The 72,089-nt window shown below is 40.1% G+C and overlaps 5 protein-coding genes across 8 annotated transcripts in view; 4 read left to right on the top strand and 1 right to left on the bottom strand.

Annotated features, from left to right (window-relative positions):
• Positions 1–16,379, top strand: part of ppargc1b (peroxisome proliferator-activated receptor gamma, coactivator 1 beta) — a 241,653-nt gene extending 225,274 nt beyond the window's left edge. For both annotated transcript variants that reach the window (XM_061976634.1, XM_061976633.1), the window contains exons 7-12: positions 3,888–3,946; positions 9,557–10,115; positions 13,797–13,854; positions 14,011–14,129; positions 14,206–14,333; positions 15,878–16,379. In XM_061976634.1, coding sequence (XP_061832618.1) covers positions 3,888–3,946; positions 9,557–10,115; positions 13,797–13,854; positions 14,011–14,129; positions 14,206–14,333; positions 15,878–15,969 — 1,015 coding nt within the window. In that variant the 3' untranslated portion in view covers positions 15,970–16,379. The remainder of the gene's footprint in view (positions 1–3,887; positions 3,947–9,556; positions 10,116–13,796; positions 13,855–14,010; positions 14,130–14,205; positions 14,334–15,877) is intronic.
• A 15,880-nt stretch (positions 16,380–32,259) lies between these two features.
• LOC133616991 (leptin receptor overlapping transcript-like 1) lies at positions 32,260–40,276 on the bottom strand. Its single transcript, XM_061976617.1, has 4 exons — positions 40,134–40,276; positions 36,053–36,128; positions 34,490–34,676; positions 32,260–34,423 (listed from the first exon to the last, which is right to left on the bottom strand). Exons 1-4 carry the CDS (start codon positions 40,147–40,149, stop codon positions 34,307–34,309), a joined length of 396 nt encoding a protein of 131 aa, XP_061832601.1. The 5' UTR covers positions 40,150–40,276; the 3' UTR covers positions 32,260–34,306.
• Positions 40,277–40,639: 363 nt separating this feature from the next.
• Positions 40,640–57,202, top strand: srp72 (signal recognition particle 72). Of its 2 annotated transcripts, XM_061976616.1 has the most exons (19): positions 40,640–40,756; positions 41,130–41,250; positions 45,032–45,152; positions 45,245–45,388; positions 45,480–45,591; positions 45,667–45,698; positions 49,292–49,416; positions 49,499–49,556; positions 49,662–49,793; positions 49,883–50,011; positions 52,439–52,511; positions 52,591–52,655; positions 52,731–52,826; positions 53,784–53,887; positions 56,045–56,122; positions 56,238–56,375; positions 56,451–56,488; positions 56,564–56,723; positions 56,813–57,202. In XM_061976616.1, the coding sequence occupies exons 1-19, from the start codon at positions 40,657–40,659 to the stop codon at positions 56,982–56,984; spliced, it is 1,998 nt and encodes a 665-aa protein (XP_061832600.1). In that variant the 5' UTR covers positions 40,640–40,656; the 3' UTR covers positions 56,985–57,202. The 2 variants fall into 2 exon arrangements, with proteins under 2 accessions (XP_061832600.1, XP_061832599.1); XM_061976615.1 differs by having other exon boundaries at positions 56,451–56,723.
• A 3,426-nt stretch (positions 57,203–60,628) lies between these two features.
• On the top strand, positions 60,629–62,098 carry LOC133616989 (snRNA-activating protein complex subunit 1-like). The gene has a single exon (XM_061976614.1). The coding sequence runs from the start codon at positions 60,840–60,842 to the stop codon at positions 62,001–62,003; it is 1,164 nt and encodes a 387-aa protein (XP_061832598.1). The 5' UTR covers positions 60,629–60,839; the 3' UTR covers positions 62,004–62,098.
• A 2,292-nt stretch (positions 62,099–64,390) lies between these two features.
• Positions 64,391–72,089, top strand: part of arl9 (ADP-ribosylation factor-like 9) — a 9,285-nt gene continuing 1,586 nt past the window's right edge. Inside the window, exons 1-2 of one of the 2 annotated variants that reach the window (XM_061976613.1) lie at positions 64,391–64,919; positions 71,199–71,376. In XM_061976613.1, the coding sequence (XP_061832597.1) occupies positions 64,683–64,919; positions 71,199–71,376 (415 nt within the window). In that variant the 5' untranslated portion in view covers positions 64,391–64,682. Of the gene's footprint in view, positions 64,920–71,195; positions 71,377–72,089 lie in introns of both variants that reach the window. The other variant, XM_061976611.2, reaches the window with a different exon arrangement.

Genomic DNA, 72,089 nt, shown 5'->3' with positions numbered 1-72,089 from the left:
CCAATATCCGATATTCCGATATTGTCCAACTCTTAATTACCGATACCGATATATACAGTCGAGGAATTAACACATTGTTATGCCTAATTTTGTTGTGATGCCCCACTGGATGCATTAAACCAGTGTTTTTCAACCACTGTGCCGCGGCACACTAGTGTGCCGTGCGATACAGTCTGGTGTGCCGTGGGAGATTATCTAATTTCACATATTTGGGTTAAAAACATTTTTTGCAAACCAGTAATTATAGCCTCCAAATGATGTGTTGTTGTTGAGTGTCGGTGCTGTCCAGAGCTCGGCAGAGTAACCGTGTAATACTCTTCCATATCAGTAGGTGGCAGCCGGTAGCTAATTGCTTTGTAAAGGCAGGTAAAAAGGTGTCTTATGCTTAAACCAAAAATAAACAAAAGGTGAGTGCCGCTAAGAAAAGGCATTGAAGCTTAGGGAAGGCTATGCAGAACGAAAGTGAAACTGAACTGGCTACAGAGTAAACAAAAACAGAATGCTGGACAGCAGCAAAGACTTACTGTGGAGCAAAGACGGCATCCACAATGTACATCCGAACATGACATGACTATCAACAATGTCCCCACAAAGAAGGATAAAAACAACTGAAATATTCTTGATTGCTAAAACAAAGTAGATGCGGGAAATATAAGACATGAAACTGCTACAGGAAAATACCAAAAAAAGAGAAAAAGCCACCAAAATAGGAGCGCAAGACAAAAACTAAAACACTACACACAGGAAAACCTACTCAGTGGCCGAGTGGTTAGAGTGTCCGCCCTGAGATCGGTAGGTTGTGAGTTCAAACCCCGGCCGAGTCATACCAAAGACTATAAAAATGGGACCCATTACCTCCCTGCTTGGCACTCAGCATCAAGGGTTGGAATTGGGGGTTAAATCACCAAAATGATTCCCGGGCGCGGCCACCGCTGCTGCCCACTGCTCCCCTCACCTCCCAGGGGGTGATCAAGGGTGATGGGTCAAATGCAGAGAATAATCTCGCCACACCTAGTGTGTGTGTGACAATCATTGGTACTTTAACTTTAACTTTAACTTAAAACAGCAAAAAACTCCAAATAAGTCAGGGGGTGATGTGACAGGTGGTGACAGTACACCTACTTTGAGACAAGAGCTATAGTGATGCATGCTTGGTTATGGTTTAAATTAATATCCAACAATTGCGACGACGACTTTTTACTGTCAACTGAGTTTATGATTTCTGCTGGTGGTGTCGCGCCCCCTGGATTTTTTTCAGCGCAAAAAATGTGCCTTGGCTCAAAAAAGGTTGAAAAACAATGCATTAAACAATGTAACAAGGTTTTCCAAAATAAATCAACTCAAGTTATGGAAAAAAAATGCCAACATGGCACTGCCATATTTATTATTGAAGTCACAAAGTGCATTATGTTTTTTAACATGCCTCAAAACAGCAGCTTGGAATTTGGGACATGCTCTCCCTGAGAGAGCATGAGGAGGTTGAGGTGGGGGTGTGTGTATATTATAGCGTCCCGGAAGAGTTAGTGCTGCAAGGGGTTCTGGGTATTTGCTCTGTTCTGTTGTGTTTATGTTGTGTTACGGTGCGGATGTTCTCCCGAAATGTGTTTGTCATTCTTGTTTGGTGTGGGTTCACAGTGTGGCGCATATTTGTCACAGTGTTAAAGTTGTTTATACGGCCACCCTCAGTGTGACCTGTATGGCTGTTGACCAAGTATGACTTGCATTCACTTGTGTGTGTGAAAAGCCGTAGATATTATGTGATTGGGCCGGCACGCAAAGGCAGTGCCTTTAAGGTTTATTGGCGCTCCGTACTTCTCCCTACGTCCGTATACCACTCCGTACAGCGGCGTTTTAAAAAGTCATACATTTTACTTTTTGAAACCGATACCGATAATTTCCGATATCACATTTTAAAGCATTTATCGGCCGATAATATCGGCAGTCCGATATTATCGGACATCTCTAATTTCGACACAAACCAAGATAGCACTGTCATGGTCAATAAAGTGTTAATGACAGCAGGTGCAGGTGAGTGCATTAAAGGCAGTAATATTGCAAGGCGCTTCTAGTTTTAAAGTGCATCAAGTTTGCCGTGTCGTCATTTCTAACCTCGACCAGATTCCAAGATGCTTAGTGAATCAGACGCCGGCGGCTTTAACTGCGATTGTAATCAGCGGCAGACGGTCTGTCCTCGCTCGCTTTTCCACATGAACCTCCCGAGCGCTCCTGGAAGGTGTCCAGCTGGGTCCGGTCACATAGCCAATGAGTGGTTTTCCTCTCCGAGCCGCTGCCGTGGCTCCATCCCTCACGTTACGCCACCTTCTCGAGTCTTTCCCTGTTTGTTTTATTCACTCGCTCCCGCGTCGGCTGGGGAGACGAACTAACGTCCCGCCTCACACTCGGCGTGACAGAAGCGGGCGCTCCAAAAATAGAGCAGGGAAGAATGGCGGCGAGGACGGCGCCCGCATATGGCGGCGGTGATAAGAAGTGAAGCGTGCTTAGAGGAGCCAGCAGCAGTCAGGGGGACAAACACATCATCCAAAAGTCTTTTTGTGTGTGTGTGTGTGTGTGTGTGTGTGTGTGTGTGTGTGTGTGTGTGTGTGTGTGTGTGTGTGTGTGTGTGTGTGTGTGTGAATATGTTGCTGCCTGCTGAGTGACTATGGCGTCACATTAGTGCCAAAAATCCGAGCGCATAAAAACTGTTATTGCGCGCTGATTCTCCACTTCGTGCGCGCGCGCGACACCCTTTTGCGCGCGCGTGGTGCCTTTTTGCGCGCGCGCGACGCCTTTCTGCGTGCTCTCTGTGTACTCCTGGCATATCTCCTCGCGCTGTCATGTTTCTTTTTGGCACTTTGGGGGCGGGTATGCTTAGACGGCCCCTCCTTTCTGATTGGCTGTGAGCATTTTTCATATGACCAATCATTCTCCAGCGTAGCAACGTTGTAGCCATCTTACCTCGGACATCTAGCCTCAATCATTACATTGATGTCAATGGTACATGTACTAATTAAATTACCATAACTTGCTCGATTTTCGACCAATTTACAAACGGTTTGCCTTGTTACAAATCTTATTACATGTAGATATGACATAGCTGTACCTGTTGAAATTACCTCTTTCGCTTTAAAAAAAAATGACTTAATTGTGCAACATAGTTGTGTAGGGTCAGTGTTAGTCAGTTCTCTGATTATTTTAAACTGTTTCAGAATACATTATTAAAAGCTATTTTTAACATTTCAAAAACAAAATTCAAAGATTATTTCATTAATTTTATGGCTGAATCAAAAGAAATTCCATAAATTAGAAAACAAATGTTCAAGAAGAAGTGAAAATATAAAATAATGTTATGGTTGGATGTTATTGCTGGTGGACCAGTTCTGGCTGAAAGATGTGATTATGGTGTTTGTTGTCTTATTATTTATTTGGGTCACATTTTGTATTACCCTGTATTGTGTTTATGTGGTATGAAATAACCTTCATCAGCGCGCGACATTTTTTTATCCACTTCTTCCGCCGTAAATCTTGATACATATTGAAGATGACCCGCCCTGCTATACTTCTGATTGGCTCTGAGCATTTTTCAGCATTTTTCGCCTGACCAATCAGAAAGAAGGGGCCGTCTAAGCATACCCACCCCCAAAGTGCCAAAAAGAAACATGACAGCGCGAGGAGAGATGCCAGGAGTACACAGAGAGCGCGCAGAAAGGCGTCGCGCGCGCGCGCAAAAGGGTGTCGCGCGCGCGCACGAAGTGGAGGATCAGTGCGCGATAACAGTTTTTATGCGCTCAGATTTTTGGCAATAATGTGACGCCATAAGTGACTTGCAACACAATCCAGCATGACACCGCCATCTGACATGTCTGCTTTTGTCTTTTTCATGACTGAAGAGAGTTCAGCACTAAGAGCTTCGAGCAGACGCTCAGTGTGGACCTGTGCGGAACTGCAGGTAACGTACCGCCTCACTGCTTTTCAGACTTAAAGTGATTTTATTATATGATGTACCGTATTTTTTGGAGTATAAGTCGCACCGGCCGAAAATGCATAATAAAGAAGGAAAAAAACATATATAAGACGCACTGGAGTATAAGTCGCATTTTTGGGGGAAATGTATTTGATAAAAGCCAACACCAAGAATAGACATTTGAAAGGCAATTTAAAATAAATAAAGAATAGTGAACAACAGGCTGAATAAGTGTACTTTATATGAGGCATAAATAACCAACTGGTATGTTAACGTAACATATTATGGTAAGAGTCATTAAAATAACTATAACATATAGAACATGCTATACGTTTACCAAACAATCTGTCACTCCTAATCGCTAAATCCCATGAAATCTTATACGTCTAGTCTCTTACGTGAATGAGCTAAATAATATTATTTGATATTTTACGGTAATGTGTTAATAATTTCACACATAAGTCGCTCTTGAGTATAAGTCGCAGCCCCGGCCAAACTATGAAAAAAAAATGCGACTTATAGTCCGAAAAATACGGTATAGAGGTGTCACAATGCTCGTATTCCTAACTACAATTCCCAAGTCCGGTAGGAAATGCGTCAAAATGCCCCGAGGCTGAAGCTGAACTGAAATATGCTGATCGTTTGAATGTCGAAGAGCTGACGCTGACCTGAAACAGAGTATCGCAAACCATGATTTTTAACTAAACATACAAAATTAGCTTAGAAAAGCTAGCATAAAACATTAACATGCTTACGTTCTCACAAGTATGTTAACAATTAACATGCTAACGCATGTTAACTATTATCAAACTTGGTCGGCAGCGCCAAGTATCACAAACCATGATTTTCAGGTTTAAACGTACAAAATTAGCTATAAAAAAAAAAAAAAACTACCATAAAAAGTTAGCATGCTAACGTTCTCACAAGTATGTTAACGTGCTAACGCATGATAATTATTATCAAACTTGGTCGGCAGCACCAAGTATCACAAACCATGATTTTCAGGTTTAAACGTACAAAATTAGCTATATAAAAAAAAAAGCTACCATAAAAAGTTAGCATGCTAACGTTCTCACAAGTATGTTAACGTGCTAACGCATGTTAATTATTATCAAACTTGGTCGGCAGCGGCAAGTATCACAAACCATGATTTTCAGGTTTAAATGTACAAAATTAGCAAAAGAATAGCCACCATAAAAAGTTAGCATGCTAACGTTCTCACAAGTATGTTAACGTGCTAACGCATGATAATTATTATCAAACTTGGTCGGCAGCGCCAAGTATCACAAACCATGATTTTCAGGTTTAAATGTACAAAATTAGCAAAAGAAAAGCTACCATAAAACATTAACATGCTAACGTTCTCACAAGTATATTATTAAACTTGGTCGGCAGCACCAAGTATCACAAACTATGGTTTTCAGGTTTAAACGTACAAAATTAGCAAAAAAAGAGCTAGCATGAAACGTTAGCATGCTAACGTTCTCACGAGTATGTTAACAGTTAACATGCTACAGCATGTTAACTGTTATCAAACTTGGTCGGCAGCGGCAAGTATAACAAACCATGATTTTCAGGTGTAAACGTACAAAATTAGCCAGAGAAAAGCTACCATAAAACATAATACATGTACTGTATATGTATATATGTATTTATACGTATTTGTATATATGTATTTATACGTATATGTATATATGTATGTATATGTATTTATACGTGTATGTATATATGTATTTATACGTATATGTATATATGTATACATATATGTGTAAATATGTATATGTGTATATATATATGGGTATATATGTATGTATGTATATGTGTGTATATATGTGTATATATATATATATATATATATATATTTGTATACATATGTGAGTATATATATATATATATATATATATATATATATATATATATATATATATATATATGGAGTATCCAAAACATTAGATTTTTGAATTAGAGCGATTATTATTTGTAACAATTCTTGATCGATTTTTTTTTTTTTTATCAATTAAAAAAAAAAAATATATATATATATATTGTTGCTTTATTTGTATTTGACTTTATAAATGTTTTTTTTTTAAACAAAATCTGTTAGTTTTTTTTAAGTAATATAGAACTGTATTAGAGCTGTTTATTTATTTTATGGAGGAATGTAGTAGAACCGGCACCCAATGTTATTAAAAAAGTATTGATTTTGAATGGAGAATGGATTCTGAATGGAATCGTTACACTCAAGAATCGAATCGAATCATATGATGCCCAAAGATTCACAGCCTGAGTAATAACCTATACTAACAAAGAACATAGTGACACTACAATTAAAGAGTAACAACCCATATTAACAAAGAACATAGTGACACTACAATTAAAGAGTAGTTGTCTGGTCTCACGTTTCTGAAAAACTGTTTAAAAATCAACTTAAAGCTTTTTGGTACTTTTCTAAATAAAGGGGACCACACAAAATTGCATTATTGGCTTTATTTTAACAAGAAAAATCTTAGGGTACCGTATTTTCCGCACTATAAGGCGCACCGGATTATTAGCCGCACCTTCTATGAATTACATATTTCATAATTTTGTCCACCAATAAGCCGCCCCGGACTATAAGCCGCGCCTACGCTGCGCTAAAGTGAATGTCAAAAAAACGCTGCGCTAAAGTGAATGTCAAAAAAACAGTCAGATAGTTCAGTCAAACTTTAATAATATATTGAAAACCAGCGTTCTAACAACTCTGTCCCAAAATGTACGCAAATGTGCAATCACAAACATAGTAAAATTCAAAATGGTGTAGAGCAATAGTAACATAATGTTGCTCGAACGTTAATGTCACAACACACAAAATAAACATAGCGCTCACCTTCTGAAGTTATTCTTCATTCGTAAATCCTTCGAATTCTTCGTCTTCGGTGTCCGAATTGAAAAGTTGCGCAAGCGTGGTATCCAAAATGGCCGGTTCCGTCTCGTAGAAGTCATCGGGAGTCAGTGTCGCTGTTGTTCTGTGAATCCTGCCTTCCGGAAAGCTCGGACCACAGTTGTGACCGAAATATCTGCCCAAGCATTTACGATCCACTGGCAAATGTTGGCGTATGTCGTCCGAGGCTGTCTGCCCGTCTTAGTGAAGGTGTGTTCGCCTTCGGAGCTGTGTGAAAAAAGCCACCCGGCCTCTTCGCGTAAACTTCCCTTAACCACTCGCTCATCTTTTCTTCATCCATCCATCCCTTCGAGTTAGCTTTTATGATGACGCCGGCTGGAAAGGTCTCTTTTGGCAAGGTCTTCCTTTTGAATATCACCATGAGTGGAAGTTAGCATGGCAAGCTAGAACCACAGTGAAGGATGACTTCATTCCCTGTGGTGCGAATATTCACCGTACGTGCTCCCGTTCCACAGTGCGGTTCAGTTGCTGTGAAATACGGTAGTAATCCGTGTGCGGATGGAGAGATTGCGTCTTTTTATGAACCGGATCGCTTAGTAGGAGCCATTTTGTGGTTTTTACAGATGTAAACAGGAAATGAAACGTACGGTGATATCCGCGCGTTTTTTCTTCTTCTTCCGGGGGCGGGTGAAGCGCTTCCTGTTCTATGGGGGCGGGTGAAGCGCTTCCTGTTCTATGGGGGCGGGTGCTTTCCTTGGCGGTTGCTTGCGTAGAAGAAGAAGCGCTTCCTGTTCTACCGGGAAAAAAGATGGCGGCTGTTTACCGAAGTTGCGAGATCGAAACTTTATGAAAATTAATCGTAATAAAGCGCACCGGGTTATAAGGCGCACTGTTAGCTTTTGAGAAAATTTGTGGTTTTTAGGTGCGCCTTATAGTGCGGAAAATACGGTACATTAAACATATGTTTATTATTGCAAGTTTGTCCTTAAATAAAATAGTGAACATACAAGACAACTTGTCTTTTATTAGTAAGTAATCAAACAAAGGCTCCTAATTAGTATGTTGACATATGCAGTAACATATTGTGTCATTTATCATTCTATTATTTTGTCAACATTATTAAGGACAAGTGGTAGAAAATTAATTATTAATCTACTTGTTCATTTACTGTTAATATCTGCTTACTTTCTCTTTTAACATGTTCTATCTACACTTCTGTTAAAATGTAATAATCACTTATTCTTCTGTTGTTTGATACTTTACATTAGTTTTGGATGATACCACAAATTTGTGTATCAATGCGATACCAAGTAGTTACAGGATCATACATTGGTCATATTCAAAGTCCTCATGTGTCCAGGGACATATTTCCTGACTTTATAAACATATTATACATTTTAAAAAAACGAAAGAAGATGTTGTGATGCCAAAAAATATCGACGTAATCATAGTAGTATCACTCCTGTACTTGGTATCATTACAGTGGATGTCAGGTGTAGATCCACCAATGGCGTTTGTTTACATTTTGACGCCGGTGAGCTACGGTGTGTAGTGAAGCATGTTTAGCTATTCCTTGTCCTGCAGGGATGATACTTGTAAGAAACGTACTTTATTTGTCGCCATGGAGATGAGGATTAGTGATTTAGAAGTAGCTAAAACACTGCAGATGGACGTTAGCCGCATGTCTTAAAGCACCTCTTCCTGAGGGCGTTTCAGTGTTATAACTTCACCTTTATCGTTAGTTTTTAAACCAAATGCGTCCGTTCTCCCTTTTCTGTCTACACACTGTGTCTGCTTGTAAGTACTCTGTGATTGTGCGCTGCCGAACATGCTTCTCGGGAAGTACTTTTTAGAGGCGGTATAGTATCGAATATGATTCATTAGTATGGCGATATACTGTACAACCCTAGTTGCTACACAAATGTACGTCACCACTTTTTGTTTTGTTTTATTCAGTGAGTAAGAACACTGTTGATTTTAAAGGGTGCCTGAGGCTGGGGTCAAAGGTCAAATCACAAATTGTTGCTGCTCTTTAAACTGCACAGAACTATTTTCCAAATGTGGTCAAGAACACGATTGATTTTGAACAGTAGCTTGGGTCACAGGTCGCTTCCTGTCACCTGTGTCAGGTTCAAACACGAGACAAGAAGCAAGGAATTAAACAGAGACAGAATTCAACTTTGCTCAATTTGAGGAGAAACGTGTCGACCTGTAACCTCTTACAGTGTCACCCACGCTCTAACGGAAAAAGGTTCACGTCTTGTCTTTTATTTGGATATTCCCTGGTTATATAACAGCTGTTTCTAAAGGAATGGGGGCGTATGTAAACAGCCATTGTTTTCGGTCACATTAACACAAAGGAAAAAGATGCCTCGGGCTTGGACTGGTCCCCTCGGTCTTGGATGACAATAGGTAACCCCTCCCGTCTCCTCCCATCGTACACAGCGGAATTTTCCAAGCCTTTGTCTTGGTGCAACAAAGACAGCCTCTTGTCTGTTCACTGGGAACTCAGAGAACGGAAAGTTTTTTGATCATTTACATACAATTTTTCTGACAACCTGTGTTCACCTCCTCCTGCCGTCTATCCCAGCAAGAACCCTATTGGTTTTGAGCGTGTTGTTCAAGGTGAAACTGTCCAAAAGACAACATGGCTGCTTCCTTGGAGCAGTCTGGAACGTTCTCTCCTCATAAATGTTCTCCCGTGTCACCCGCAGGTCTGACTCCGCCCACCACGCCGCCCCACAAACCCGTGGAGGACGAACTCTTCAAACCAGCAGAGGCAGCAAAGGGCGGCGAGTCCGTCCATTCCTCCGCCGGCGCCCACGGCGGCACCAAAGGCTCCTGGCTGAGCCGCGCTCACCAGCGGAAGCTTCCGGAGCAGACGGAGCTCTACGCTCAGCTGCGTCGGATGGGCCAGGCCGGCGACAGCGACGCCTGTCACAGCTTCGGCGACCACGACTACTGCGCTCTGAGCCTCGGGGAAAGCCGCAAGCGAAGCATCGCCATGCTCGGCGCCATGCTGCAGGCGCCCGGGGAAGCCAAAGCGGGCGCCGAAGCAACCGGAGAGGACGACGGCAAGAGTTCGGAGGTCACGGAGCCTCAGGAGCGGCAGCAGAAAGCGCAGACGTCACCGCCGCCGCCGCCTGGCTGCCAGTTGCCGGACGCCACGCCGCCGACATCCGAGGAGGAGGCGGAGCGCTCGTCGGGATCCCGCTCGCCCTCACCGACTCTCCATCTGTGTCCCGACTCTCCCGCCAGCAAGACGGACTCCAGGTACGTCCTGTCATGACCTCTTGATACGCGTAGCTTGTCTGTCGCCATGGTTAGGCGGTTTGGAAACTATGAACGTAGAAATGATACAGGGTTATTACTCGAGCTGTGAATTAGAGATGTCCAAAAATATCGGACTGCCGATATTAGCTACAATATACACCCCCCGCTACCCAACCCCGCCCACCTCAACCTCCTCATGCTCTCTCAGGGAGAGCATGTTCCAAAATCCAAGCTGCTGTTTTGAGGCATGTTAAAAAAAATAATGCACTTTGTGACTTCAATCATAAATATTGCAGTGCCATGTTGGCATTTTTTTCCATAACTTGAGTTGATTTTATTTTGGAAAACCTTGTTACATTGTTTAATGCATCCAGTGGGGCATCACAACAAAATTAGGCATAATAATGTGTTAATTCCACGACTGTATATATCGGTATCGGTTGATATCGGAATCAGTAATTCAGAGTTGGACAATATCGGAATATCGGATATCGGCAAAAAAGCCGTTATCGGACATCCCTACTGGGAATCTTACTCGAACACATCAACGTAACACACAGCTCGTAAAGTCAGGCCTTCAAAATAAAAGTGCGGCAGTAAAGTACAGTTGATAGCACAATTGCAGGTGATAATACTAAACCCGGGAGGCGGGGCGTGGGTAGGGTGGTACGGTAGGTAGGATTGTACGGTATACCGGTATTAGTATAGTACCGCGATACTAATAAAACAACTTTGGTACTATACCGTCTCTGAAAAGTACCGGTCCCCCACCCGTCGTTGTCTGCCCGCAGTCAGCAGTGCTTTAACTGCTTCAAAATCACTACTCCTTGTCTCCATGGAGACAATTCAAGTATCTTTATGTCAAGTATCAACCATTTAGGACGAGGGATTGCTATAAATGCTTCACTACACACCTCAGCACGCTGGAGTCATGATAATAGTTGTATTAAAATATGTCTATTGTAGGCAATTTCAATACAAGATTTCATCATGTCCGATCATTACTATTACATTACTATTACTACGATCAACTTAATTTTGAACACACTTATCACATGTGAAGGAAGTGCATACTTTCTCAACAGCCATACATGTCACAATAAGGGCCAACACTGTCATAAGCATGTGCCATATAGTGAAACCACACTAAACAACAATGACAAACACATTTTGGGAGAATATTTGCACCGCAACACAACATAAACACTACAAACCAAATTCCCAGAATTCCCTGCAGCACCAACTCTTCCGGGACACTACAATGCAAACAAACGCCTTTGGTGGATCTACACCTAACATCCACTGTAATGATACCAAGTACAGTAGCGTATCTAGTCGATACTACTATGATTACATCGATATTTTTTAGCATCACAAAATCTTTTTTTTTTTTTTTTTTTAAATGTATATTATGTTTATAAAGTCAGGAAATATGTCCCTGAACACATGAGGACTTTGAATATGACCAATGTATGATCCTGTAACTACTTGGTATCGGATTGATACCCAAATGTGTGGTATCATCCAAAACTAATGTAAAGCATCCAAACAACAGAAGAATAAGTGATTATTACATTTTAACAGAAGTGTAGATAGAACATGTTAAAAGAGAAAGTAAGCTGATATTAACAGTAAATGAACAAGTAGATTAATAATTCATTTTCTACCACTTGTCCTTAATAATGTGTACAAAATAATAGGTAGATAAATGACACAATATGTTACTGCATATGTCAGCAGACTAATTAGGAGTCTTTGTTTGTTTACTTACTACTAAAAGACAAGTTGTCTTGTATGTTCACTATTTTATTTAAGGACAAACTTGCAATAAGAAACATATGTTTAATGTACCCTAAGATTTTTTGTTCAAATAAAGCCAATAATGCCATTTTTGTGGTGGCCTTTATTTAGAAACGTATCAAAATAATTTGGGTACTGGCACCAAAATATTGGTATCGAGACAACACTAGTGTTGACCTTTTTGTTGTTGTTGCACCATGACTAGGAAAGGTTGTTTGGATTATGTTATATATACTGAACTAAAATATAATCCCAACACTTTTGTTTTTGCTCCCATTTTTCATGAGTTGAACTCAAAGATCTAAAACTTTTACTATACACACAAGACGTATTCCTTATTGAAGAAGCTGGGTGGGTAGTTTAGGACACCCCTGCTTTAACCGATATGGCTGTGAATCTTTGGGCACCACACGATTCGATTCTTGGGGGTAACAATTCGATACAGAATCGATGCTCGATTCAAAATTAGTGTCGATTCAAAATCAATGCTTTTTTAATAACACTGGGCGCCACCTCAATGATTAACTACATTCCTCCATAAAGTAGATAAACGGCTCTGATACATTTCTATATTACTTAAAAGAACTGGTTTTGTTTAATAAAATTGTACCCAAACGTCTACTAGAGTGGCTGGACAGGACAGGTTTTAGAGGAAAAATTAAAAAAATATGTATTTTTAATAGATTTCTTTAGATTGTTATATATATATATATATATATATATATATATATATATATATATATATATATATATATATATATATATATATATATATATATATATATATATATGTATGTGTGGGGGAAAAAAATCACAAGACTATTTCATCTCTACAGGCCTGTTTCATGAGGCGGGGTACCCTCAATCGTCAGGAAAATCTCCTGACGATTGAGGGTACCCCGCCTCATGAAACAGGCCTGTAGAGATGAAATAGTCTTGTGATTTTTTTTCCCCACACATACATATATTGCGCTCTACTACGGTATCGAGCACTATTTTTTGGATAACCTTATTAAGACATATATATATATATATATATATATATATATATATATATATATACATATATATACACACACACATACATAAGGTCAGGAAAAATCACAGAGGCTATTTAATCCCTACAAGCCTGTTTTGCAGGTTTCCCTGAAGTCCCCTGAAATTTCCCCTGAAGAGCAGGGTAACCTGCAAAACAGGCTTATAGGGATGAAATAGCCTCTGTGTTTTTTCTTGATCAAACGTCAGGGGATTTCCCCTGAAGAGCAGGGAAACCTGGGAACAAGCCTGTTTCGTAGGTTTCCCTGCTCTTCAGGGGAAATTTCAGGGGACTACAGGAAAAGCTGCGAAACAGGCTTGTAGGGATAAAATTGCCTCTGTGTTTTTTCTTGACCTAAAGTATATTCCACTCCACTCCGGTATTGAGCACTGTATAACGGACAAACCACAGAAACCTCGACTATGTATATATATATATATACACGTGTATATATATATATATATATATATATATATATATATATATATATATATATATATATATAATTTTTATTTATTTATTTTCCAATATATATATAATTTTTAATCTATTAAAAATTGTTACAAATAAGAACCACGGTTCACTTTAAAATGTATCATTTATAGACCCCCAGTAACGTGTTTGGCTGTGAGGCTGCAGCTCCAGTTTTAGTTTGTTGCTAGTGCTTCATGTGCTGAAGTTAGAAAGTGGAGATGAATGTTTGATGAGCGCAGCTCTTAGCTGTGCTCTGAGGTTAGCAGAAGAGCCTCCAGCTGCTGCAGCTCACCTGTTCTTTCCTGCTTCACGCTGCACTTTCATCTGATTTGTGCTTTTCTCTCTCCATCCCTCCTCTTTTCCTCCCTCAGTGAAAACTCGGAGATCTGCCCCGACGACGAGCAGCGGAGCCGAGCCAATTCTGACGAGGTACAGAATGTTCCCCACGCTGTTGTTGTGTTGCCTACGTTGAGACGCCGTCTCTGCGTGGCGGGCTCACATCTGCGCACCTTCAGAACTCCCACGTCCATCTGTACTCCGCCATGTCCTCTGTCCTGACTGTTGCCATGGTTTCCTTGTTGCCAGGAGAACTGTCAGGTGTTCTACATCCACAACCTGCCCAGCAGCATGACCCAGAACATGCTGAGGAAGCGCTTCCAGGTCTTTGGCAAGGCGGAGGACTGCAAAGTCATCATCTGCAACGAGTAAGCAGCTTCGGCTCGCTGCAAACTTTGCAAACTTCCTCTTTAAGGCTTGAATTCTTCCCCCGTGTGGCTGCAGGGAGCGCTGTGGGGTCATAAAGATCCGGCAGTCCGGGATTCAGAGACACCGGAGGGAACGTGAGAATGTCTTCCAGAGCGCGCCTGCGAGCCTGAGGAGACTGGCGAGGAAACGCTACATCGACCTTGGTAACTGTTACAAGTGAAAAAAGAAGTTCAGCAGTGTAAAATAGAAAACCTTTATTGACACATGACGGAGGACATTACTTCAAGTTATGGAAAGATCTGATATTTATATCAGTCCGATAGCAGTAAAAAACAACTATGGGATGATATCGACTCTCATTTTTCCTACTTTTTATAGCAACGCTTTTGCCCCACACTTGACAAATTACGGTTGTCTGTTCGACATATTCCCACTTGAAGCCAAACCACCGCCAGACGATGGACCCGCTGCTGTTTTTCTTGGGAATTAATTATTCCTCCATTTGCTACCAGATTCGGACCTTCTTTCTCTTGTATTACCGCTCGCACCACTCCGCTAGCATCACAGCTAACGTTAGCCATGCTGCTACCTCTCTGCTCGGGGAGGGTGTATACGTATGTGACGTGTGTAAGAAGGTGTGCTTGCTGTCTGTGAGAAGGAGACACAAGAAGGAGTGGGAAGAGCCTCTGGTGTAATGCCAGCAGCCAAAACTCAACTGCGTGAGAACGTATACTCGATATCACGATATAGTCATTTTCTATATCGCACAGAGACAAACCCGCGATATATTGCGTATATCGATATATCGCCCAGCCCTAATGTGTATATATATATGTATGTATATATGTATGTATATATATATATGTGTATATATATATATATATATATATATATATATATATATATATATATATATATATATATATATATATGTGTGTATGTATATACATGTATGTATGTGTATATATACCGTGTGTGTATATATATGTATATATGTAGATATATGTATGTGTGTATATATGTAGATATATGTATGTGTGTATATATGTATATATGTATATATATATGTATATATGTAGATATATGTATGTGTGTATATATGTATATATATATGTATATATGTAGATATATGTATGTGTGTATATATGTATATATATATATGTATATATGTAGATATATGTATGTGTGTGTATATATGTAGATATATGTATGTGTGTGTATATATGTATATATATATACATATATATATATATATATATTTATATATATATATTTATGTGTATATATGTATATATATATGTATGCATGTATGTATATATGTATGTATATATATGTATGTATGTATGTATGTATGTATATATATACACGTATATATATATACACGTATATATATATGTATGTATATATATATATGTATGTATGTATATGTATATATATATATATATATATATATATATATATATATATATATATATATATACACACATATATATATATATATATATATATATATATATATATATATACATACATAAATACACATATATATATATATATATACATACACGTATATATATACATACACATATATATATATATATATATATATATATATATATATATATATATATATATATATATATATATATATATATATATACATGAGGACTTTGAATATGACCAATGACATTTTGGCCTTCCTGCACGCGAGGCTAACGTTAGGCTCCTCCCACTTGTCCGCTTTCAGACGAGGCGGGTCCAGGGCCCATCAAGAGCAAGTACGACGCACTGGACTTTGACACTCTGCTGAAGGAGGCCCAGAAGTCTCTGCACCGCTGACCGTCCAGCCTGAGTCACGGTGCCCTCAACAGGCTCCGCCCCTTCCGGACACGCCTCCCGGTAACCTCCGTGCACGGCGACCTCGCAAAGATGTTTACATTTTTACCATTGGAATAAAGCAACGAGAAGAAGCTTTTTTTTTTTTTTTTTCGTAAAAAAAAATAAAAAAAACGGGCGTGAGGATTCCGCTCATCACGGAGGAGAGACAATGGCGGGAACGGAACTTTCTAAGAGTAACGCCACAAAGCTGCTTCCTGTCTGTGTTGGTGACATCAGCGCCCCGGCCGCGGGTGGGCGGGCCTGAGAGACCTCTGTAGCAAGTCCTTGCTAATGTCGCGTCGGTCCTCGTGGTGTGTTTCTCTGCGCGTGCGTGCGTTCTTTGTGTGTGTTCTCTGTTCTCTTTGTTTGGTAAAAAGAAAATAACGGGGGCGGGGGGGGGTAACTTCCTGTTTCCGGGTCGCACGCAAGCGGGGGAAGCGAAACTTCAATCGAGACGTGGGGGGGGGACAACAACAAAAAAATACCCGCTTTGTTGGATGTGTACATTTTAAGAATCGTCGTGTGTGTGTGTGTGTGTGTGTGTGTGTGTGTGTTACGGACTCAGACTATAACGTTAAATGTAATCGGGTGATAAAGTTTACAACTCTAAAATGAAGAAGAAAAACAATGTTTTTTTCTTTTTTGTAACTGTAGTGCTTCCTTGATTTGATCTATGCACTGTCAGGAGGTTTCCGCTTGCCTCCTCTTTAACGCCACCGCCACCGCCGACGCTAATCTCGCGCCCAGCTTTTGCCGAGGCGCCCCCTGCTGGCCACTGCGTGCGACACAAAGACGCCCGACTGGGACGTGGGAACGACAATGATTCCGATGTTTGGGGTGACGATTAGATTCTCCATTCAAACCGATACTCGCAATATTTGACGACTACAATGTTCATGTAATATTATTACACAATCGCTACTTTTTTATGATTATCATATTATCTGCCAACAAAATGATGGGAAAAATTGCTTTACAAGCAGATATTAAAGTTAAAAAAAAAATGTTTTGCATCAAATATTATCAAGTTTAGCAAAGACGACGAAATACCTTATTGGGACACATGTCCATGTTTTTGCAGGCCACATAAGGATTTGAGTTTGACACCTGCGTTCCGAAATATGCATCATTTTACACATTACAGTGCACAGTGTTGTAATTATAAGACGGTAGTTACGCAACATCGCGTCTTAGCGCCGTCCTGCCACTTTCGAAGTTACCATAGCGACAACTACTTACAGTATTTACAGTTTCAAGCAGAGGAAAGAAAGGAATGAATATGCTGGGAGCGAATGCCAAACAAGGAGAAGTCAGGCTAAAAAAAAGTAGTTTTAAAGGTGAAACTTTTTTGGATCGCGTTCCCACTTCCTGTCCGCGGTGGTCATGTGATCGCACGTCCCAGCCTGGCCACACTGCGACCGTTATTGTTTACATCCGCGGCGCTCCGATGGGGACGAGCGACGGCGGCCTGTACGACAAAGAGAGACCACGCCCCCTCCCCTCACCCGACCCCTCCCTCGCTTTGATCCAATCGGAATGTATTTGTCATTGTGAATGTAAACCCGCCGCTTTCCCCATCGGTGCTCATCGCTCGGTTGCCTAGTCCCAGGCGCGGCCAGTCAGGGGGCGCCGCGACAGCGGAGCGGGTAAGAGTCAGCAGAGCATCTCTACCTCACATCCACGCGCTGATGCTCTTGTCGTCCTCCTTGTGGCGCGGGGCCCCGCCCCCTTCCTCAGAAATCCGTGTCGGCGTCCTCGTGTCTGTTCGGTGTCTTTGTCTTCTCGTCGGACTCCGGGAGGGCGGGGCTCCTCTCCTCGCCCAACATGGGTAGGAGGCCTCTCCCCCTTCTCTGTCTAATCAACACACACATTGAATGTTTACATCACTCTCCTTTGACTTTATTAGGAACGCACACTAAGTACAAACGCGCCTTATTCAGTGTTTCCGAAAAGCGTACGAAAGAGAAAGCGAAAGTAAAAGAGAATGTGCTGGTTTACATATAAAAGAAATATTAGGTGTACATAGCACTATGCCTCCTGGGGAACGCGGGGAGGGGAAATCGACTTCATCCCTTTAGTGCTCGGTTTCCCAGGCGACAAATGCCGATCCGGACCCACTCAAAATGCCTGACACGACATTTTGCACCGAGGGTAAAAACACCATTTGGGAAACCCCGCTTCGGACTATCACGCTAGAAGGTTCTATTTCCTTCCTCTTCAGAGGGAACGTGGTTTTGAATTGTGTTGTCTTTCTGTCTCCTGAAGAATTTGAGATGCAATACGACGGGGGCTGTCCAAGTGGGGCTTGTGGAAAAAACCATTCGTAAAAGTCAATTCCCGACCTTTTGACTAGTAAAGTTAAAAAAACAATAAAAAAACGGTGAAGTTGGCACGTTGTGTAAATGGTAAATAAAAACAAAATACAATGATTTGCAAATCCTTTTCAACTTATATTCAATTGAATAGACTGCAAAGACAAGATATTTAACGTTCAAACTGGTAAACTTGGTTATTTTTTGCAAATATTAGCTCATTTGGACTATGATGCCTGCAACATGTTTCTAAAAAGCTGGCACAAGTAGCAAAAAAAGACTGATAAATTTGAGGAATGCTCATCAAGCAGGTGAACAGGCTAATTGGGAACAGGTGGGCGCCATGATTGGGTATAAAAGCAGCTTCCATGAAATGCTCAGTCATTCACAAACAAGGATGGGGCGAGGGTCACCACTTTGTCAACAAATGCGTGAGCAAATTGTCCAACAGTTTAAGAACAACATTTCTCAACCAGCTTTTGCAAGGAATTTAGGGATTTCACCATCTACGCTCCGTAATATCATCAAAAGGTTCAGAGAATATGGAGGAATCTCTGCACGTAAGCAGCTAAGCCCGTGACCTTCGACGGTACTGCATCAAAAAGCGACATCAGTGTGTAAAGGATATCACCACATGGGCTCAGGAACACTTCAGAAACCCACTGTCAGTAACTACAGTTGGTCGCTACATCTGTAAGTGCAAGTTAAAACTCTACTATGCAAGGCCAAAGCCATTTATCAACAACACCCAGAAACGCCGCCGGCTTCGCTGGGCCCGAGCTCATCTAAGATGGACTGATGCAAAGTGGAAAAGTGTTCTGTGGTCTGACGAGTCCACATTACAAATTGTTTTTAGAAACTGTGGACGTCGTGTCCTACAGTGGTAAATATGCTCCCTGTGCCAACTTTTTTTGCAATGTGTTGCTGCCATTAAATTCTGAGTTAATAATTTTTTTTCCAAAACAATTTACGTGTTTCAGTGTTTCACTGACAGACACTTCACAGGAGCCAAGCGTGCCGTTTTAACAAAGTTTTAACGCACGTATGTTTTTATCAAAGTCTTTTTGGTTTTGTATAACGTGACCTTCAGTCGCGTCCGTATCCTCTCTCCCTCTCTGCTCCCGGCTGCCCACTGTTAAAGACAACAGATGATTAGATTACCACGTGCCACCTGTGAAATCTAATCACCTGCCAGCTGTGTCTCGCCGTCAGCACATGCCTTGCCCCTATCCGATGGTGCTCCGCCCTCAACACCATCGACAGAGGCGGTGACCTTTGCTCCTGCGGGCGCGTTGATCACACTCTCCCTCCTCACTTGTCTTTGCAGTCTATTCAATTGAATATAGGTTGAAAAGGATTTGCAGATCATTGTATTCTGTTTTTATTTACCATTTACACAACGTGACAACTTCACTGGTTTTGGGTTTTTGTATTTTATGCGGAAGCTAATGAGCTTAGCATCTTTTGACAAAATCCAAATGGACACCCCTGTGCTCTGTAATAATGAAAACCCGTACAGCTGGGCTGCACACAGAAACAGGAAGAATGTGGTGCGGCCGACGCGTGTACAAACAAAAAAAACAACAACATCTTGCACACATGACATCGCCTCAGCTGGCGTCGACGTGACGCCGGCCAGCGAACGGATTGCGGGAGGCGAAGCAAATCGCGGCCAGTTTGACGACGTACGAGATGACGCTGTAGAAATCCCAGCCCGCCTAAACGCCAATACAGGAAGTACTTTTAATCTGTGTTACGGCACCAATAATAATGCAGCTTCAACCCTTTTCAACACGACTGCCCCCTGTACTGGGTTGCTATGGTAACTACGTAAGGCCAGAATAAATCCGCATAAAAACTCCTGAAAAACACTTTTTTTTCATCACTTATTTCAGTAAACAAAACACTAATTTGACCAATTTGGCACCGTTTGCTTCCTCTAAAGATTCACTGAAAAACTATCTTGGTTGACTGTCGTATTTTCCGGACGATATAAGTAAGCCCCACTCACTAAATCTTAGAACAAAAACACAATTTTCCATATTTTAGTCGCACCTGACTATAAGCCGCAGATATACACGTTGTGAAATGAGTTATTTACACAGAAAGATTCTGTAAATGTTTACTTACATACCTTAATTACATCACCTGCTTAGTGGTTAGAGTGTCCGCCCTGAGATCGGTAGGTTGTGAGTTCAAACCCCGGCCGAGTCATACCAAAGACTATAAAAATGGGACTCATTACCTCCCTGCTTGGCACTCAGCATCAAGGGTTGGAATTGGGGGTTAAATCACCAAAAATTATTCCCGGGCGCGGCCACCGCTGCTGCTCACTGCTCTCCTCACCTCCCAGGGGGTGATCAAGGGTGATGGGTCAAATGGCAGAGAATAATTTCGCCACACCTAGTGTGTGTGTGACAATCATCGGTACTTTAACTTTAATTTGTTTCCAAACGGTGTCTGTAACAAGGCAGTAAAACGGCTGATCAAACAAAACAGAAGTCATGGTCATGGACCCACTAGCTGCGGAAGCTAGCTCCCCAATCAGCTAAACAGACTTAAAAACTCCACAGTGACGTTTTGGTGAATTTGTGAAACTGGAACAAAACAAAAAGGAATGCAATTGTAAGTTAATAAAACTAACAAAGACACCCGCAAACGTGTTAACATCCTTGTCATTACGACAGCACGTACAAATATGCATGAAAACACTCCTCGTGACGGTTTAGTAAGTATGCATAGTTTTAGATATGTTGTAAAACGTACAAACGTTCCTTAGAGTGATGAATCGGGAACCCATCTGTGTAAAAACGCTACGGATGACTAAAAGATGGAACGGCAATTGTACTTCCGGTTGAAAGCTCGAAACAGAATGGCACTGCAGCACCTGACTCCGCCAAACGATGGCGCCATAGCACAAACAATAACAAACCTGTTCAGTGTCTTTGCTTGAGTTTTTTAAAAACTATTTGCATATGCGAAGACAAGTCCATAAATTAGCCGCAGGGATCAAAGCGTAGGGAAAAAAAGTAGCGGCTATAGTACGGAATATATGGTATATTAAAAACATGACAAATGCATGCTGGGATTCCTGCAGCGTCTCCGGCTAGGAGGGCGGACATCCAACATGGCAAGCCTTAAAACCAATAGGAGGGATGACACAGCTGCCACTTTAGCTATTACTCTTTAACAGCTCTCCAATCCAACGTGGTTTATTCCACGTAGCAATTCTAACTTTTTTCAATAGCCATATTATAAAAGCTATATACATATATATATGAATATATATATATATATTTGTGTGTTTGTGTAGATATCTAGATGATTATATACTTTCTTATAGAAAACTTTGATGTTGACCATTTTCCTCAGTGTCACATGTTTCAGTGTAATAATAGCACTGTCCACCAGGGCGAGCTCCTGGCACGCTTCGAGGCAATGAATCCAAATAATAATAATAATAATAATAAATCTAATGATACTAATCACAACTTCCAAAGGGAAAAGACCCTCGCCAGGATGCAATACTTTCCACTCTTCAGTTGGGAAAAAGTGGGGGGGGAAAAGGCCAGAAAACCACAAAAACTTGACAGGCAAGTTGACCAAAAAAGAAAAAAAAAAAGAAAGAAAAATCAAGATGGCGGCTTTGTTGTTTTGTGTTGGCGCGCCATGGCGAGCTAAAACTTTGATTTCTGTTTTTGTACTATTTTCTTGTCACTTATCAACATTTGAACACACACAAAAAAAAACTTTAAAGATGTCAAACGAGCACTTGGTAGGCAATTACGAAATCAATGTGAGCGGAACAAAAACACTTAAAAGGGCAAATGTTGGTTGTGTTTTTACATCTTATGACTATCAAACTCACGTGATTTTTGTTTTTTTTTTAACATAGTTTTTGTTAAACACAAACGAGAAAAATACTTGTAGTGAGATTTTATATTTTTACATTGGTTGCTTTTCTTTTTCTTTTCTTTTTTTATTTATGCGCCACTTAGTTTGGATGTCTTTTAAGGTGTTTTTCTTTCTTTGCTTTCGTGTGATTTTCATGTCTTGAGAATGTGGAGACATATAAAAAGGCATTTCAGTATTTTTGAATTGTTCAAATCTAGTTTCATAGAAGCGGAAGTACCTGATGTTATAAATTATATTTTGATCCATGTAAATAGTTTAAAACAGAAGACTTATATGGCTTCTTTTTAAACTGAATACATTTCTCTTCAGAGATTGTTTACATTATGAAACTGTAGATACGTGCTCCTCATATACTGTATAAAGTACATATATTCATTGATTTGCCTCCAAAAATAAAACCCTAATGAACAGCAGTCATTTCTCTTGCCTTTCATTTAAGAGCATTTAAGTGGAACGAGTAGACTGCAACACATCCCCCGATAGTAGCACAATTAAGTGTGCTTTCATTGTTAATAAAAATACATTTTATGCTGTGCAAAGTCGTCTTTTAACTGTTTACACACTTTAATTATCTTTCCGTGGACAGAATCAGCTGTTTGTAAATATTGTTCTTGAAAGCCAACATTTCCCAGTGTCCCTCAAAGCAGCATCTCAAGTCACGTGACTTCGCTCGCCTCGACAATTGGTCTGTGGTGAGTGCCAGCTGGTAAACAGGAAAAAAGGCTCTGGTCGTCGATGATGGAGAATTTGTCGTCGTTTGTTCATTTATTAATGTATTTATTTGTTTACTAACAAGAACAGTGACAATAAAGCAGACGACAGCAGAGCAAGAAAATGACAAGTACACTTCAAAAGGACTCCGTGAGCAAACTGGTCTTCAATACGGACATGCTAACTGTTAGCATACCTTCTTCGTTCTTATAAGGAAGTCATCTGAATCCCTGTAAGTAGTTTCACTTTTATAATTTAATTGTGCTACTTCACTAAAACTTAACATTCTAATTAAATGTTGAATTCAACTCTTTTTTTTAATTAATAAAGGCTTACTGATTTCAAGCAATGTTATTCAAAGTATTACTGTATATGCACTCGGTCCTCGTTAATGGCGATTAAGTCAGCTGAGCATGAATGATTTTTTATACATCGAATATAATCATAGCAAGAGCATGAAACACCTTTTATACGACCTTCTAAATACTGTTTTCAACATTATGAGTACATTCTAGACTCGAAATAACACCCTTCACCTGTCACCTTCACACTCTGATTTCAATATAGTAATACTTCCTGATGCTGAGCCAATCAGGGGTCACGATACTGAACAGCGCGCTCTGATTGGTTTGGTCTCGCCTAGTGGCCAATATTACCATAGACATCTGTGACGCGAGAAATTCGGCCGCCATCTTGAAGTGGTGACGAGGAGCCGGCGAGCAGCCTAAAGTGACAGTTGACAGGTAGAAAACAAAGATGGTGTTCAGAGTTTTCCTGCTTAAATGAGCGGACTGTTGAAAATAGGAATGGGGGATTACTTTTCACGAGTAAGATTTAACATTAACGTACTATTGGTTGTATTTTGTGAAAAGAATATTACCACAGAGTTGAGAAGGAGCAAAGATCTTCGATAGTACTGAAATCGTAGCCGCTAGCAAACAAGAGTATGACCATAATAGAATTGCTTGTCAATGAAATTAATTACATTTAAAAATGTCATACTTGAATAACATAAAGTTGAAATAAATGATGAAGATAAAGATTGTAAAAGCCAACAGGGGTAAAAGTTAGGACCACAGTCCAGTGTGTGTGTGTGTGTGTGTGTGTGTGTGTGTGTGTGTGTGTGTGTGTGTGTGTGTGTGTGTGTGTATATGTAGCTAACTAGACAATCAGATGGACAGTGGCTGTACAATATTATACAAGTCTAAATTTAGTCTAGCTTTCCAACCCAATTTTTATGTAGGATATACGCATGTATATATAACCTAATCATATTGTTTCTTCAATTTAAAAATAGCTGACCGTTTTTTCCCCCTTCTCTGGGATTAAATTCCCAGTTTTGATCTCGGACGTCTGGTCACTTATAGCATATAAGACTTAGACTTAGACTTCCTTTTTATTGTCATTAAAATTTGAACTTTACAGCACAGATAAGACCAAAATTTCGTTCCATAAGCCCATGGTAGTGCAGGATAAAAAAGCAATACGGTGCATATATAAATAAATAAATATATATAAATAATATATAAATATATATATAAAACAAATAAATATATATAACTAAATAAATAAATAGATTACTGTACAGATAAATATATTGCACTTTTTCACATGCGTCCACGTTTATGGATGTATGTTATATTGTCTTTTTTATTGCAGCGAGTTAATCCATTTTGGGGGGAGTCGAGTGGATAATTTAATTATGATGCGTTCAAGAGTCTTACGGCCTGAGGGAAGAAGCTGTTACAGAACCTGGAGGTTCTGCTTCGGAGGCTGCAGAACCTCTTTCTAGAGTCCAGCAGTGAAAACAGTCCTTGGTGGGGGTGGGAGGAGTCTTTGCAGATTTTCTGAGCCCTGGTCAGGCAGCGGCTTTTTGCGATCTCCTGGATATAATATAAGAATATTCTATTACTATTCTATTACTGTTAAGCAAACTATGAATAATAAAACACGCCAAAACATGTGTCCTTTGTCATAGCTACACGTATGACAAAAAAACGCGTGAAAATCAGTGGTATTCAGTGAGGTAAGATGAATTAAATGCGCTGACAGTTCATTGCTCCTGCAAAATGAATTGCACTGAGTGGAGCGGATCACCACTCCAAGATGGCGGCCCCGCGTCTTGTCAGCGCCAGTAGGCAGTAGTGCTCGATGCTGCGTACCCTTATAAGATGTCTATGAATATCACTGTAGTATTGGTATTAGTAGTTTTTTTGGCCATTTTTTTGGCCTGTGACACAGTCCAAAAACCAAATAAACAAATCCCAGATTAGAACACTACACACAAAAACGAGAATATACAATTTCCGGACAAACTGTGTGTGGGTGCTGAAATACGCAAACCGCTTAAATGCTAAAGTTAGCAGACTAACAGCTAAGATACGTGAAGTACCAAGTGAGGGGACTATGAAGCGTATGCATGCAAAATTTGCAACAACAAAAAAAGTTTGCATACTAACAGCATGTGTCAAGTACGAAATTATATGACTCTGAAGCTGGTGTTCGGCTTCAAAATTCTCGTCAAGTGGCCAATTCTACTGTAATATTGATATTTTTAGTTGATTTAGCCATTTTTGTGATTGAAAATGCTACATTTAGGGCATAGTTACATTGAATATGCTGTGTTACAGGGCTGTATGCTTAGCTTTTTCAGTTGGCGCACCGGTGCTACTAAATTTTTTTTAAATTACGGTAGTAGCACAGAAAAATGTTAGTTACACAGACAAAAATTAAGAGCAATATGAAACCTCTGAAATATCACAGTTTCATCATGAACACTCAAACAATGTACATATAAACACAATGCCATCATAAGGCCTACTGTAACACTTAATTAAACACAGAGAACATCCCTATACCTTGCTAGCACTGTCAAGCGTAGGGCTGGGCAATATGGACCAAAACTCGTATCTCGATATAGTTGGGCTGAATATCGATATCAGTATATATCCTTTTGGGGGGAATGGGGGGGTGCCGCACCGGTACTTTTCAGAGGCGGTATAGTACCGGAAATGATTCATTAGTATTGCGGTACTATACTAATACCGGTATACTGTACAACCCTAAGCGAGTCTACTGACAGATATAAATTCGAATTATACGCTACTCTGTATTAGACACGGCAACAGCAGAGGATGCATGTGCATGTACGAGCCAGTCTGCCCCACAACAAGAGGATAGAGAAAAAGAAGGGGCTTACTGACTGCAGCTTTCCACTACAATGGCGTATTTGTGCAAAGCTCTTCTGGTAAATCTCTACCATAAATGGAAATATCCGTTAATAGCTCCACCATGCCTTGATTTAAAGAAACAAATTGGGACTGATGGTGATCCCATATAGGCAGCACGGTTGAACAGGGGTTAGTGCATGTGCCTCACAATATGAAGGTCCTGGGTTCGATCCCCGGTCTCGGGGTGTGGAGTTTGCATGTTCACCTTTTGACTGAGTGGGTTCCCTACGGGTACTCCAGCTTTCTTCCACCTCCAAAGACATGCACATGGGGATAGGTTGATTGGCAACACTAAATGGTCCCTAGTGTGTGAATGTTATCTGTCTATCTGTGTTGGCCCTGTGATGAGGTGGCGACTTGTCCGGGGTGTACGCCGCCTTCCGCCCGAATGCAGCTGAGATAGGCTCCAGCACCACCCACGACCCCGAAAGGGACAAGCGGTAGAAAATGAATGGATGGATGAGGATCCCAAATACACAAAAACTGGTACCAACAGATAAAAGTAGGTTTTGCTTAATAGGACCCACTTAAGAGGTGTTTAGTTAAGAAAACAGAACAATTCCTGAAAATAATATAAAGAAAGTAAAATATGACCTTCATTCAATCTTCTTTAAAAAATGTTTTAGCTATGTTAAATAACACAAAATAACAAAATGTCAAATGAAGTGCCCTGGTTTAAGAGGGAAATAAAATAATTGACCTTTAACAGTGGTGTTTTATAGGTAACATTATTATAGGACATACATTTTAGCCAGGATCACAATGTGGCAGGTGATTATATTGCCACTGCAGCTCAACACTTTCACATTGTGCGTGTTTGTGTCACCGTTTCTTGTGCAAAGTAGCTGTGACTGGGAAGCTCGTATAACGTGTCAATTATTTCCAAAAGCTTTTTTCTACGTTACAACTGGGAACAAATCCTTCGCAATGTGATGGGACACTGCATATACGCCGCCCCCCCTCTGTGCATGGAGGAGGAGGGGGGACACACACAGCTCTGAGCGTGACAGTGAACACTTCCGCGTCAAGCACTTGTCCATTTGGTTATGGTTTAAGTTCATTCGAACATGCTATACACATGCACCAACATTTTACTCTAGTTTGATCAACTTTGAATTGACTTATTTTAGGAGCAAAATGCAAATTAAAGGGTTAAAATCCGTATTTGCACATGTGCTCCTTTTTTATTTTGAGTACTCGCACAACCTATTTCAAGTCGCAAATGCGAGTAAAATGCTGGCGCTGTACAGCCCTGTGTTACTGATAACATACATCTGTGTTCAGATAGTTTAGCATATATTGACAGACCTATATTGATTTCCAGTATATTTTAATGCTGTGTTTCTTAACCATAGTTGGGCCGCAAATCTGTTCCTCAGCTGTGGTCCTCAGTTGTAATACACTTTTCCACCACAGTGGCAGTAATGAATATGAATGAATATCAAACAAACAGAAGTCGTAGAGAAGTTTCTTAAGCGCAAAAATTATGACTAAAGTGGTGAAGCTGTATTTTTATTTGCACTTTAATTTTATCAACAGTTAAGTTAAAAAAAACATATTTACTTTTAGTGTAGTTTATTTATTTAAGCACAACATAATTGTATGTAAAAAAAAAAGTTGTACATTTGCTTAGTACTTATTTTTCTAATCAGCCTGACCTAAGGTTTTGGTGTTAAATAAATAATAATCTTGTTTATTAACACATGCTTTAATATCATTTGACAAGGTTGTAAACTGTCAGTAGGTTAGATATAAATATAGCATTGAATAAGAATAAAATCAAGAGTAAGATTACTAATTCACTGTTAATATTTAGTGTTAATAGTAGAAAGGTTGGCCCCAGAGGTTGAAAAGGTTATGAACCCCTGTTTTAATTCACAAAATGTATCAAAGTGGCCCCTATAGCCTTTTTATTGTATGCAACCCTCACTGGAAAACGTTTAAACACCTCAGACTTAAATGTAAGACAAATACCGTATTTTCCGGCCTGTTTTTTTTTCTTCTCAAAACTCGACAGTGCGCCTTATAACCCGGTGCGCCCAATGTAAGGAAACATTTTGGTTGAGCATACCCACCTCGAAGCTATTTTATTCGGTACATGGTGTTATAAGTGTGACCAGTAGATGGCAGTCAAACATAAGAGATACGTGTGGACTGCACTGTGATGGCAATATGTGTCAAGTAAACAACACCAACATTTTATATGTTCCATTGAAAATATAGAACATTACACGGCGCTCAAAAATCTATCAAAATGTTTAGTACGACTTTGGTAAGCTATGAAGCCGCACCGCTTGATGGACTGTCGGCACATTAAACATAGGAGTATTATTATGGTGTGTGTATAAGGTAAGAAATATTATCTGGCGTTTTGTCTCAAAATATTATGCAAAATAAACTTTTCTACCTTCTGGTACCTGCTGATCTGTATTTGGGATCTGCGTAAATCCTGAAAAATTGCACGCGTCCACCTTTGTAATCCGTGCCGACACCGTAGTCGATAAGCTTCTTCTTTTTCTCTAGCTTCTTGTTATGTGACATTCATCCTCCGCTGTTGCCATTTCTAATATAAAGTAGTGTAAAGTTCTTACTTATATCTGTCAGTAAACTCGCCATGAAAGTGCTAAAACATACCGGTGTAGTGAGTTTACATTATTCACCCAAGGAACTTTAGTTATTAGAGTTCCGGTCGGACGGTTTTTCACGGGACACATTACCGGTGTGGTTGTTTCCGGATGAGGAGATGCTGCTCCGTTATTGATTGAAGTAAAGTCTGAATGTCATTAAAACAGTTAGCTCCATCTTTCGACCCTTCTTCCACTCCCGTCCTTGCACGCTACACCGCTACAACATAGATGACGGGGAGAAGACGCTGTAAATAAGACCGCCCACAAAACGGCGCATCCTGAAGCGACTGTCAGAAAGCGACTTGAAGATGATCTGTAAAACATAATCTCTGCAACATTTTGACCAAAGAACCACCATTACATATACAGTATAAATGGTGGTTGACATGTCTCCTTTAGTTCACTTTATTTCAATGTGAAGAAATGTCAGAAAATAGAGAACCTGTGCTCTATTGTACCCAAAATGAACCGAACTATAATCGTGGTATAGGTACCGTGATCATGGCGTACAGTTGTATTGTATAGTGTGTGTTGTCGAGGCTGCAGTGTTATGAGTAGAGTGACTTGGGGGCACTTTGAGGGGTCCTGCTGTGAGACAGATGAGGACGCTGCTTGGCTGCATACATTAAGGACGAGGAGTGATGAACAAGGTCACACGATGACGTCTCCCTCCCCGAGATCAAATCTCCCCTGCAGCGTGTTGCTGTCACTTTAATATCCTTTGTGTCTTTGAAAGGCCACCAAAAGTAAAAAGAACAAAAAAAACTCTCAGCACTACTTTCATTGCACTTCTCATACATCCTGATGATAAACACCGTGCCAGTATTCAGAGAAGGGTTTCACTGGCACAATCTATAAATCAGACAGTGGACAGTGTATGATTGTACGAATGTGTCATGGGTTCTTGCCCTGACAAAAGTCAAATAGTGAAGGATGATAAATTGACTCAGAAAGGGCCAAGAACTCTGAATCAGTAGTGCCATCTGGTGGACACAGTTTAGTATATCACCCACCAGAATTAAAGTAGCAGTAGAGTGGACAAACAAGTTGACTTTTTAAGCTTAATTGTGTTTAATATTATCCATTAAACGTTATAAAATTGTATTTACAATCCACAAAATATGTGCAAATACTGTCTAAACATCACAAAATGCCACAAAATATTCTGCTCCGAACACCTTTGACTATTTTCGGAGATTGACGTCAGTGTAATAATAATAATAATAATAATGGATTAGATTTATATAGCGCTTTTCTAGACACTCAAAGCGCTTCACAGAGAAGTGAGAACCCAACATTCATTTTTACAACTCATTCATTCATCATTCATTCTCCGGTGTGAGCGGCACCGGGGGCAAGGGTGTCCTACCCAAGGACACCACGGCAGCGATTTTGGATGGTAGGAGGCAGGGAGCGAACCTGCAACCCTCAGGTTTCTGGCACGGCCGCTCTACCCACTACGCCATGCCGCCCCATATGATTAGATCAGTCATACTGGAAATACGCAGAATTTGGAAAGAGATGTGCCGTTTATCATTCACAATCCTTTTGTAAGACAAGAACACATATGCTTGGCTTTTTTATGCATTTTTAAATCATAAATAGATGAGTCAACAGATGGAGGGTCCTCTGTTGTGCTCATTATACTCTCTCTAAAAACATCCAGAAAGCGCCAACAATACTCCATTTACATGTCACGACCTGAAAATTAACCAAGTATGAGTAATATTGTTATTATAAGCGCCAATGCAGACACACTATTTTATTTTCGATAGCAGTGAGCTAATGCTAGCTTACGCTGCTATTGCTGACATACTAATAGCCGAGTGGATATATTACAGTCAATGTGTTTTATTTTGGTTTATTATGGTTAGTTTGTATGTGTAACACCTAAAATTTGCTGCGGATGCTATAGTGTCACAATAAAGATGCATTTGTTGAGCACTCGGCTTCTAAAACGTATTGCTCATCCTCTTTGTGTTCGGGCTCAAAAATATAAGGTTCTGAATCATCATTTTCCCAAAGTAATCGTTGTTGGCTCTCACAAAGTCTGATTGATTAGCATTGTTGTTGATGGGGAAGGGATCTTTGGTTCCCAACGCGACGTCACGCGATCACATGACTGGCTCGCTCATTATCTCTCAAAATGGCTCGGGAATCTCCGTGAGATTGATACTACTTTGATCATTTCTATTTACTCGCAAACTTTGGAAGTCTTTTGGTGTCATAAATCAGATATATATGAAATTAGCTTCAATATAGAGGCAACTGTTTTTTTCACTCTACTGGTACTTAAAAAAAACAAAAAACTTTCGTCTTCTTGTCTCTAAAGATTGTGGACAATGGGAAAAATTCCCTAAAATGCAGTTCCCCTTTAAGTCCTCTCTTTTTTGGAAGTTACATTTTATTTTTTTTCATAATGTGATTTAGGCAACTAGGGTGGTTGTTGTTCACTTCAGATATAGCCAGTAGTCATCTGTTCACCTTTAGTTATACTCAGGGTTGGGCAATATGGCTGAAAACTGTATCAGGATATAGGTTTTTTTATATTAATTGATATTGAAAATGTATTTTTTTTTTTTTTTAACTTATTTAAGCCTGCCAATAAATACAGTAATACAAATTTCAACGTATCAAGGGTGCTATTTATCAGAGGAGAAGGTGTCTGGTAGCCAGGTGGTCAAAACATTTCAGTAAATTTGAAGGTAGTTGCAGTTTCGAGACACTTGATGGCAGTAGTGTATAAGCTATTGAACACTTTACAGAGCAGTTTGGGAAGCTACTCATTAAACCGACACATTAGAAGTGTTGCCGCACTCTCTGCATTAAGACCAACAAATCTAAAGACAAAATTCTATTATTGAGTTAATATATATCCCAGTTTGTCTTCTCACTCCATGCAGAGAATCCTCAGCGAGACAGAAAGACAACGCAACCAAACATGGTAGTTGATACTGTTACCTGATTGGCCTGTTAGCGTGTCACTCTAATTGCTCAGTGACACTTCCTGTTTCCTGTTAAGCTGGCTTCCCAGAGCGCGAGTGACTTCTTGCAACCAATCATGCTTCATAATTTCTGGTTTCTTCTGACCAAATAATATAAATATACATTTAATATTTTATCGAACGCAATTTATATTGATATCGATTATGTGTCTATTGCGATATATGTTGATATTGTTTTATCGGTCCAGCCCTAATTCCTCAAGGTTCCATTTTAGGTCCTCTCTTTTTCATAATTTGGGCTTTGCAACTGGTGGCACGCTGCAAGTTCAGTTAAAAAAAACAGATCCTTAAAAACAGCAAACAGTCCTGTAACTCTGAAAAAATAAATAAACCAAAAATGAAATGTCCACTGTTGAAGTCCTTAGCTTTCTGTATATGTGGCCCCCGGAACAATTTAGATCCTGGTTGTAGAGGATTTTAACTTGGATCAATAACTGAGCGTTTCAGAGAGGATGTTCCAAAATGCATTTATTAGAAAAAAGAAACTCCACCATGCTGAATTCTGTTTCCAAAAAAAAAAAGCATTGAACATGTAATATGACCTATCAAATAATAAATAAACACAACAATAATGCAGGTGTGGGAAGAAACTGCTAAAACAGTAACACAAGCAGAGGCCCATCCGACAGATACACAACAAATATTCCGACATTGGACGAGTTTGACCGAAGTTTTTAGTTTGAGATTTGCCACGGGGAAGCAACATGGAGTGTTTATTGCCTTCTGCAACAAAGTCAGTAGTTTTCACAGAGCTGCCGTCATTAATGCTTGTGAGTACAATCAATGCCTTCTCCGATGTGTCTAACTACAAAGAGCAGAAACAATTGTGTTTTAGTGCACTATGAAGACTGCAATTGTTGCTGGAAGCAGACAACAAAATGGGTCGGAGGGGTGGGGGGATTTTCAGGGATTGCTGAGATACTTTGAAGATATTCTATTAATCAAGCAAGTACACATTTTCTTGGCAAAGTACTTCTTGATGAGTCTATTTTGAAGCACTTCAATTCATGTCATTTCTCAGTACTTTTAAAGTTAAAGTTAAAATACCAATGATTGTCACACACACACTAGGTGTGGCGAAATGATTCTCTGCATTTGACCCATCACCCTTGATCACCCCCTGGGAGGTGAGGGGAGCAGTGGGCAGCAGCGGTGGCTGCGCCCGGGAATCATTTTGGTGATTTAACCCCCAATTCCAACCCTTGATGCTGAGTGCCAAGCAGGGAGGTAATGGGTCCCATTTTTAAAGTCTTTGGTATGACTCGGCCGGGATTTGAACTCCCAACCTACCGATCTCAGGACGGACACGCTTTTATGTGCAATGTTGATGATCTGGCAGTAATGTTTCAGTCATTTCTATTTGTGGGTTTTAATGTAAAATACAAACACAATGTTTTGATCATAATGTGTGCTTTCAGGAAAAGTGTTTTTGTTTTTTTTACTTTGCCAGCTGTTATAAGCTAAGAAAATCATAGATAGAGAGAATTGCAAACACACAAGTCTGCTTAAACATTTCAACATGTTAAAAGTACACAAGCATTAGGTTTTTTAGGAAATACATACAGTGGTACCTCGGTTTTCATACGACCCACGATAAAAATTGTGCCCAGGTGTCAGTTGTTGTACGGCCACACATTAGCCCCTTTGCCTGCATATTATTCCGCAGAACGCCCAAACAAAGAACACCATGTGTCGGTGGCTCAGTCTGTGCTTTTTTTTTTTTTAATTGATTTTATGAATCCATTGTGGGGCCAAAGAAAGTTGCGAGTGCCATCACTTTGATAAAGAAAGCGAGAAACACTATTGAATTGAAGAAAAAACTACATACGAAGGGCTCTCTGCTCATCACTGTCATTTATATGTATTTCACATTGTTTTATGCATGTACAACTTCAATAATTAGCTAATAAATATTGTGTGTGTCTGGAAAAGCTTAGATTTACATGATGGTAAAACAAACTGAAACCTTGGTACCACTGTATTATTTGTCTCATATTTGCGGTATCATATTATTACTAATGTTGGCAAAATATCACAATGAAATCATATTGTACTTTACAGTCTCTACTTTTTGTTATTAAAAGTCTGTCAGCAGTTGGCAAACCAGCATTGAGGTACTTTACTGCCACCTAGTGGACTGGAGTCACGGCTCACTGCCCTGACGTTGCCTTATAAGGTCAGACATGTCTCCAGGCATTGTTTTCAGGATTTTCACAGGCTTGAACTTTCGCTCACACTCAAAATACCACAGCAGCAGATTCGGATGTAAAAACACTCCAGTCGTAGAAGAAGTCCCGTAAGACGAGGAAGTCCGCACGTGGTCCCAGTTCGACGTGAAGCAGGCGGTCAAAGGACAACTAAATATTGCACGAGTTTTTGAGTGGGTCTACAGACAGACTGCCATTCATATAAATAACAAGAAGTAACTATAATTATAATAACGCTAACAATAAAAACTTAACAGACTTAAGTATCCCCGCCCCTGACCCTCTGCTGCTTTACCACTGCTGCCAGCTGAAGTCGTCATTGGACCCGAAGACCAGGAAGAAGCCCAGGATGGTCCCGAAGATGACGATGTTCCCCGTCAGTACGAGCGCACACGCCCCCCAAGCGATCTGTGCAAACACAAACCCCAGCATCAACGCCGCACCTGTACACCCTAAAGACTGCGGGCCACTTACGACGTCAGCTCTGGCAAATACGACGGGCAGGCCGAAGGCCGAGATGACGATACCCGTCGTGAGGAAGATGGCCAGCTCTTTGCAGGCGTTGCTGGCCGAGTCGGCTTCGTCCACCACCCGCCGCGAGATGCAGTACGGGATGGGCGAGAGGATGTAGAAGAAGAGGAGGAACAGCGGCCAGTATTTGCTTCACACAGAGAGAGAAAATGGATGCGAATAGGCCGTCATGCAACGAGACAGGAAGTGCTGCATGTACAAGGTATACAGCGGCAAAGCCAGCCCGTGGCATGAACACTGCGGTTGTTTAAAGCCACATCATCTCAGTCTGGGTTTTTAAAAAAAATAAACAATAATCTCTCAGTTAAGGTCAAAACAATTTTGCTAGATTAGGAATGTGTAACACTACCTTTAGCCCCTTGCAAAAATGCTACAAAAACACTTCACTGTTAGCTCAACACAGACGTCATCAAAGGTTACATTTATTCACTCACTCACACACACAGCGCCAACATTTGGGAACAAGGATGAGGCGATAGACGAAAGGTAAAAATATGATACATTTATTTATTGTAGTATCGGACAAAGTGATGTGTACTTTTGCATTGTACATCACAGAATTGTGGTGCATTCAAAGACCCTTGATTAAAGTTTGAAACACGGGATCCCTCGGTTTTAAAGACAGGGAGAGACTTGACCCTAGTAAATGCACTAATAGGGGTGTAAATCTTTGGGCACCTAACAATTTAAAATGATTCCGATTTTTGGGGTGACAATTCGATTCAGAATCAATTTGCGATTCAACACAACTAACATTTAACTTAAATGCCCTCAAAACATATGTTTTTTAATTATTTAAAAAAAATATATATATATATTTATATACATACATACCGTATTTTTCGGACTATAAGTCGCAGTTTTTTTCATAGTTTGGCCGTGGGTGCGACTTATACTCAGGAGCGACTTATGTGTGAACTTATTAACACATTACCGTAAAATATCAAATAATATTATTTAGCTCATTCACGTAAGAGACTAGACGTATAAGATTTCATGGGATTTAGCGATTAGGAGTGACAGATTGTTTGGTAAACGTATAGCATGTTCTATATGTTATAGTTATTTGAATGACTCTTACCATAATATGTTACGTTAACATACCAGTTGGTTATTTATGCCTCATATAACGTACACTTATTCAGCCTGTTGTTCACTATTCTTTATTTTAAATTGCCTTTCAAATGTCTATTCTTGGTGTTGGGTTTTATCAAATAAATTTCCCCCAAAAATGCGACTTATACTCCAGTGCGACTTGTGTTTTTTTCCTTCTTTATTATGCATTTTCGGCCGGAGCGACTTATACTCCAAAAGATACGGTACATACATATACACATATATAATACATATATACACAATTGTGCTTTTTTAATCGATTTTTGAAAATTATTAATCGATTTAGTATCGGGATTCGCATGTGAATTAGCTTGTGGCTAATACAGACGACTTGTATTTCCATGACTTTCAAATAATAAAAAAGGTTGAGTATGTGATAGCAGTACTTACTCATACACGGGCAGGGCACATCCCAGCATGAGGAACATGAGACCAATGGCCCCTCCAAAGGACAGTGTGATGAGAGCTACAAAAGAGCAACAACATACACGATTTATTAGCTACAAAAGCGCCATCATTAAATCTGCCTTGGCAAAGATTGAAGTATTACTAACATTATATTCATATTTTAGTGTCCTGGTGTTTAGCACGTCTGGAGTTTGTGTGTGGGTTTTCCCCAGACACTGCGGCTGCCTCCCACACTCCCAAAACAAGCATGTTCGGGTAATTGGAGACTCTAAATCAGGGATATCAAACATGCGGCCCGCATCATGATGAGTTTGCTAAGTGTAAAATTGAGCTGCATTTTTAAATTCAAGAAACTGCTGTTCTAAATGTGTCCACTGGATGTCGCAATAGCAATTCTGTTAGGCAAGCAAATAGTTTATACCGGGGCGAGCAAGTATACCAAGCAAGAGGTACACAGTAAAACAGGGCTGCGACTTCTCCCCCTCGACCCAACGTAGAAAAAACAGGAGTAAAATAAACAATTGGTAACCCCACTTAAAATGCTGCATGAGACACTGCACATAGTGATATACTTCTGTGGAAATTATTGTCTTCTGTGCAACTTTAAAGGAAGTGAACATTGGTAATGAAAAAATAGTTTTTGTTTATGCTTTTTTTTGTTTTTGTTCAATCCTAGATGGGCTGTGATTTAGCAAGTTGAATTGCTTTGTATATACACTGAGATTAAGTCTAAGTTCATTGTGTTCTTCATGGTGTTTTTGAAACTGTACCATTTTTTCCCACATAAGTATTTTGTCCAGAGGATTATTTGTAAGATATCAATTTTCAGAATGGGCTTGTTCTATTTTTAGGCCAAAGTAAAACAAATAAAACAATCTGTAGTTGTCGAAGTGAATTATGTTTTTATGTCGCTTTTCTCTAGTGGCTCAAAGCGCTTTACATAGTGAAACCCAATATCTAAGTTACATTTTTAAACCAGTGTGGATGGCACTGGGGAGCAGACGGGTAAAGTGTCTTGCCCAAGGACACAACGGCAGTGACTAGGATAGTAGATGCGGGGATCGAACCTGGAACTCTCAAGTTGCTGGCACGGCCACGCTACCAACCGAGCTATACCGGCCCACGTGGGGAGAGATTTTCCTCTATGTGGCCCCTAAGCTAAAATGAGTTGGACACCCCTGCTCTAAGTAGATGCTCGTGTGAAGGCTTGTTGTCTATATGTGCCCTGTGATTGGCTGGCAACCAGTCCGGGGTGTGCCTCGCCACTCACTACTTTAAGTCAGCTGGCATAGGCTCCAGCTCACCCGTGACCCTAAGGAGGACAAGCTGTATAGAAAATGGAGTAAAGGTTTAGAGCAAGGGTTTCCAAAGTGTGATCTGGTTGACGTTTGCGGCCCACAGCTAATTATATATATATATATATATATATATATATATATAAATAACCATTTTCTACCGCTTGTCCCTTTATATACATATATATGTGTATATGTTTGTCTGTATATATGTGTGTATGTGTATGTATATATGTATGTATGTGTATGTGTATATATATGTATGTGTATATATACAGACATATTTATGTCTGTATATATATATATATATATATACACACATATATACAGACATATATGTGTATATACTGTATATACACATATATATGTGTATATGTATGTATATATATGTAGCCGAGCTAAATTTTATTCTATTTTATTTTAATTTTGGTCATTTATTCACATAATTTTTTGTGGTGAACTTCCCCAAAAGTGTTTCTCATTGTAAATAGGTTCCACTCTATTATTTTCCATTACATACCTTTTTGTTTCCCTGGGGGGTGATTTGGCGTTGCACCTTTGTGACCAGCTTCAGTGAGCACTGACGCTCGGAGCTGGTAAGTCACGTTTATGTCTCTCTCCTTTTTTTTTTATAAACTTTTTGGTTGTCGTTCTTAAAAGTGTTTTGTGGGAATGCGCACTGTCTTGTGACTTGTTGGTGGGCATGCGTGTTGAATTCCTGAATGTTGGTTGTTGAATTAGTGACAAAAAAAATACTTTTGTATGCTAAATGATGTGTGGATTAGCCTATTGCTAGCGGCAGTTGTTGCGGGGTTTCCTGGTCTCGTAAGTTTAGGCACGGGTCAGGAGCTCTGCTGTGTGTCTGTGTGGACATCTTGTGTGCCGCTCTAGCATTAATATGAGTGTGTATTATTTTCTTCTTTATTTTTAGTGGAGAGAGATCGTTTTTGCCGTGGACTGTGTGTGACGCCCCGTTGTTTTTGTTTCTATTCAAAAAAGGTATGTATGTTATGAGGTATTTTTGACATAGTTTATTGTATAAAAAATATAAAAAGAGTCGATGTGGGTGGGAAAGATGAGGTGTATTACTGCACATTTTAAGGATCATTTTTCTTAATATATATTGTTATTTGCTGAAGTATATATTTTACATACTGTGTTTTATTTAATTAATTTAATTGAGACTATTTCATGCTTTATTTACCTTTTCATTATTATTATTATTATTACTATTTTAGTTATTATTATTATTATTATTTCCACATTAAGAATATATAATTGAATTGAGTGAGCACTGACGCTCGGAGCTGTGGAGAGAGATCGTTTTTGCCGTGGACTGTGTGTGACGCCCCGTTGTATTTGTTTCTATTCAAAAAAGGTGAATAAATCCTCCATGATTCAACTCCTGTGTGTGTGCCTCACTACAAGATACACAACGCAGATCAGTGACTGTTACATATATATATATATATATATATGTATATGTGTATATATACACATGTAAATGTGTGTATATATATATATATATATATATATATATATATATATATATATATATATATATATATATATATATATATATATATATATATATATATATATATATATATATATATGGGTGGTATGGCGTAGTGGGTAGAGCGGCCGTGCCAGAAACCTGAGGGTTGCAGGTTCGCTCCCCGCCTCTTGACATCCAAATCGCTGCCGTTGTGTCCTTGGGCAGGGCACTTCACCCTTGCCCCCTTGGCACAAACTGGCAGCCTCGCTTCCGTCAGTCTACCCCAGGGCAGCGGTGGCTACAAATGTAGCTTACCACCACCAGGTGTGAATGAATGATGGTTTCCCACTTCTCTGTGAGCGCTTTGAGTATCTATTAATAGAAAAGCGCGATATACAATCTAATCTATTATTATTATTATATATATATATATATATATATATAGATCTCTATCTATCTATATATATATATATATATCCATCCATTTTCTACCGCTTATTCCCTTCGGGGTCGCTGGAGCCTATCTCAGCTACAATCGGGTGGAAGGCGTTTTACATATGTATGTATGTGTATATATATATGTCCATATACATATATGTATGTGTGTATACATGTAGTGTTGGTTTTAAAATGAAAAATATTAAAACGGCCCCCACATCCTTTCATTTTTCAGTGAGCGGCCCTCAGTGGAAAACGTTTTTTTTGGACATCCCTGGTTTAGAGACTAATGTAGCTCCATGAGGCGGTGTACCTAATAGTGTGTCCGAGGGAACCTCCTCACAATAGAAGGCAGGAAGCCGGGCACCCCCAGGCTACCATGTGATGAATCAGCTGATCAAACGTGTGACAAATAAGCCGAACATTGCCATAAAGACCTCCTTTTTAGTGTGTAGTCTATACTTACCCATCTTTTAAACCGCTACCTTACACACACAAGCTGCATCCTAATTGGCATGTAATCACTGAACTTAAGCTTTAGCTAGCGGTTAGCCCCATTCGCTGTATTACACCATCATGTTGTAATGTTGGGAGTTATCACGTACTAGTTGGTGCATTTATTGTTAAATCAAGTACAAAAAAAAAGGTATTTTAAAGCTAATGCTAACAACAGTGATTGGCCCTGCGGCTAACACTATTCCACGCTACTCGTGTAATACCGTTAGCTAGCTAAAAATGGCAAAAGCGTCCATAAGCCTCAACGCGCGAACACGATATCACAGTTAACGCCGGGTTGTGTTTCTATGATGAATAAAGCATCCAATTGCCGCACCTTTAATCCCAGCCATTTCCCCTGGACAAAAGGGTCGACACAGCAGCCGGCCAGATGACAACAACTCCCCTTTTCCACGGCGGAGGACTGCGGCTGTACCGCAAACAGTAGTGGCTGGCGTGATGCTTTCACGAACTTGCGACAAAAGTCAGAAATATAAGACTTTGATCGGACGGTGCTTCATATCAAAGGTATACCCGCCGTATTGAGGATTTCAATGTATATAACTAAATCTACAATTAGGTGTGAAATAATTTTTGCTTTTATTGTAAGTCATATTTTAATCTTGTTGCGAGCGCCAAATCTTAACACATGTACGTGAACACCTCACAGCTGTTGTCGGAGCAAAATACAAAAAAGTAGCTCAAGTTAATTCACAATGTATGTTTTCTCTGAGTCGATAATGTAGTACAACGCGTAGCCTGTTTATATAAAAAAAATAATTAAAATTCCAAATAATTTAATGTTGACCCGGAAGTGTTACAATTTTACTTCCGTCTTCGTAGTGGTCTACCTAGCAAAGATGGCGAGCGGGGGATCCTCCACGGCGTCGCTGTGGACCGAAGTGAACCGCTGCGGGCAGAGTGGAGACTACACGAGAGCCTTAAAGGCGCTTAGTAAAAGTAGGTGTTCATGTGTCGAACGTAGTTGGAGATGTTGTCGCCATGTGTGTGTAGGGTGCTGTACTTGGGGCTCCAATTAGCGGTGCTCTCTGGCTACCTCCCCGAGCAGCTGTTAGCATGTGGCTAAGCTAAGGGCCGCAAATCAGCTTAGAATGTGGGCCCACGCGTGTCACTAGGCTTTTAACGCACTTTGCCACTCTTACTAAACACATGGCAGTGTGCTTGTTGTTGCACCGCTATGTTGTTTGGTGACTCAGTGAGCTTATAAAGTTAGGTTCCACAGTCATGTGTCTTGTGACGTGTCCCTAGCATGACAGCTAACGGCATTTGATTATGTTGCATCTAAATGGATTTATGTTCTATTTTGTCACAGTTTTGCAAGAAAACAGAGATGATGTGACAGCCCTCCACTGTAAAACAGTTTGCTTTGTCCAGAATGGCAACTTCAAGGAGGCTTTAAATCTCATGAACACTCATTCAAAGGTCCTTGGCAGGTAAGTCCATTTTATTTGGTGAGGCAGGTAAACTACACTTTTTGGGGAAATTTGCCTATCATTCACAAGACAAAAACACATATGTTTTTATTTTTATGGAGTATTTAAACACGAGGTGGGTAAAAATGCAGCTAATGGTAATGCACTATTCCGACCTTTTAAAGCCTTCTAAATAATCATCCAAAAACAACCACCAGCAACTTACCTCTCGTGACCTGTATATTAACTAGGGATGATGTTTGTTAAGAAATTGTCGATGTTGATGCCATTATCGAACCGATTCCTTATCGAATCCAGATAGGTTGTTGTGCCGTATTTTTCGGAGTATAAGTCGCACCGGCCGAAAATGCATAATAAAGAAGGAAAAAAACAAATATGTGAAGTGAAGTGAATTGAATGATATTTATATAGCGCTTTTCTCTAGTGACTCAAAGCGCTTTTACATAGTGAAACCCAATATCTAAGTTACATTTAAACCAGTGTGGGTGGCACTGGGAGCAGGTGGGTAAAGTGTCTAGCCCAAGGACACAACGAAAGTGACTAGGATGGTGGAAGCGGGGATCGAGTCTGGAACCCTCAAGTTGCTGGCACGGCCACTCTACCAACCGAGCTATACCGCTGTCGCACTGGAGTATAAATCACATTTTTGGGGGGAAATTTAGTTGATAAAACCCAACACCAAGAATAGACATTTAAAAGGCAATTTAAAATAAATAAATAGTGAACAACAGGCTGAATAAGTATACGTTATATGAGGCATAAATAACCAACTGAGAACGTGCCTGGTATGTTAACGTAACATATTATGGTAAGAATCATTCAAATAACTATAACATATAGAACATGCTATACGTTTACCAAACAATCTATCACTCCTAATCGATAAATCCAATGAAATCTTATACGTCTAGTCTCTTACGTGAATGAGCTAAATAATATTAATTGATATTTTACGGTAATGTGTTAATAATTTGAGTATAAGTTGCAGCCCCGGTCAAACTTTGAAAAAAAACTGCGACTTATAGTCCGAAAAATACGGTATATGGAAAAAAACAACACTTGTTTTTAGGGCTGGGCGATATGGACTTTTTTTAATATCGCAATATTTTAAGGCCATATCGCGATACACGATATATATCTCGATATTTTGTCTTTGCCTTGAATGAACACTTGATGCATATAATCACAGCAGTATGATGATTCTATGTGTCTACATTAAAACATTCTTCTTCATACTGCATTAATATATGCTACTTTAAAACTTTCATGCAGAGAAGGAAATCACAACTAAAAAAATCAAATTTTTTTTCATACGGTGTTGATCTGGAAATGTTTGCCTCGGCATTTTGATGGTGTGGGCGTGTGGCACCGAACAGAGATGTTGACATGCGGAGTAAGCACTCTTCATTCTCTAGCAGGTGACTTTTCAAATGATGCTACATATTAGCAGTAATACTACTTTTTATAGCAACGCTTTCGCCCCTCACTTGACAAATTACGGTTGTCTGTTCGACATATTCCCACTTGAAGCCAAACCACCGCCAGACTATGGACCCCCTGCTGTTTTTTGGGGGAATTAATTATTTCTTCATTTGTTACCAGATTGACACCTTCTTTCTCTCATATTACCGCTAGCATCACAGCTAACGTTAGCCATGCTGCTACCTCTTTGCTGCGCGAGGGCGTATACGTATGTGACGTATGACGTGACCGTATGTAACGTATGTAAGAAGCTGCGCTTGCTGTCTGTGAGAAGGAGAGACAGGAAAGAGCAAGGAGAGCCTGTAGTGTAATGCCAGCAGCTAAAAGCAACTGTGTGAGAACGCATACTCGAATATCACAATTTAGTAATTTTCTATATCGCACAGAGACAAACCCGCGATATATCACGCATATCAATATATCGCCCAGCCCTACTTGGTTTAACAAAAGCTCAGTTTTATTTTTTAAGAAAAAAATAAAATAAACAGAGCAAACACTGCCCTGGTCACTCTGGCTGTCATGAATGTCATCATCTGAAATAGGATAGCGTTAACATTATCTTAATTCACGTCTTGCAAGCACTAGTTTATTAGACAGACCTGCAAACTCAGGAGTTGTGTAGGCTACAAGATACCGCTAACGTTATCAGACACATACAAAAAGGCTAACGTTAACGTTGCCGTTAGGCACTGACTATGCTTAGGTAACGTTAGTCTAGCTAACATTACTGCAGTCCTGGTTGACATAAGAGGTAATGTTATTTTAGCCTAAAGGCTACAAGTGAGCAGATATGGAAATGAACCGGCAACAGTTAACATTAGTTACTCACCGGCACTATCACTTGGACTGCAGGTTGAAGCAGAGGAAGAGGGGCGTGCTTCGTCATCTCTGTCGCTGCTTCTCCACGACACGTTTCTCTAACCTTCAGGTTATGTACGGCCTGAACATGTTTCAACATGTTTGTTGTACTGCTCCCCTTACAGGAAAGCAAAGCCTGGCAATAATTGCAGATAGCCGTTTCCTTGTCATATTTCTTAGTGAAGTGAAGCCATGTTTTGGAGCGTTTTTTTCCGGTCCATTGTTGTTGTTGCTGCTTCTGTATCTGCCGCCGAATGACTGAGCTACGTCATTTCCTGTGACGGGCCACAGGACATTTCCTGTGACACGGGATTCGTTCCCAGTAATTCGAATAAAGAACCAAATCTTTTTCTTTAATATATAGTAGTGGCTTCGATAACGGGAACCGTTTCTCAAAAAGGGATTTGAATCCATGGAATCGGTTATTTTCTTATCGAACAATCGGGAGAACCGGTTTTCGAACATCATCCCTAATATTAACCAAGTATTTGCGACATTGTTATTATAAGCGCTAATGCAGGCAAACTAATTATAGCTGTGCATTGATCACAGAGCGCTAACTACTATGTTGACACATTGAGTAGCTGCTGCATCGCTTCTGAGCTGGTGAAAGTTTATTCTAGATTACAGATCATGCCTCTCACCTAGATAATAATAGATGTGGACATAAACCGAGAAGTTGGTCAACTTTGACATTCAGCTTAGACCTGGAGATGGCAAAAAAGACTCGAAAAGACACTTGTTTGTATTCATGAGGATTATGGTTAATTCTTCATCTAAGTGGGAAGACAGATATATTCCATCAGTCGGCATCCCAGTGAGAGCAGACATTGTCCAGTAAGTGATTGTGTTTTTATGTTCATAGTTTGTATATCTTGTTTAGCACTTAGCAAAACTGCTGCATGATGCTACAGTTTTCTGCTAAAGCTGCATCTTTTTATCACACAGCTTCTAAAACTTGTAGATCATCCTCTTATATTCAGGCTCAAAAATAAGGTTCTGGATCAGCATTTTTTTCCAAACAGTTGTTTTTATAGCTCATGTAGTCTGCCATGATTAGTAGTGTTGTTGACGGGAAAAACAAACCTTGTGATACGTCTTTACAATCAATGCAAGGACACATGCATAAAATGAGCAAAATTCAGGAATATTGCATATTACAAATGTGGCTGTTACTACATTACATATATAATTACAGCATCTATATAAAACATTGTTGGAGGTGTTTGGATGTTTTTTAAAGTGCTTTACAGACGGAATAGAGTGACTACAATTGACTTTAGCTAGCCTTTATTTACTAGTTAGAATGCATGAAAAAAAGAAAAACGGGTGTTCTTGTCTTACAAAGACTGTGAATGATAGACAAAATTACAAAAAAGTGCAGTTCCTCTTGAACAAAGTCAGAGATGATAAAACGTTTTTTTTGGTTCTTCCTCCTCAGCGAGCTTGTGTTTGAAAAAGCGTACTGCGAGTATCGCCTAAACAGAGTGGATAGTTCTCTAAAGACCATCGAAAATGCCACTGAGCAGACAGACAAGCTGAGGGAGCTCTACGGACAAGTGGTGAGGCATGAACGCCCTCGGAAACATTTAGTCTAATCAACAACACATTACTGCTGCTGTCAATTAAGTAAAGATGTCTGCCGACTGCACAGTTGTACAGACTAGAGCGTTACGACGAATGCAAGTCCGTCTACAAGGATCTTATCAGAAACTCTCAGGATGAGTACGAAGAGGAGCGAAAGACCAACCTGGCAGCTGTCGTTGCTGCCACGAGTCAGTGGGGGAATACCCCGTTGGTAAGCTCCCCCTCTAGAAACATCCACACTTTTGTGTTGTTGAAGTTTTTGTGCACTTTTAAAAAATATACATATTTTGTTGTCCTTCTAGGAAGAGCTCGGCCTTCCCGACTCGACGTACGAGCTGTGCTACAACACCGCCTGCAGTCTGATAGGCCAGTTTAAGCTGACAGAAGCATACAACAAGCTGCAAAAAGCTGAAGGTCTGATTCCCTTTTTCAACTCATTCATTGTTGGGCTGCAGAATTATTTTAATATCCATCGATTTTATTTTTCAGAGCTGTGCAGAATTTCCCTGGCAGATGATACTGTAAGTTTTTCTCCTAACAATGAATTGTTCTTCACAGGTACATATTGCATGCATTTGCATTACATGTCCTCCAGATATTCTGTAACATGTTCGTTTTGACTTGATAGGGGTGTGCTGGTCCGATACCAGCAAAAGACAAGTATCGGATGATTTTGGCGTGTATCTAAAATCTGCAGGACAAGCAGTCCTGGAGCGTGTTTATTTGTGCAAAGCTCAATAGCCAGTTACAGCTAAATGTCCTCCATTAAGCACCCAGTGTTGATCTTTTCTTGTATTCAGGCATGTGATTTTTACGTCTATAGTTGGAAATCAGTCTTTTTTTATCTCTGTAGAATTTTTTTTTTTAAATCAGTTTTTCTTTGTTTTTTCCGACCTACAATGTGTGTTAACGTCTTGATCTGTCTCTTTGCCATACCTGTCAACAACTACAGTTTTTCCGTAATGAGTACGGTTTTTGATAATCCAGTGGTGAAAACTAAGGTTTTCCATTAAAAATGATTAACTTAAAAATCGAAGCAACTCCACTGGTTGGGGACATAATATACGGGAAACATCAATGATGATTAGTTGGTTTACGTATAAGAACATCCATGGTTGGTTGGTTTACTATGATGAGTCACGATTGGTTAAGATTAGGGCAAAACATTACAGACAGGCCAATCAGAGGCAAGATAGGGCGGGTCATGGAACCAGGAAGGGGAATCACAACAGACATCGCAAATGACTACGAGAGAGTCGGAGAAGAAAAGAGGGAATATTCAAGCGGGCGATTTATATATTAAAAAAACTAGTGGAAGATGGCAGAGGGATTATCTTCCTTAGATTTTTCTTTTAGCGATGTAGATGACGGCCAGGAAACCCACAATGCATCTACTTGGCCACATTTGGACAAATGTATGCGTCAGGATAAAACAATGCCCAACACATTCATTTTAGTTGTTTACCATGTAAGTCCAAATCATCTCGACATGGAAGAAGTGGAATACACATTTAAGAACACACATGATTGTGGCAGACATGTGGTGACTTTTGCTACAGTATAGCCTGTCTAAATGCTACATTTCATTTTCATTGGTGTTTTAGAACAAGACCGTAGCTGGCATTTTGTTCATTATTTCTACTGTTTATATTTTGACATTGAATAGTTGAATCATTTTGTAACAAACATGACTGCAAGATATTTGTTATTTCATGCTATAAATCACAAATGACTATTCAGATAAAGGAAGTTAGCTAATACAATAAACATTGTTCACTCTTTGTGATTTTTGCATTTGGTATAGTTAAAAGTGGAGAGGGAGTCGAAGAGACAGAACTTGGCTGCGGCCCCCAGACCCACAGCTTATTTTCAGTCTTTCATTAAGTTCAAATCACATGCCTGTGTATTGTACAAAATGTAAAATGGTAGGCTATAGGCTACTAAGAGCTAGCAGTTACTGTACACAACAGCCAAACACACAATAGCACACAAGCGACACCTTCGCAATGTGTCTCAATTGAACAATACTGCGGTCTAAAACGGCACATTTGTCATTATAAACAAGTATCAAATAATTATTGTTTCGTACTCTGATAAGCGGAAGAAGATGGATGGATGGCTTATTTTCACATATAAAGTCTCCAAGTTAGAAGCTTATTAGAAAGTATCAGCTAACAAATGTGTCCGCATCATTCAACTTGCTGCAGCATGTGCTTCTAACCTTATTAAAACTGTGACCACTAGATGTCGCCATAAACAAGTTAACACTCAACTTCTAAAGCATACATCTGCCATAAGGTTAGTGTTTATCATGCCTACCATTGTTTTCTGAGTCATTTCACTCGATCAAGCCTATTCTAACAAAATAACAAAGATACGTGTGATGATTTCTGCTCATGTCAGATTAATATCTACTCAAGGCTCCAATTTGGTATCGGAAGTGACAGGGTTGCATCGACACACTCTTTGTAATAAATACCACAATGTGAAAGAAAATGACCATATTTCCTTGTATAATGGCATGGGACATCCCATGTATTGCCCTACCTCAGCCTATTTGGGTGTTTATAAGAGGAAAGGCCTTGACAGCTATGGATGTATGTTTATCTCTTTTTTTTCACATATCTATTGGAGGTTTGGCGCTTATTTTGATATAAGTCAGCACTTCCCAGTAGGGCTGTGAATCTTTGGGCACCACACAATTTGATTCTTCGGGGTAACGATTCCATTCAGAATTGATTTTTGATTCAAAACGATTCTCGATTCAAAATCAATACTTTTTTAATAACATTGTGTGCAAGTTCTATGGTTAACTACATTCCTCTGTGAAATAGACAAACAGCTATGATACATTTTTATATTACTTAAAAGAAAACTGGCATTGTTTAATACAATTATACCCAAACATTTAATAAAGTGGCTAAACAGGACACATTTTGGGGGGGAAATCGATTTTTGATTTATTTTTTTTAATCGACGACGAATCATTACTAATAAGAATCGCAATTCATTCAAAAATCAAATATTTTTTGACATCCCTACTTCTCAATCATTTTCTGATACCCCGCTTCTTTCTCAGGAAAAAGAAGAAAACTTCACATCACTAACACTCTCCGCCGCTACTATAAATAGAATCACTTGTCTTAAAATTGTTAAAAGTTCACCTCAGCATAACATTGTACCTTTATTAACATTAAAGAAAATCTCGATCAATTTACAACACAGGATAACATTGTTTTTAGTCTGTCACAGAAATGTTTGAAAGTCCATCAATTTGCCTGAAATAAAAACATTTTTAATCCTTGTTTAAACTCTAAACATTTTTTTTAAAACACTTGAACCATTTCATACTGACAAATAGATATAAATAAACTCAATAAATAATGAATACAAGGAGCACAATATAAAAAACACTTTAATCTACAAAGCAGAATAATTAGTCAAGATTAATGGCTACAATAAGCACATTTTGTACCGACAGCTTTTCGAAGAATGATACTGATAAAGCATGGGGTCACACTACTAACCACACAGGCCATTACTACTGCAGTATTGCTATTTCTAGTTTATTAAGCCTTTTTTAACACTTTTTTTTACTGTAAAGTTAAAATTAAAGTACCAATGATTGTCACACACACACTAGGTGTGGCGAAATTATTCTCTGCATTTGACCCATCACCCTTGATCACCCCCTGGGAGGTGAGGGGAGCAGTGGGCAGCAGCGGTGGCCGCGCCCGGGAATCATTTTTGGTGATTTAACCCCCAATTCCAACCCTTGATACTGAGTGCCAAGCAGGGAGGTAATGGGTCCCATTTTTATAGTCTTTGGTATGACTCGGCCGGGGTTTGAACCCACAACCTACCGATCTCAGGGCGGACACTCTAACCACTAGGCCACTGAGTAATATGCTTTTAAAAAATCTGATGAGCTGAAGCGAGGGATAACTTTAATAAAGTTTATCTGAAGAGGTTAATACATGTCGATTTTACCAACTTCACCACGAGGTGGAACTACTATGTATATTCAACTATACGATTCATGCAAACATCCAGTTTATTTTTATAGATATGTTCTCCCTCTGTTCTTGCGTATAATGATGCGGTTTTGTGACAGGACATCACTGAGGAGGATATCGAGTCGGAGCTGGCCGTCATCCATTCTCAGATGGCGTACGTGATGCAGTTACAAGGTCGGACAGAGGAGGCGCTTCAGCTCTACAATCAGGTCATCAAGCTCAAGTAAGCGTTGCCTATTAATGAACGTTCAGTGATTTGTTGTCGTATTGAGATTGTGGTGTTGATTTTTAATTTGTCGTTTTAGGCCGTCTGATGTGGGCCTGCTGGCTGTGACCGCCAACAACATCATCACGTTAAACAAGGTGAGCCAATGGCGGGATGAAAACACTAAATACAACACATTCTTAAGAAGTCCACTTGGCAATCACGTTTTTTTTTTTATATTAGTAATGTGTGTTTTTTTGCAGGACCAAAACGTGTTTGACTCCAAGAAAAAGTTGAAGCTGACAAACGCAGAAGGTGTGGAGTTCAAGCTGGCCAAAAAGCAGCTGCAGGCCATCGACTTCAACAAATCCCTGCTGGCCATGTACACCAACCAGGTGTGTGTGGAATCAGGCAAGGCCACTTCCACTACATCTTATTCATTTTGATGTATGACATACTTGTCTGCGTTTTTTCCAACACACAGGCCGACCAGTGCAGGAAGCTGTCGTCCAGTCTTCAGTCCCAGAACCCCGGTCACCCGCGCCCAGTCCTGATCCAGGTGGCTCAATTGTGCAGGGAGAAGCAGCACAGCAAGGCCGTGGAGTTGCTGCAGGTAGGACAGCAAACCGCTGCAACACTAAACATTAAAATATATATATATTATACATAATACATTCCTCACAGTGTCAATTAAAAGTAAGTCTCATTGTACCAGAGATCAACCGATATTTTTTTTTTTTATCAGGGACGATGATTAGTAATCAAGGGGGCTGATAACTAGAGATGTCCGATAATATCGGACTGCCGATATCGGCCGATAAATGCTTTAAAATGTAATATCGGAAATTATCGGTATCAATTTCAAAAAGTTAAATTTATGACTTTTTAAAACGCCGCTGTACTGAGTGGTACACGGACGTAGGGAGAAGTACAGAGCGCCAATCAACCTTAAAGGCACTGCCTTTGCGTGCCGGCCCAATCACATAATATCTACGGCTTTTCACACACACAAGTGAATGAAAGTCACACTTGGTCAACAGCCATACAGGTCTCACTGAGGGTTGCCGTATAGACAACTTTAACACTGTTACAAATATGCGCCACACTGTGAACCCACACCAAACAAGAATGACAAACACATTTCGGGAGAACATCCGCACCGTAACACAACATAAACACAACAGAACAGAACAAATACCCAGAACCCCTTGCAGCACTAATTTTTCCGGGACGCTATAATATACACCCCCCCCCCCACCTCAACCTCCTCATGCTCTCTCAGGGAGAGCATGTCCCAAATTCCAAGCTGCTGTTTTGAGCCATGTTAAAAAAATAATGCTCTTTGTGACTTCAATAATAAATATGGCAGTGCCATGTTGGCATTTTTTTCCATAACTTGAGTTGATTTATTTTGGAAAACCTTGTTACATTGTTTAATGCATCCAGCGGGGCATCACAACAAAACTAGGCATAATAATGTGTTAATTCCACGACTGTATATATCGGAATCGGTAATTAAGAGTTGGGGAATATCGGATGTCGGCAAAAAAGCCATTACCGGACATCTCTACTGATTACTGATATTTGGAGCGGATATTCATGTGCAGTAAAAGTTCTTTAAACCTGACGAGTATATATGTACGTGAACAGCTGGAGAAGGTTTTAATTAATTGTTTTTATCTTTTACAGAAAACGTCGGACTAGTAAACATCTTATTGTTTTATGTGGCGCAAATGTTGTGGTTAATTTAGCACCAAAAAAAATCATGGGGTTTCAAAAACACCTTAACTATGTGTGTCTAAGTGGGGCATTGACATTTGCATATAAAAATAAGGGAAATCTCCTTGGAAAATTGGTAGGAATATGACTTTTTTTTTTTTTTACACCACAATAACTCGCCCTCTACTCAATTTTATACAATTTTAAAGCAGTGTATAGATTTAATAGGTTTCCTTGTCAGGGACCCTGAAATATTGCAAACATTTAAATAAAAACAATGTTGGGCTCCTTTTACGTAGTTTATACAGTAGTTGAGACATTTTTCAGATTAGCTGACATTTAAAGTTAAAGAACCAATGATTGTCACACACACTAGGTGTGGTGAAATGTGTCCTCTGCATTTGACCCATCCTCTTGTTCACCCCCTGGGAGGTGAGGGGAGCAGTGGGCAGCAGCGGTGCCGCGGCCGGGAATAATTTTTTGGTGATTTAAACCCCAATTCCAACCCTTGATGCTTAGTGCCAAGCAGGGAGGTAATGGGTCCCATTTTTATAGTCTTTGAACTCACAACCTACCGATCTCAGGGTGGACACTCTAACCACTAGGCCACTGAGTAAGTGGCCTAGTGGTTTCTTCCTGGATGGTACTAAAGATTGAGAATTTGTGAGTTGCTGCCTGCTCTTTTTTTACTAATATACTAAGTCTCCTGTTTGTCAAGATATTTACACAAAGTTTGGATTTTTTCTTAATGTTCATCTCTGTCATGTGGTAATTTGATTGACGCACGGAACATGGAACAACGCATGTTACTTTAATGAGTCCACGCTCCGAGTGTGGCGGACGGAGGCTTGTCGAGCAGTTTGATCGCTGCAGTAGTGAAAACAAACAAAATGGGACTGGGAAGATGCTAGGAAGGACAAAAGGTTTTGACTGGTAAGCAAAGGAGACGTCAGGCGACATTGAGAAAGAAAAATGGGGCGTGGTCGCGTGAGCTTCTCGGTGAAAGCCGCTGACTACAACGGAGAATAATTCTCACAAGAACTCAGATAAATGCCCTTTCAGATATCAACACATATTTGGGGAGAATTATTGACATTAAGAATGAATTTTATTCTTGAATGAATTGAAAAAAATTTAATAAATACAACTTTTCTCATCTCGGGCATAAGGGCTGGTGCTTGAGCAGTGGTCATTACTATCTACTACCAAATATCCGCACCGGTTTTTTGGTCGATCTCTACGTTATACACATTTCTAAAGCACGTATGCATATTCAGCAGTGAACTAATTGCCTTTTATGTATTTTTGTTTGTCTTTGTAGCAATTTTCCGGCCAGCATCCAGAGAGCGCATCAGAGATCAAACTGACGATGGCACAGTTGTATTTAGTTCAAGGTGCAAAGATGTTCCACAAGCTTTTGGGGGCAGAATGTCTACCCAACACAACCTAAAAGTGTCAATTTCTGGTCCTCAGGTCACGTCACCAAAGCCTGCGATGTTCTGATGTCCATTGAAGAGTTCAAGTACAAGTCAGGCATGGTGAGAGTGGCAAAAATGACTTCTGTGCTCTTCATGTGTTTCCGACCCGCCTTAAAAAATAGTGTGCTTCCTCAGGTGTCAGCGCTGGTGACCATGTACTCCCACGAGGAAGATATAGACGGCGCTATTGACGTTTTTAGACGAGCTATTCAGCACTTCCAGTCTGAACAGGTTGGTGTTCTATAGACGTGTGTGTGTGTGTGTGTGTGTGTGTGTGTGTGTGTGTGTGTGTGTGTGTGTGTGTGTGTGTGTGTGTGTGTGTGTGTGTGTGTGTGTGTGTGTGTGTGTGTGTGTGTGTGTGTGTGTGTGTGTGTGTGTGTGTGTGTGTGTGTGTGTGTGTGTGTGTGTGTGTAGTATATCAAATCAATACAATGAATATATAATTGGATATTAGAGTACGTGAAAGTTCGACTCCAACCTCCTTTTTAAAGTTTTGTAATCCATCAGAAATAGCAAGCAGCTAAAATGCGCCAAACATGAATACCGGTAAGTGTGGAGAGTGTTTAGCATTTTTCCTATCATGCTTTGTAATGGATTTAAATCGGTGTCATTTTTAATTTATTTATGATGCGTGGCCATTTTTTATGATAGCCACAAAATTCATGGTGACAAAAACGGCAGTCAAAGTCCGTCTTTTAAAATAAATGCAATCGTCCTGCGGGCAAGATTCTTTATTAAACTCATGACATTTAGCGAGCCAAATTAAAGATGTCGGCAGGCCGCCCATGGCTCGCGGGCCAGAGTTTGGACACCCCTTGAGTGTGTGTTTACCGGTAGTTTGCAACTGGACATGACGCCACGTGCAACAAAGGTATCGAAATATGGCACTGTTTAATTTTGCTTGAATCGATACCTTATAGTACCAACGGAATTTAGTCGGTGCGCATAACACTACCGTATGCGGTACTTTGAACATAACATCACATATTTCTAGTTTCTCATTACAACATGTCCAAAAAGGTGTAGGAAGAAGCCTAAGGTAGTTTAATTAACCCTCCCCCAAGCAATTTTTTACACATCTGTTCACTTCCTGTGCTCAGTCTGCTACACAAAAAATGTAATCTACTGATTGATCAAGTAATTCAGTAGTTAATCATTTCACTAACCGCTTCTCCTCCTCCTCCTCAGCCTGGATCCGAGGCCCATTTGGCTCTTGTGCGAGAAGCCGCCAATTTCAAACTGAAACACGGTCGGAAAAAGGAAGCAATTAGTGACCTGGAGCAACTGTGGAAGTGAGTGTGAGAAACAACAATTGTAGCTGATATTTATACTTTTACAGTTTGAATGCTGAAAGGTGGACAATCACCTGCTGAAAAATGTATTACTTTTTTTAAGGGGAACTGCACTTTTTTTTTTTTTTTTTGTCTATCGTTCACAATTAGTTTTTTTAATTTTTTATACATTCTAACTCAAACGCTAGCAAAAGTCAGTTAACAACAGAGCTAATGGGAGTCTATAAAGCGCTTTAAAAAAACATCCAAACACCTCCATCAATATATGTAATGTAGTGACAAGCACGTTTACATGTAATATTTACGTATTTTGCTCATTTTAAGCATATGGCACCGTATTAATTTCACAGACGTATTACAATGTTCGCTTTTATCTTCAACAACGAACGCTTCGCATCTATACAGCAGTATTGCTAAGTGCTAAACAAGAAATACAAACTTCCAACATAATACAATCATTTACTCTACCATGTCTGCTCTCACTGAGATGCCGACTGATGGCATGTTCTTATTTTACCGTTTGGATGAAGAATTAGTCATGATCCACACAAAGGGTTAAAAAATAATGTGCCGTAAATGAGCGTCTTGGTGTCTTTCTCGCCATCTCCAGGTATAAGTTGGATGTCAAAGTTGACCAACTTATCGGTTTATGTCCACAACATTTTACTATATAGGAGAGAGGCAAGTTTTATAATGTACAATTAACTTTCACCAGCTCAGAGGCGAAGGAGCAGCTCAGCGGCTCAATATGTCAATACAGCAGTATAAGCTAGTTAGCTCTCTGTGATCACAGCGTTGCTAAAAATAATTTTTCTGCGTTAGCGCTTATAATTACATCGCTAATACCTGCTTAATATTCTGGTCACAAAATGTAATTAGAGTATTGCTAGCGGTTTTTGGATGTTTTTTAGAGGGTTTTATTGGCGGAATAGTGTACTCATTATTTGCATTGTTAGCCACCTCGTACTGGCTGTATTTTACGACTTAGAATGCATAAATAAAGATATTTACTGTAAATTCCGGACGATAATATGGAACTCTTTTCCTACGCTTAGAACTCTTATACAACGGTGCGGCTAACGTATGGATTTTTTTTTTGCTGACAGCCATAAATTGAAAGGAAAAAAAACATGCTAAGTCCCTGAAATTGTGTTATTGTTTGTGCTATGGTGCCATTTTTTGGACACGTTTGCTCACTGCTGGTGCTGCAGTGTCCTTCTGTTTAGAGTTTTCAACCAGAAGTTCCGTCATCCATAGCGTTTCTACTCGTATGGACTCTTCATTTATCACTCCAAGCAACGTTTAAAGGTTTTGCAATATAACCAAAACAATTCTTACTCACTAAACCGTCCCATGTGTGATGTCCGTAGGAGTGTTTTTATGCATATTTGTACGTGCTATCGTAATGTAATGAAGCTAGCATCGTTAGCATTAGCTAATAAGCTAACACGTTTACAAGTGTCTTTGTTAGTATTAGTAACTTACAATAGCATTTGTTTTGTTTCAGTTTCATAAATTTACCAATATATCACAGTGGAGTCTGTTTAGCTGATTGGAGAGCTAGCTTCTGCAGTTAGTGGGTCCATGACCATGACTTCTGTTTTGTTTGATCAGCTGTTTTACTGCCGTGTTACAGACACCATTTGGAAACAATTAAGGTATGTAAATAAACATTGACAAAATATTTCTCTGTAAATAACTCATTTCACAACGTATACATCTGCTCCCCTCACCTCCCAGGGGGTGATCAAGGGTGATTGGTTAAATGCAGAGAATAATTTTGCCACACCTAGTGTGTGTGTGTGACAATCATTGGTACTTTAACTTAACTTAATATATGCAATACTATTTTTTTCTTCAAGAATTTAGTGGGTGCGGCTTATATACCGGTGCGCTCTATTGTCTGGAAAATACTGTATGTGTTCTTGTCTTACATAGGGATCGTGAATGATGGACAAAATTTAAATAAAAAATATTCCCCTTAGTTGATTAAAACTGTAAGACACCAATTTCACCACTAGGTGGATGTCTGGTTGTTATTGGACTAAAAAAACTTGTTGAAAAAGTGCACACATAATATTTAGAAACCTGTAAATTGGTAGAAATGACAAGGAGGAAATTTTTACTTTCTTTGTTGTGTTCGTGTCCATTTAACAGGCAAAACCCAAAAGACACTCACACTCTTGCGCAGCTCATCTCCGCCTACTCGCTGGTGGACACGGATAAAGCCAAATCGTATCCTCGCACCGGAATGTTGTCCTATTAAAACTTCCGACATGTACAAATTTGTTTGGTCAGCACATTTCTTGCAGCGTCCACCGAAATTTTTTCCTGAACGCGTCCCTTGCAGCCTGAGCAAGCACCTGCCGTCGGCGGACACCATGTCCTTCAAGGTGGACGTGGACGCGCTGGAGAACTCCCCTGGAGCCACGTATGTCAGGAAAAAGGCAGGGAAAGTGGTGGGGGAGGTCCTTCCTAAAGAAGAAGGGTAACGGCGCCTTCTCATCCTTTTAATTAACTAATTATGACCATTTTTATTGATGGATATGTTTGTCTTTTTCAGCCAAGGGGATATGAAGAAGAAGAGGAAGAAGAAGAAAGGTGTGTTTTTTTTTTTTTGGTTAACGCTTTGCTCGAGTCTCGTTGTTGGAACCCTCTTTCTCCTCCTCTCTCCAGGTAAATTACCAAAGAACTGCGACCCCAAAGCGACCCCTGACCCCGAGAGGTGGCTGCCCATGAGGGAGCGCACCTACTACCGTGGCAAGAAGAAGGGGAAGAAGAAGGAGCAAATCGGAAAAGGCACACAGGGGGCGATGACGGGCGCTTCAGCCGAGCTGTGAGTAAACTTCCTGTTGCTTAGTTCATCACTTTTTTGTTGTGAATTAAAGTACTTTTATTCACTTTCTCCCTCCTCTTATACTCCAGGGATGTTAGTAAGACCGCCAGCAGTCCCCCTACCTCCCCGAGACCGGGCTCTGCAGCCGGCCCGGGCCCCACCAACGTAGTCCCTCCACGACAGCAAAAACCGGCGTCCTCGGGGGCCACTCGCAAGAAGGCACCACAGAAGAAGAAAAAGGGTGGCAAAGGAGGTTGGTAACCCTGATAGGGAGTAAAGGAAGGACCATGCAATGCAAAGTTTTTTTGTTTTTCGGGTCCCACTTTTTTTCATTTCCAGTCCAAACCTTCAACTCTTTTGTCTTATTTTGATAGCACAGGGAGTGGCATCAAAGGACCCTCAAACGCATACTTTATTTTTGTTTAAGTTGTGACCTACAATACACGAAATACATTTTAATTAAAAAGTATGAAACTAAACATATTGTGCTGAGGATTCCAATTATAGTTCAGGCTTTAGTTATTTACCTGTCAACTCCCTTGTTATCCTCGAGAAAAACTCCTGTATTTTGCCTTTCTTTTCCAGCGTCCTTCTATTTAGTTTTTTTTATTTTGTTTTGTAAAGTTTGAAGATTTTTTTTCTGTCTGCCATCTAAATATGTAAGTTATAAAAAGACATCATAAATGTAAATATTAAATTATTTTAGCCGTGAACGTTCAATAACAAGCTTGCTTAAGTCAATCTAAGAATGTGTTAGACTACCTACAATCCTTATTAAGAATGTAAAATGCTTTGTTCCACCTGGTAAAGTGAAGCTAACTGCAAGCACTTCACTAAACACAGCATCTCAACGCCATCAGCGCTCCCCTTGAAGCATTCACACACTAACCAGTGTTTTGGAACATAGACTAAGTGATAGATGAAAGTTAAAAACATAATAAATCTGTGGCAGCATAGGAGAAAATTATGTGCAACTTTCACTTTTGCATATCATTGCACATAACCGTGGTATGTTCAAAGACCACTGATGCAAAGTTAAAGCAGAGTTTTTAAAGACAGGGAGGCTTAACCCCCAGAACAGTGGTTCTCAAACTTTTTTCACCAAATACCACCTATGAAAAAAACTTGGCTTTCTAAGTACCACCATAATGACCAACATGCAGAGGTTTTATTTAACAAGTATTGTTCATATTTTTGCCCACTGTAAGATTACAGTTTGACCAGTAACATTGTTAGAATATGGGAAAATAAAACACTATAATCAAGCGATTCTTTGGCATACCACTAGATGGAGCCAGGTTTGATGATTCTCAAACCTAGAAGATGCATTTAAAATTATAATGGATTATGATTGTATTATCTACTGACGATGATGCAATGTGTATAAACTAATCTCTATTTTACAATGACGTAAAGACACACTTGGCAGAATTATAATCATTAAGTGAATAATAATTATTTAAATTAATATTTTAGCTACTTTAAATTTAAATTGTTGGCATTTATTTAAAAAAAAAAAAAAAAAAAGTAATTTGGTGCTCCGCTCCTGGTCCCATGATTCAAATTAATGGACAGCCATAGAGCTGGAGGGACATGAAGACGACAGAAAGACTTTCATCCACACGAGTGGATGCATGCCAAGAGGCTGAAATTCAACGTCCTGCTTACCACATGAGATTTTTCTTAAAGACAAGTCTTTTTTGAGAAAGGACATACCTCAATATAAACTTATTTAAACACATTACTGTCGGAGCAACTAAGATATTCTATTGTGCACATTGAACCGACAAGATGTGCTCTCAGAACAGAGTGATCGTTCTATACTCAGAGGAATACAAGGCTGAGGTGTGTTCAAGGACCGCTTAACAGTAAGACGCCTTGACCGCCAGAGTTTTCGCCGCACTTTTCATTTACTTAGTACAAAGCAATATTTAAAACAATAACAATTTGTACATTAAAACAATCAAATACTAAGACTAAAGTGAAGCATAAGAAACACACAACATGCTTAATTATTTTTTTAAATAACTTGGTCAAAATATTTTAGTGTAGTATAAATACTTTTTGAGCACATTCAACAATACCGTGATGATAATAACCACGATCATTTTGGTCACGACAATCGTGATATGAAATTTTCATATTGTTACATGCCAAGTACAGACATATTAGAAATAGTGCAAACGAGTGTCAAATGTACATTTTAACCCAGCATGATAAATAAGATACTGACAAAAGAAGTGTGAAAAAGATCCATCCATCTTCTTCCGCTTATCCGAGGTTGGGTCACGGGGGCAGCAGCCTCAGCAGGGAAGTAGCCACTTGGTCCAGCTCCTCCCGGGGGATCCCGAGGCGTTCCCAGGCCAGCCGGGAGACAGTCTTCCCAACGTGTCCTGGGTCTTCCCCGTGGCCTCCTACCTGTTGGACGTGCCCGAAACACCTCCCAAGGGAGGCGTTCGGGTGGCATCCTGACCAGATACCCGAACCACCTCATCTGGCTCCTCTCTGAGCTGCCACCTTATCGTAGTAGAGGAGTTTGCGTGTCCCAATGATCCTAGGAGCTATGTTGTCTGGGGGCTTTATGCCCCCTGGTAGGGTCTCCCAAGACAAACAGGTCCTAGGTGAGGGGTCAGACAAAGAGCAGCTCGAAGACCTCCATGAAAAATAAAAAAACGAAGGACCCAGATTTCCCTCGCCCGGACGCGGGTCACCGGGCCCCCCTCTGGAGCCAGGCCCGAAGAGGTAACGTGGGTCCCCCCTCCAATGGGCTCACCACCCATAGCAGGGGTCATAGAGGTCGGGTGCAATGTGAGCTGGACTGAGCTTGGCGGTCCGATCCTCGGCTACATAAGCGAGTTTTTGGGACGTGTGAAAAAGATATCACATAAAAACAATAAAATGTAAATAATAATTCCGCCACTGACAAAAACTGTAAATATCTTGATTAGAGACTTGTGTTGGGGGGGGTCTATATTCCCATTTTTAAAAATGCAAATCCATCCATTTTCTACCGCTTGTCCCTCAAATGTCAGTTAGAATTTGTGAATTTGACTCGAGATGTCGGCCGATAAATGCTTTAAAATGTAATATCGGAAATTATCGGTATCGTTTTTTTTATTATCGGTATGTTTTTTTTAAATTTTTTTAATTAAATCAACATAAAAAACACAAGATACACTTACAATTAGTGCACCAACCCAAAAAACCTCCCTCCCCCATTTACACTCATTCACACAAAAGGGTTGTTTCTTTCTGTTATTAATATTCTGGTTCCTACATTATATGTCAATATATATCAATACAGTCTGCAAGGGATACAGTCCGTAAGCACACATGATTGTTTGTGCTGCTGGTCCACTAATAGTACTATCCTTTAACAGTTAATTTTACTCATTTTCATTAATTACTAGTTTCTATGTGACTGTTTCTATATTGTTTTACTTTCTTTTTTATTCAAGAAATTTTAGTTTATTTATTTATCTTATTTTATTGTATTATTATTTTTAAAAAAAGGACCTTATCTTCGGGGCTTCACGGTGGCAGAGGGGTTAGTGCATCTGCCTCACAATACGAAGGTCCTGAGTAGTCTTGGGTTCAATTCCGGGCTCGGGATCTTTCTGTGTGGAGTTTGCATGTCCTCCCCGTGACTGCGTGGGTTCCCTCCGGGTACTCCGGCTTCCTCCCACCTCCAAAGACATGCACCTGGGGATAAGTTGATTGGCAACACTAAATTGGCCCTAGTGTGTGGATGTGAGTGTGAATGTTGTCTGTCTATCTGTGTTGGCCCTGAGATGAGGTGGCGACTTGTCCAGGGTGTACCCCGCCTTCCGCCCGATTGTAGCTGAGATAGGCTCCAGCGCCCCCCGCGACCCCAAAGGGAATAAGCGGTAGAAAATGGATGGATGGGACCTTATCTTCACCATACCTGGTTGTCCAAATTAGGCATAATAATGTGTTAATTCCACGACTGTATATATCGGTATCGGTAATTAAAGAGTTGGACAATATCGGCAAAAAGCCATTATCGGACATCCCTAAATTTGACATTTATTTTATTTTGAAGGAAGCGTATTTGCGGAGTTATCGCTCAATTGGCTCGCCCTGAACACAAAAGCAATGATCTCGTTCCTGATTGGCTGCATTCATGACTTAATTGGCCCCGCCCACTCCTTTAAAAAAAACAAACACCTGAGACAGACGCTTGTTTTACATCCTATTTCGTCCACGATGCCTCCGGCGGTTCCCAAACCCGCGGACACCTTCTACGAGCCTCTGACGGCGGACGTGGAAGATCTCCTCGGCCGCTTCCAGCAGAAAGACTCCATCCGCTTCGATGTCTTCTCGGCCGTCTGGAGAGACATGCGCTTCTCCGACGTCTTCCGCGGCGTCCTCGGCGTGAGCGACACGCGGAAGTTCAGCAAGGCGGCCATGGCCACGGCTGTCAAGTACTTCCTGCCCCCCTACTGCCTCCACGTCCGGGTGGGGGGTCTCTACTTGATGTACGCCTTCTACCACACGCAGCTCGCCGTCCCGCCCGTGCCGATCCGCCTGGCCCTCGGGGATTGGGACCACATGCAGACCTTCCTGCAGAAGTTGGCGGTCTGCGGTCACCTGGACGTGGTCTACGTCTTCCGGTCCTTGGTCTCCTCCAAGGCCTTCCACTACACCGCCATGCCGATTTTGCTCACCTTCCAGAAGTCCAAGCGGCAGAGCAAGACGCTGTCCAGGGAGATGCTGGCGAGGACCACCGCGGTGATGGAGCTCCTCACCGAGGACTACCTGGCGGAGGTCACCAACGTCCAGACCGTGTACGAGAAGATGAAGCAGGAGGTGGCGGAGGTCCGCCTCCAGGCCGCCATGACTCACCCGCAGTTCGCCGCGCGCTTGAAGGGAAGTTTGACTGACTTCATCGCGTGGCAGCAGACGACTTTCCACCCGGGAAAAGACGAGAAGCCCGCCTGTGATGACGACGACAGCCGCAGCAGAGCCCGTTTAATGGCGGCCATCAAGAAGAAGAGCTACGGACGCAAAGAAGGTGGACCCAAGTCCGAGAGACTGTCCCAGGACGTAAACGCGGTGGACTCGTCCAGCTCAGAACCAGAGCAGGGGCAAGACGGCGCCGACCCTCACCGGGTCAAGCCTCTCTCGCTGCGGGCCAGGACGTGGATGAGTCTCGGGAAGAACACGGAGAAGTCCGAGCTGGCGCCGTGGCTGCTGAGCGCACCTGACCACGAGGGGGTGCCATTGAGACGGAAGTGGCATGGACGCTCCAAGCAATAACTGGTCACGTTTAAAAAAACATAGTTGTATTATTATTATTATTGTGCACTTTTTTTGTTTCATTCCTACTTTATTTAATTATTCAACAGAATTGATGTGCAGAATTGATGTGCACGTTCGTTTAGTTTCTCATATTGTTGCAAAATTATTTGTTAATTAATAAATGGAGTACCAACTAATTGAGCAATAATTTGTGATATTAAATGCCAATGCAACTGGATTAGTGTTGTCCCGATACCAATATTTTGGTACCGGTACCAAAATGTATTTCGATACTCTTTGGTACTTTTCTAAATAAAAGGAACCACACAAAAAAAAACCTCTTACGGTACATTAAACAAATGTTGTTTTTTGCAAGTGTGTCCTTAAATAACAGAGAACATACAAGACAACTTGTATTTTATTAGTAAGTAAGCAAACAAAGGCTCCTAATTAGTCTGCTGACATATGCAGTAACATATATTGTGTCATTTATCTACCTATTTTGTCAACATTAAGGACAAGTGGTAGAAAATGAATTATTAATCTACTTGTTCATTTACTGTTAATATCTGCTTACTTTCTCTTTTGACATGTTCTATCTACACTTCTGTTCAAATGTAATAATCACTTATTCTTCTGTTTTTTGATAGATATAGGAATCCATCTGATACCAAGTATTTACAGGATCATACATTGGTCATATTCAAAGTCCTCATGTGTCCAGGGACATATTTCCTGACTTTATAAACATAATATACATTTGGAAAAAAATGAAAGATGTGATGTTAAAAGAATGTCGATGTAATCATAGTAGTATCGACTAGATACGCCCCTGTACTGGTATCATTACAGTGGATGTCAGGTATAGTTCCACCAATGGCGTTTGTTTACATTGTGACGCCGGTGAGCTACGGTGTGTAGTGAAGCATATTTAGCTATTCCTCGTCTTGCAGGGATGATTCTTGTAAGAAACGTACTTTATTTGTCGCCATGGAGGCGAGGATTAGTGATTTAGAAGTAGCTAAAACACTGCAGAGCTAGCCATGTCTTAAAATTTCAGTGTTATAACTTCACCTTTATCGTTAGTTTTCAAGCCAAAATGCGTCCATTCTCCCTTTTCTGTCTACACACTGTGTCTGCTTGTAAGTACTCCGTGTGTGTGTGTGCGCGCTGCCGAACATGCTCATCTGCTCATAAACCAGCAGTGACACGACGTGGTGAGGGGGTAATATTGACTGGTACTTTTTAGTGGCGGTATAGTACCGAATATGATTCATTAGTATCGCGGTACTATACTAATACCAGTATACCGTACAACACTAAACTGGATATAATTAAAAGCACTCATAAACCTGCCGCCACAAATATAATTGAGAGCCCTGTTAACAGTAATTAACTGAATATTGTTTATCATTGTACTGTTAAAGTTTAAGTGTACATTGATCTGTGCCCAGTTTTTATGGTTGAATTAGCAGTAAACTGCTATAAAAGCACATGCTACATATTGTTAGACCAGGAATGGGCAAACTACGGCCTGTGGGACACATCTGGCCTGCTAGATATTAGAACTGAGCAAAAATCCATCCATCCATCTTCTTCCGCTTATCCGAGGCTGGGTCGCGGGGGCAGCAGCCTAAGCAGGGAAGCCCAGACTTCCCTCTCCCCAGCCACTTCGTCCATCTCCTCCCGGGAGATCCCGAGGCATTCCATTTCAACACACTAGCAAAAATGGGTGATCAACAACACTCCTCCCACTAAATGAGAATGAAAGTGTTAACCCGTTTATACAATTTGTATGTGTCTTTGGTTATGATATATTGTTGAAAATAGATGTGTTATGATTAAAATAGCCCATGTTTTGAGAAGCCTACTATTAGTTCCGACAGATACATGCTTTGAAATGCATCAGGTGAACACTAAATTGGCCCTAGTGTGTGAGTGTGAATGTTGTCTGTCTATCTGTGTTGGCCCTGTGATGAGGTGGCGACTTGTCCAGGGTGTACCCCGCCTTCCACCCGAGTGCAGCTGAGATAGGCTCCGGCACCCACCCGCGACCTCAAAAAGGACAGGCGGTAGAAAATGGATGGATGGATGGATGGAAATGCATCATGTGCTCTCCTGTCCCCTCTGTCAAATTTCAAAAGCCAATGTGGCCCCTGAGCCAAAAAGTTGGCCCACCCTTGTTAGACTGATACCTTGATGACAGTGTTAATCCAAATAGAGCATAATACAACTCTTATACTGTACATACTGTACATATGGACTGTTTTACAGATTTGGTGTGATTTTATCTTTCTGAAAATGGAACCACCTGCATGTTAATTCACATATTGTAAACAAAACGGTTGATTCTGTGTAAAAACTTATAAAACAATCTACATTTGCCAATTAAAACAATTTATCATTTGCCACTTAAAACGCAATTTACAATTGCCAATTAAAAACAAACATGGCTTCCCTTAAGATACATTATATTGGTCAATCCTTCCACCTAGCGGATAATACGACACACTGCATCAAAAAGAACTCCAAACCGGAAGTATGTTTGAGCACTTCCTCCTGCACTTTCCGTGTCTACTAATCCACTTGTTGATGGAGTGAATGAAGAAGGTGTTTAAAGTTAACTCCTTGTAATGGCGGAAATGTTTATTGAGAAGTTTTAAATCAGTTAGTAGCTTGTTTTGTTGAGTAAGCGCCATGTTAGGCTTGAGGGAAGCCGGCGTCCTCGGCCTCTCCGTGGCTGTGGCGGGGGGACTGGCCTATGTCGCCTGGAATTACGCATCCTTCTCCGGGGAGAAGAAGACCGACGAAAGTCACCCCGCGGAAGACGGCAATGCAGTGAGAGAAAAGAGGAGTGGAGATGCGGAAAAAACGGTTGTTGGCGCCGACGCGGAGCCTGTTGCCGCCGCCGAGAGAGCGCAGAAAGTATCCGAGGTAAGCGTCACCAACAGCGGACACTCATTCACGGAGACGTCGGTGATGTTTGTGCGGGGGGGGGGGGTCGCTAATATCGCATCGACTCTCAATATTTTATGTGGTGAAAAATAATACTAGTTGATGGGTTAAAAGACAGAAATACAAAGAGATGTTCACAAATATATATTTTTCAAATGTATTTTTGCCCTGTTTTTATTTTCAAAATATAATTACAAACCTAAAGGAAAAAACAAGCATTCCATTATATTGAGAAGTTAAATGTAGGTCTGGGCTGATATTCGATAAGTCAATTAACCGACGATAAATCAAAAATTAAAGTTAAGTTTTGCAGCGTCGATAAATCGCCATCTGCGTTCTTCAAGATCATTCACGTTTTTCGTCGCTTTTAGCGGCGACGCGCGTTTGTACCATCGCGGAACGAACAAAAGGCGAGAATGATCTTGTTCTCACTAAGTATCTTTGACTCTTTGTGCAGTGACGCCGGCCGGCTAGCATCACACAGTGCAACTAGTTAGCATGTATAGTTAATTTGACATTACAACCCCCTGGCGCTGTTTTGTACTGTTTCTGTACTTTGAGTATTATTTCTCAACTGTTTGTAAATGTTGACATTTATTAAAAAAAATTAAAAACTAGTCAGAGGGGAGGGGAGGGAACAGGTGGTAAGCTGTGGAGTCCCCCAAGGCAGTATATTAGGGCCTTTACTGTTCCTAATATACATAAACGACTTGTCATCAGCATGCGACTGTGAATTGTTCTTGTTTGCGGATGACTCGGCCCTGCTGGTATCAGACAAGGACAAGTCACAGGTGGAGAAAATCCTCAGTGCTGAACTCTGTAGTCCTTGCACCTGGCTCGCTGACAACAAGCTATCCATACACTTGGGTGAAACAGAATCCATCCTGTTTGGGTCCCACATCAACCTTAAGAAAGTCAATAACTTCACTATAAAAGTGGGTGACATTGTTATCACCAGGAAGGATGAGGTCACCTACCTAGGTTCCATTCTAGAGGCTAATCTTTCCTGTGATAAAATGGCAACCAAGGTAATCAAAAAGGTCAACCAACGAACGAGATTTCTCTATAGAATCTCCTCTCTGGTCAACAAAAGCACCATGAAGATTCTGGCGGGAACTCTCGTTCAACCCTATTTCGATTACGCATGCACCTCCTGGTACCCTAGCACCTCCAAAACCCTCAAATTTAAACTCCAAACATCCCAGAACAAGCTAGTCAGATTACTTCTAGACCTCCATCCCCGATCACACCTCACTCCTACCCACTTCTCCAAAGTGGGCTGGCTCAGGGTGGAGGACAGAGTAAAACAACTTGCACTGAGCCTGGTCTATAAAATCCGCTACACCTCCCTGATACCGAAGTACATGTCAAACTACTTCCTTAACGTAAATGACCGCCATAACCACAAACCAGGGAGAGCTCCACTAACCACGGTAGATATATATATAGATAATAGATGTATATATATATATATATATATAAGAATATAGATATATATGTATATAGATATATATAGATAGATATGAATAGATATAGATATGTATCTATGTATATATATATATATATATATATGTGTATATATATATATATATATATATATATGTGTATATATGTATATATATATATATATATATATATATATGTATATGTATATATATATATATATATATATATATATGTATATGTGTATATATATATATATGTATATATGTATATATATATATATATATATATGTATATATATATATATATATATATATGTATATATACATATATATATATATATATGTATATATATATATATATATATATGTATATATATATATATATATATATATATATATGTATATATATATATATATATATATATATATATATATGTATAAAGACCAAGGATAGCTGAATGGTTGAAGCTGCTATCTCCCAATCAAAGGGTTCTGGGTTCAAATCCCAGTCAGACCACTCTGAAACTAGTAAAAATCTAGTCAGAGGAAAAAATCTTTTGTATGATAGTTTAAAGGTTCTCAATTAAATATGTGATTGGGGCCCGAATTCTTGGATCAATTAGACCAAGGATAGCTGAATGGTTAAACAGCTAGCTCCCAATCAAAGAGTTCTGGGTTCAATCCCGGTCAGGTCACTCTACAATTACTGAATATCCACTCAGAGCAATTAATCTTTTAAATGAAAGTTTACTGAGACCGTTCTCAATTATATATGTCATTGGGGCCCGGAATATGGTCACGATAAGACCACGGATAGCTGAATGGTAAAACAGCTAGCTCCCAATCAAAGGGTTCATGGGTTCAATCCCAGTCTAGGTCTGATCGGCTTGCCAGGCACAAGTGAGCAAGGGTGGGGAAGGACATTATGTGGGGGTGTATCACCTCCCCCACACAGAGTAAAGTTAAGTGGTAGCTGGTAAATTAACTTATAGTTAAAAAGGTAAGTATGGGTAATAATAATAACAAATAGTCTATAGTCCAAAAGTCAAGGGTAACCTCGGGCGTTAGCTCCTCCTGCTTGCTTGAGGCTAAAGTTGGTAAGTGTACCATCAGTAATTCCTAGGCTGGGATGGGCGGGAATGGGAAGATAGATAATTAATCATTGTGAGTGTTGACCAATCAGCTCTCCTGGTCTGACTAATGTGCAATTGAGATAAGAAGAAGAAAAAAAACTGGAACAATTGGATAATAAAAAAAATAAGATTAATAAAAACATGTCTAATTGCAATTTAGATAATTAAGTTGAATTGATTGAGATGATTGAGTTAATTAATTGAGATAATTAATTAACTCAATTAAAATTATCTAGTGTTTTTTTATCTAATAAAAAAAATAAGATTAATAAAAACATGTCTAATTGTAATTGAGTTAATTAACTCAATTATAATGAATTAACTCAGTTATCTCTATCAATTAACTCAATTGCAATTAGACATGTTTTTATTAATCTTATTTTTTTATTATCCAATTATTTCTATTTTTTTATTGTATCAATTGCAGTTTTCTTTTTCTTCTTATCTCAAATTGCAATTAGTCAGACCAGGAGAGCTGATTGGTCAACACTCACAATGATTAATTATCTATTTTCCTATTCCCGCCCATCCCAGCCTAGGAATTACTGATGGTACACTTACCAACTTTAGCCTCAGCAAGCAGGAGGAGCTAACCCCCGAGGTTACCCTTGACTTTTGGACTATAGACTATTTGTTATTATTATTACCCAGAATTACCTTTTTAACTATAAGTTAATTAACCAGCTACCACTTAACTTTACTCTGTGTGGGGGAGGTGATACACCCCCACATTGTCTTGCGTCCCCACTCCTGCATACTTGTGCTTGGCAAGCCGATCAGACCTAGACTGGGATTGAACCCATGAACCCTTTGATTGGGAGCTAGCTGTTTTACCATTCAGCTATCCGTGGTCTTACCGTGGCCATATTTCGGGCTCCAATGACATATATATTTGAGAACTGTCTCAGTAAACTTTCATTTAAAAGATTAATTGCTCTGAGTGGATATTTAGAAGTTGTAGAGTGACCTGACTGGGATTGAACCCAGAACCCTTTGATTGGAAGGTAGCTGCTTTAACCATTCAGCTATCCTTGGTGTTCTTGAAAGGAGATTTCCGTCCCCAATGACATATATAATTGAGAACCTTTAAACTATCATACAAAAGACTTATTCCTTCGACTAGATCTTTACTAGTTTCAGAGTGATCTGACTGGGATTTGAACCCAGTCCCCTTTGATTGGGAGCTAGCTGTTTTAACCATTCAGCTATCCTTGGTAATCTTGAATGGGGATTTCCGTCCCCAATGACATATGTAATTGAGAACCTGCCTCAGTAAACTATGATATAAAAGAGTAATTTCTCTGACTGGATCTTTCCTAGTTACCAAACGATCAGACTGGGATTTGAACCCAGTCCCATTTGATTGAGCGCTAGCTGCTTTGACCACTAAGCTATTCTTGGTCTTCTTGAAGCTAGATTTCAGGCCCCAATTACATGTTTAATTGAGAACCTGTCTCTCTAAATCACAATGATAGTGAAACAAGACACTAACTCCCGACTGGGATTTGAACCCAGTACCCCTTGCTTGGTGGCCAACAGTGTTAACCACTCAGCTATCCCAGGTCTTGCAGAATTAGATTCCAGGCCCTAATGACAAATATAATCGAGGACCCGTCTTAGTAAACTATGATGGAGGTGAACCAAAACTTTGGAGCTTTGTTAAGTTACTGATCAAGCAAATAGTCAACCATGACATTGCTGGTTTTACTGCTGTTGGGCAGCACACACACACAGAGTACTTACAAGCAGACACAGTGTGTAGACAGAAAAGGGAGAATGGATGCATTTTGGTGTAAAAAGTAAAGATAAAGGTGAAGTTATAACACTGAAACACCCTCAGGAAGAGCTGCTTTAAGACATGGCTAGCTAGCTTGCAGCTAACATCCATCCACAGTGTTTTAGATATTGGACGGGAGCACTGTACTGTGGAAAAATGCAGATCAAAGATCCTTTCTGTGACAGGAGCACTCTGCTGTATCAAAATACATGTTACAAAACACAAATCAAAGATCTTGCTTGACGGGAGCACTAAAAAACTGTGGGAAAATGCAGTTCTACTAAACTATGGAAATGTATAATATAATTCATATAGCAATACGGTCTCACTGCACAGCAGGCCAGCAGTTAGCCGAGTCATTGCGCAATCCATGGTGAGGCACAACTGAGTGACGTGCCTCAACTGGCTGCTGATCACCGCACCGTCTCTTCTCAGTATTTGAACGGCAAATGTGAAAATTTAGAGATTTTGAATAAAAATAATCTAAACTAGTTAAGTTAAATGGAAAATAACTTTATAGTATAATCACTGAATACATATAACAATTTAATTTATTTTTTTTTTTAAATTTTTTTTTCTTTCCATGATGGCAGGTGACCTCCAGTGACCACACGTCACTGATATATATATATATATATATATATATATATATATATATATATATACATACATGCATACATACATGTACGTATGTACGTGTATATGTATATATATATATATATATATATATATATATATATATACACACGTATGTACGTATATAGAATTACGTCAAACAGGGCTAAATAAAACTAGAAAATTCCCGCAGAAATTTTGTCGCAGGCTGAAGCAAATCTCTGTTGACAGAAATGTTGAAACTTAATATTTTTTCAACACATTTTTCCAACATCGGAAACCATTAGTAAATCAGAGGCTACTCAAAAGGTCAGGTAACTCCTGGATATTAGGTATAGGTGTGTGTGTCCAAGTTAAAGGAAATGACAGGCTGTCTTCTTTTAATATATTTATTACAATCTTTGGCAAGCTAGGTAATGTTTGCTGTGGTCTGGAACAACATGGCGCACATACAACTATCAGAAATGCAGCCAATATTACATACAGATAATGTGTCATGAGACATGCAAAAGTAAATTATATACAAAGAGGATAACAGCAAATTATATTAAATGAGCTCAAATATACCTACAAATGAGGCATAATGATGCAATATGTACATACAGCTAGCCTAAATAGCATGTTTGCATTAATTAGCTTGCAGTCATGCACTGACCAAATATGTCTGATTAGCACTCCAACAAGTCAATAACCAGCAAAGCGCACCTTTGTGCATTCACGCACAGTATAAAAAGTTTGGTGGACAAAATGAGAAGTGGAAGATTTTACATGTAAACAAACTGTTGCGTCACAGTCCACACTATGGTGAGTTCAAGAACCGCCAAAATTAGTAGGACAAAACGATGTCCACCAAATAGTGTCATCGGTGAAGCATACACACAAACATTAAACAGTGGGTTTTCTAACAATTGGGAAGGTTTGTGTCATGTTTGTCCTTAAACAAAAAAACCTACTAAAACAAAATGAATATTTCTCTCCATCTTTTTCCATTTTCAATCCTTTTTTTTAAAAATGCTCCAGGTTCCACTAGGGCGGCACTAAAGAGCCGCATGCGGTTCGAGAGCCGCGGGTTGGTTAAACTAGCTGTTTAACCATTCAGCTATCCTTGCTGTTATTGGTCCCAGTGTATGTAAAAGGTGCTGGGATTCTTGTAGTGGTTTCTGTTCTGTAATGGGATTTGAAGCATTTCACTGAACCAAATGACAACATGGAAGTTCCTAATGATTTGTAACCTAAGTCTATATCAGGGTACACAATTAAAAACTGCATCCGTGTCTTTGTGCAGGAGCCCAGGCCAGTCAAGTCAGAGGGCACCCAGGTCCTGGTCCTGGGTCTCGATGGAGCGGGCAAGTCCAGCCTGCTGTACTGCTTGGCCATCGGCAGCCTGGATGTGGACTTGGAGCCCACACAGGGCTTCAACGCTGTGTGCATCAACAGGGAAGACCTGCAGGTGGACTTCCTGGAGAGTAAGTCCACTGAGAACTCCTGAGTCGTCAGCATCCAGCATGTCGGCTCAGGTCTGTGTTTGGGGGGGTGAATATTTAACGCTAATCGCTAGCTCGCAACTGATGCGCCAATTGCTAGCTGTCAACTAAGATGCTATTCGCTAGCTGGAAAGTAGCGCGTTAATTCGTAGCTGATAACTCGTGTACCAATTGCTTGCTGACAAGTAAGGCGGTAATCGCTAGCTAACAACTAGAATGCTAGTCGTTAGCTTGCAACTGACGCACTAATCGCTGGCTGGAAACTGGAGGGCTAATCACTAGCTGGCAACTAGCACGCTGATCAGTAGCTGGCAACTTGATTGATAGTCGCTAGCTCACAACTGATGTGCCAATTGCTAGCTGACAACTAGGTTGCTAATCGTTATCTTGCAACTAGATCATTAATTGAGAGCTGGCATCAATCGCTAGCTGACAATTAGGATGCCAATCGTGAATCGCTAGCTGGCAACTAGAGCAGCACTAATGCTAATCAATTAATGGGCTAATCGCTAGCTGACAACTAGCACATTGATTGCTAGGTGGCAACTACTATGCTAGTTGCTACCTTGCAACGACTGGACCAGTCGCTAGCTTACAACTAGAGTAATCATCGCTAGCTAACAACTGGAGTACTAATCGCTAGATGGCAACTAAGGGGGTAACCGCTAATGTCGTAATCACTAGCTGGCAACCAG

This window comes from Nerophis lumbriciformis, linkage group LG16 (genome assembly GCF_033978685.3).
Source record: "Nerophis lumbriciformis linkage group LG16, RoL_Nlum_v2.1, whole genome shotgun sequence".
In the NCBI taxonomy this organism is placed as follows: domain Eukaryota; kingdom Metazoa; phylum Chordata; class Actinopteri; order Syngnathiformes; family Syngnathidae; genus Nerophis; species Nerophis lumbriciformis.
The sequence above is the reverse complement of the archived record's forward strand: the minus strand, read 5'-3'. Positions and strand labels throughout refer to the sequence as shown.

Coding starts and splice junctions, on each gene's coding strand:
- LOC133616991 (XM_061976617.1), bottom strand. Junction 34,677..36,052: donor TGTGCCCTGCCCGTGTATGA/GTAAGTACTGCT, acceptor CTCTGTGTGAAG/CAAATACTGGCCGCTGTTCC. Junction 34,424..34,489: donor TATTTGCCAGAGCTGACGTC/GTAAGTGGCCCG, acceptor GTGTTTGCACAG/ATCGCTTGGGGGGCGTGTGC.
- srp72 (XM_061976615.1), top strand. CDS start 40,657: ATGGCGAGCGGGGGATCCTCCACGGCGTCGCTGTGGACCGAAGTGAAC. Junction 45,592..45,666: donor CAAGCTGCAAAAAGCTGAAG/GTCTGATTCCCT, acceptor TTTATTTTTCAG/AGCTGTGCAGAATTTCCCTG. Junction 52,512..52,590: donor ACAGTTGTATTTAGTTCAAG/GTGCAAAGATGT, acceptor TCTGGTCCTCAG/GTCACGTCACCAAAGCCTGC.
- LOC133616989 (XM_061976614.1), top strand. CDS start 60,840: ATGATCTCGTTCCTGATTGGCTGCATTCATGACTTAATTGGCCCCGCC.